Source organism: Malaclemys terrapin, chromosome 13 (assembly GCF_027887155.1).
Source record: "Malaclemys terrapin pileata isolate rMalTer1 chromosome 13, rMalTer1.hap1, whole genome shotgun sequence".
In the NCBI taxonomy this organism is placed as follows: domain Eukaryota; kingdom Metazoa; phylum Chordata; order Testudines; family Emydidae; genus Malaclemys; species Malaclemys terrapin.
Genome location: NC_071517.1, coordinates 27,128,390 through 27,182,264, shown reverse-complemented (window position 1 = coordinate 27,182,264; position 53,875 = coordinate 27,128,390). Strand labels below are relative to the sequence as shown.

Below are 53,875 nucleotides of genomic sequence, written 5' to 3'. Positions count from 1 at the left end.
CCCCAAAAAATGCAGAAATTGGCTTGTTTTTGGCTTAATTGGCTTGTAAATTGCTTTTTGGCTAGTTTTTGGCTTGTAGCTTGTTACTTGTGGTAGCTTGTTACTTTTTTTGATCAGCTCCCAGCAAGCAGGGGCAAGGGAGGGAGAGTCAGGGGTGTACAGTGGGCCCACCACAGTCCCAGACTGCACCCCGGGGGATCTAGTCACATGGAGTGTTGGGGTTCTTAGGCATTGGCTTGTTTTTTGCCTTGTTTTGAAATGGGATTAGCTTGATTTTTGGTTTATTGTGAAAGTTGGGGTGCTTATTTACCGTGTGAAAGTTGGCAACTGTGGTGTGGAAGTGATTTGATTGAGGTAACACAGGGTGAATCACTGTATGGAGAAAGCAACCGTTTGTTTGGGAGATTTGTTTCAGTTCCTAACTGTCAGAGTCTTTTCTGAGGCATATAGATGCATTGACCTTGTTTTAGAAAGATCCAGTGTGGATAGCCTAGAGAAGGTTTCAGATTGGGGGGGAAAATTGTTAAAGAAATTGAACAGCCCTGTAGCCAAGTGGTTGGGCTTGGCCAGCATGTTCTCCACACTGATTCTTTGAGTAAGCAGTCTGTGACTCGGGTTCTGGTTACTGTTTTTTTCAGAACAGAACAGCCTTATGACTGAATGCACAAGGATGTAGGGGAGAGCAGGCAAACTCATACCCTTAGACACTTTGGATTTGTTTGGTATCTCTTTAAAACAGGGTTCAGTCTCTAAGCTGGTGGTGATGGATCCACAAGTAAGCATCCAGGAGAGTTTTCAGAATAGCAGCCGTGTTAGTCTGTATCAGCAAAAAGAACAGGAGTACTTGTGGCACCTTAGAGACTAACAAATTTATTAGAGCATAAGCTTTCATTGGCTACTGCCCACTTCTTCGGATGCATATAGAGTGGAACATATATCGAGGCGATATATACACACACATACAGAGAGCATGAACAGGTGGGAGTTGTCTTACCAACTCTGAGAGGCCAAAAACAGACTCCAACGAGAGACTGCTGAGCTGGAATTGATATGCAAACTAGATACAATCAACTCAGGATTGAATAAGGACTGGGAATGCTGAGCCATTACAAACATTGAATCTATCTCCCCTTGTAAGTATTCTCACACTTCTTATCAAACTGTCTGTACTGGGCTAGCTTGATTATCACTTCAAAAAAATTTTTTCTCTTACTTAATTGGCCTCTCAGAGTTGGTAAGACAACTCCCACCTGTTCATGCTGTGTGTGTGTATCTCCTCAATATATGTTCCACTCTATATGCATCCGAAGAAGTGGGCAGTAGCCCACGAAAGCTTATGCTCTAATAAATTTGGTAGTCTCTAAGGTGCCACAAGTACTCCTGTTCTTTATGCAGGAGAGTGTTAGTGTAGATCAGGGGTGGGCAAACTTTTTGGCCCGAGGGCCACATCAGCGTTGCGAAACTGTACAGAGGGCCAGGTAGGGAAGACTGTGCCTCCCCCAACAGCCTGGCTCCTGCCCCCTCAACCCCCCTGACTGCTTCATGGTGGGCCATGAAAGCTCACGAAATTAACAATTCAGAGATATTCAAATAAACTCTATTTAATAAAGATACATTTAGTGGAAATAAACATAAAACCCTACTTATTATAAATATACCATCATAACGTATTACAATAACTAAACCAAACTTAACCTCTTTCCACACCCTCTTTGATTATGTGAACAATGCAGCTGGTCACCCTTTTTTACAATGGCATCAAAGTCCGGTATCATTCTTGTTGTGGAAATCAGCAATACCGAGCTAAGATGCTGATCAGTTAACTGGGATCTGTAGCGAGATTTGTTGTAATTCAGCAGGGAAAATGTTTGTTTGCACACATAGGTGGAGCCAAACAAAACAAGGATTTTCTGTGCCACCTTGCGGATACTTGGGAACTTTGTTTCACTCAAGGAGGCATAAAACTCATCCAGTTTTTCTGAATTGTACTTTTCCTTCAAGGTGGAATTGCACTGGAGATCAATGAGCTCCAGTTGTAATTCTTGTGGGGCTTTCTTGTAGTCAAATGACAGTGGGCATGACACCAGCTCCAGTGCCTTCTCTATCTTCTCAAAGTCAGAAAACCAATGAGAGAATTCTCCGTGCAAGTCACTCAAAATTTTGCTGTACTTTTCTCTCTGCTCTGGTGTCACTTCCAAGTATTTCAGTGTTGGAAAGTGAGTGAACACTTTGTCCTTATTTGTTTTGGAAACAAGACTAACTTGGCTTTGAAAGCTGTCACACTAGAATACAAAATGTGTACAAACACATTCTTTGCTTGCAGGTTTACATTAAGTTCATTTAACAGTGCCAAGATATCCACACCAAAAGCGAGGTCACACACCCAGTTTGAATGATTTAATTAGGGGAAATCATTTTCTTTCCCCTGCATCTCCAGAAAAGTGCGAATTTCATCTCTGAGCTCCCACACTCGCTACAATACCTTTCGTAGGCTGAGCCAGTGGACATTTGTATGATAAAGTAAGTCCTGGTGTTTAGCATCAGTGTCTTCAAGAAGGGAAATGAATTGCCGATGCTTAAGTCCCCTCGCTCTTATGTAGTTCCCTATTTTCACTACTGTGCGAACAACATGATCAATGTCCAGGAAATTTTTGCAGCAGGCCTTCTGATGTATAATACAATGCAGAAAAATCACCTCTTTATCAGGGTCATCTTCTTTTACTTTGTCCTGAATTCTTTTTAAAAGTCCTATGTTTTTTCCTGTTAAATTTGGTGATCCATCTGTGGTTACGTTTGCCAGTTTACTCCTGGTGAGCTTCAGATGTTCAAGGCACCCAGAAACCCTCTCGTATAAATCCAATCCTTTAGTCGTGCCTTTCATTGATTCCATTGATAAAAATTCCTCTGATTTCAAATTTGTCGTCAATTCCTCTGACAAAAATCAGTAACTGTGCTGTGTCCTTAATGTCAGTACTGTTATTGAGATAGGGTTACCATATTTTGAGTGTCCAAAAAGAGGACACTCCATGGGGCCCCGGCCCCACCCCCAGCCCCGCCCCAACTCCACCCCTTCCCCAAAGTCCCCGCCCCAACTCCGCCCCCTCCCCTGCTTCCCGCGAACATTTGATTCACGGGAAGCCTTTGAAGTGGGGGGGAGGAGGTGCGGCCCAGTCTGGCCCCCCCGGCGTCTCCAGCCTGGGTCGGCTCGGGCCCTGGGGTGCCGGCCCCGGCTGAGCACCCCCAGCCCAGCACTGCCGGCCTGGCCCCGGCCCCCGGCTCAGCACCGCTGGCCCGGCCCCGGCCCAGCACCGCCAGCCCCGCGTGTCCCGATTTTCCCGGACATGTCCGGCTTTTTGTGATTTTCCCCCTGGACGGGGATTTGAAGCCCAAAAAGCCGGACATGTCCAGGAAAATCCGGATGTATGGTAACCCTAACTGAGAGCTAATGAAAACCATGTAAAGGCCTGTGCTTTTTTGTTCAACTCAGAAGCCAAATGTTCATCAATCACTTCTACGCAGTGAGTAACAGTTCTTCATGACAAACGAATGTTCTCAAATTTGTTTTGGTATTCCAGGCATAGCATGCCAGAAACATCAACCAAGCATTCTTTCAAAAACTCACCTTCAGCAAAAGACTTATTTTGTTTAGCGATTTTAAATGCCAGAACTTAACTTGCCTTTGTAGTGGCTTCCTGAATTGCAGACTGTTGCACATAAATATTTTGCTGAGTTTTTAAGTTTGTGGCAAGTTGCTCAGCTTTTCTTGCCCTTTCCTCAGTTGTTAAATTGCTGCCATAATTAGGATGTTTCATTGAAAAATAGCGATTCAAGTTGTCCTCCTTGAACACCGCAATGCTCTCCTGACAAATCAGGCATACAGCCTTCGAGTTCACGTTTGTGAAAAAATATTTTGTATTCCATTCTTCGTTGAAAACCCAACACTCATTGTCCACTTTTCTTGTGTGGTGTGTGTGTGTGTGTGGTGGTTGTGTTTTTTTTTTTTTTTTTTTTAAAGCACTCATTTTTGAAAGGGAAAAGAAAATCCTAACTGCTGCCCTTATTTCAAACTGCCGTTTTACAAGATGGCAGCACTGTGAAAAAACTGGGCCCTCTCTCTAGCCTGGATTTGTCGGGTGTCAGTGCCCCTGACAATTTTGAGCCATGGCTCTATCCCAGAATCCATGTGGACAAGAAGAGGCAGGTGTAAACTGATCTGTAACTTTATGCCCCAGCCTCCCCCGCAAAAAAGTTCTTACTGTTGTACTTTGAGTTCTGTTTGCACGGTTGTGTTAACTAAAAGTTTGTATATAATAAGGGATTTTACCACGGTGTGGCGAGAGGATTCATGAGGGGTGGCACCAGGGACTCGTACAGGCCCTGCTGGCAGTGTGACAGCAAGGCAGCTGTGCCACGTGCAGAGGAACCCAGCTGGGAGGAGCTGCAGCCCTGGGAGGTTTCCTTTGACTCGAGGGTGGGGCCATAGGAAACAGGGAGGGAATTTGGCATGCGTAGGGTTACCATATTTCAGCAAGCAAAAAAGAGGACGGGAGGAGCCCTGCCCCCATCCTGCCCTAGCCCCGCCCCTGCCCCTCCCACTTCCTGCCCCCCTTAGAACCCCAACCCTCTCCCCGTTCCTTGTCCCCTGACTGCCCCCTCCTGGGACCCCTGCCCCTAACTGCCCCCCCAGGACTCCACCCCCTACCTAAGCCTCCCTGCCTCTTGTTCCCTGACTGCCCCCTCCTGAGACCCTCCCCCCATCCTAACTGGCCCCCTAGGATCCTACCCCCTAGCTGTACCCTGATTGCCCCAACCCTTATCCACACCCCCACCCCCAGACAGACCCCTGGGACTCCCACGCCCCACCCAACCACTCCCCACCCCCTGACAGCCCCCCCCAGAACTCCCGACCCATCTAAACCCCTCTGCTCCCTGTCCCCTGACTGCTCCAAACCCTCTCCCCACCCCTGCCCCCTGACAGCCCCCCCCCAGAACTCCCAAACACCCCCCCCTTGTCCCCTGACTGCCCCCTCCTGGGACCCCTGCTCCTAACTGCCCTCCAGAACCCCACCTAAGCCTCCCTGTTCCTTGTCCCCTAACTGCCCCCTCCTAAGACTCCCCCCAAACTGCCCTCCAGGACCCTACCCCCTACCTGTACCCTGACTGCCCAAAACCTTCTCCACCCTCCCCAAAAGTCCCTCCGAACTCCCGACCCCCCCCCGTCTCTTGACTGCCCCCTCCAAAATCTCCCTGCCCCTTCTCCTGCCCCCTGGCCCCCTTACCCCACCACTCAGAACATGGTGTTGGGCTCTGTGCGGAGCCAGACACGTGGCTGCGCTCCCCAGCGCAACACACAACCCGGTCCCTGCCCCTGCACAGTGCTGCCGGAGCAGGGCGCTGGGCTGCAGGGGAGGAGGAGCTGCCGAGGCCCGATGCAAACGGCTCGGCAGGCCGGCCGGCTGGCTCAGAATGCGGGGGGGCGGGGGGGCGGGGAGGAGGAGCTCTACAGCTGCTCCGGAGTCCAGCCCGGCAAGCTGCGGGGGAAGGGCTCTGGCTGCCAGAGCCCCATGCGAGCGGCTGACTTTCCTGCAGCCCTCCCAGCCGCACCTCGCTCTGCATCAGGGGTGGGGGGGGAATCCCGGACATTTTTAATGATTTACAAATTCCCCCCTGGACGCTAGTTTTAACACAAAAAGAAGGACATGTCCGGGTAAATCCGGACGAATGGTAACCCTAGGCATGCGGCTGCTGTGTAGGGGTGGTGAGGTCATACCTGAGGAATGTGGCATTTTGTGTGCAGAATCTTCCCTGAACATGGTGCTGAAAATGACTGCTCATCACTGAGGAGCACCGGCTAGAGCGCGGCAAAACCCCCGGCCCTGCTCCCCTGGCCAGAGCTCGCAGGCCGTAGTTTGCCCACCCCGGTCTAGATTCTGACTCAGGTTGTACCATTGCTTCTTTGACCTCAGCATTTAGCCAGTATTTGGGGACTTCTAGGTTCTTCCATTGGCAGGAAAAAATAATTTATATGAGTGTAATATAATATCTCATTGAAAGGTGACAGGGCCAGAAAGAGTTAGTTAACGCACAGACTGACCTGACCCATGGCCGAACTTTAGAGACTGGTTAGGAAGATATGTAAATGAATAGAGCTTTGAAATGCAAGTCTGCATTGTTAAAAATAGAAGGGCAGCTGTTTGCTCAGGTCTTGTGATGTAAGCAAACAAGTCTTGTCTATTGCTATAGCTTTAATTCAAAGATCAAAAAAAGGAGTATTAGTATTTAGGAAGACACTTGAGGGAAATTGTATTATTGTCTATATGTCTCTTTGAAGGTTGTAGTAACCTGTATCTGAACTGTTTAATGGTTAAATTATCCTGTGCTAATTGCCATGATGTTTGGAAGAAGGAAAGTTAAGCCTATCATTTTCTCAGGCCAAAAGGCTGCAGGAAATGTATTAAAAACCCTGGGACATAATCCTTCTTCATCTCAGATCCTCTTTGGATTTCAAGACGGGGGGAACCTTAAGCCATAAGAACTGAGATCCCCAGTCACTGACTGGAGTCACCCTGAATATGGACATTAGAAATAGTCCATAGGTTATAGTCCAAAAGGACTTTTGGCAACTACAAGCTCATCTCTGCTATGTATCTGAACCTCAAGAATTGAATTCAAGTCTGTATGTATATTGATCTTTTAACACTTTCTCTCTTTTCTTTTTAAATAAATTTTAGCTTAGTTAATAAGAATTGGCTATAAGCATGTACTTTGGGTAAGATCTAAGTTATCATTTGACCTGGGTCTGGGGCTTGGTCCTTTGGGATCAGGAGAAACTTTTTTTTATGAGATAAGATTTTCAGTAATCATCATCATATCTGACATGTGTCTGGATGGAGGCCTGAGGCTGGGTACCCTAAAGGAACTGCATTGTTTGGACTTCTGAGTAACCAGTGAGGTAATATAGAAGTTGTTTTGTGCTGGCTTGGTAAATCTAAGTATTGGAATATCCACCAGCGTTTGGGGTTTGTCTGTCCCGTTCTGTTTGTAGTTCACCCTAATTGAGTGACCTCAGCTGGCTCCCATGGGCAGCATCGTCACAAGGAGTCAGGTATTTCTTTGGTGCAGTCATTATTATTTACAATGTCACACATTCCTGTGCCCTGACACAGTAGAAACAAAAAACTACAGGCAGTTTCCTTACTCAGAACTCCACGTCTGCCTTTCTAGGGACTCCTGTGCCTGAAGCAAGCTCTGTCTCTCCTGCCAGGATCACACTCATGACTGATTCTCTCTCTCTCTCTCTCTCTCTCTCTCTCTCACACACTCACACACACACACACACACACACACACACACACACACACACACACCTCTGTCAGCCAGTCCCTCAGACCCTGTGTTTTCAGCAAGCTCCAGGGAGACCCCTCTTAGTCCTGGTCTACACTTAAAACATAGATCAGCCTAGTTACATCCCTCAGGTCTGTGAGAAATTGTGTGCCCTGAGTGCCACAGCTAGATTGACCTAACCCCCAGTGTAGACAATGGAATTCTTCCATTGACCTGGCTATCGCCTCTCAGAAAGGGGGATTAACTAGAGCAATGGAAAAACCACTTCCATCAATGTAGGAAGCATGTACAGTATGATGCTTCAGCCACACAGCTGTAGCACTCTAGCTGTGCCGCTGTAGTGTAGACGTTCCCTTATTCTTCCTGAGGCCTGGCCTACACCTAAAACTTAAGTCGACCTAACTACATCGCTCAGAGCAGTGAAATATTTCACACCTTGTGATGTAGTTATGTCTATCTAACCCCTGATGTAGATGCAGCTAGGTCAATAGAAGAATTCTTTGTCACCCTAGCTACTGCCTCTCCCAGAGGTGGACTAACTGCACTGATGGAAAAACCCCTTCTATCGATGTAGGAAGTGTCTACACTACAGTGCTACAGCGTCTTAGGCTAGGTCTATACTACCCGCCTGAATCGGCGGGTAGAAATCGACCTCTCGGGGATCGATTTATCGCGTCCCATCGGGACGCGACAATCGATCCCCAAATCAGCGCTCTTACTCCACCAGCAGAGGTGGTAGTAAGCGCCGCCGACAGAAAGCCGCAGAAGTCGATTTTGCCGCCGTCCTCACAACGGGGTAAGTCGGCTGCGATACGTCGAATTCAGCTACGCTATTCACGTAGCTGAATTTGCGTATCTTAAATCGACTCCCCGCTGTCATGTAGATGTACCCTGAGACACACCCTTAGACTGCGATCTAAAAAAACAGTACTCTAGTTGGGAAGCCACCTAAGCTAGCCAATGGGAGATGCCACTGAGAGGGGTATGTGCTAAGGCCTCCATGCACAGAATTAGGCACCTGCTTAGCTGCACACACAATGGCTGGAGGAGGAGGTAGGGGTGCTTTCACCTCCCTTATTGTAGTGGACCACCTGAATGAGTAGAGTTAGTTGAGGTCGGCTTTCTGTTTAAAACTTGACTATTTTAAGTGCTCTAAAATCTACACAGTTCCTCTGATTGCCTTGACATTTGCAATGCCTTGTGGAGAAGCAGGACTAGTGGTCCAAATTTGAGGCCAGTGATGAAGGGTTCTCAAGATACAGCTCCCTGAGTAAAACAGCTTTTCTAAAAGTGGAGGCTTCTACTAATGTTTTTATGCTCCCAGATAGGGAAAAGTCCAGGACTAAGAATTTTGCACCAGCATCTCACTCACTGGATGGTTACCCCCATGGGACCCACTAGCCCTTTCTGGGGAGCAGACATCATAGCACTATTCTGATCACTGGTGGCTTCGCCTGACAAGACCAGCTCTGAGATTCCCATGACTGCCACACCAAAGGGTTCACACTGAGCATGTGCAGAGAGCCCTAGAGTATTTGAAGCCAACTGTCTCATAGGCTCTGGGTGCCTCTGAGGGATTGCACTGGCCACTGAATCTGAGTATTGGGTAGACACTATGAACTCAAATCCAACCCCGAGCACAAACTGGAAATTAAAAAGGGGATGGATCTTGCTCCAATCTGCTATGATAGGTTTGTTTATTTTGAGGGGAAGAAATCTAATCTGAGTAGCGGGATGTTGGGGAGGCAAAATCCACCCCCATCCTGGGGCCAGGACATAGGACTCCAGCACAGCATAGCCCATCCACCCTAACCAGTCCCTCCACCAGCCTGTGCACTGGAGCGCTGGTTGAAGCCCTCTGCACCACTTTGTGATACAGGATTCCCTTTCCAGGGTGCACTGGGGCTGCTTCCCCTCCCTGCAGCGCCAGTTTGGGTGTTAAGGCAGGGTGGGGGTTGCACTGGCTCTCCAGGCTGTGGGTGGGCTCCACCCAGGAGGCAGAGCAGGAACTAGCACTCGGGATCCTTCGTCCTGTGATCAGGTTGATACAGCACAATTCCTCCTGCACAGAGCACAGACTCAGCTTACAAGTCCAAGGGATGGGGAGATGGGAGAACTCTTTACGTACCTCCTGAATGTGCTAGAAACTCCTCAGTAGTTACAGGCTTCCTGGGATTTAAAGCCAGTCCAAAAGTTGCCATTTTAGTGAAGTCTTTCAACTTTTCTCCTAGGCAATACATTGTTTCATCTGAGTGTCTGGTGTCCCTCTGTCCTTAATGATTTTAACTTTAATGACTTTAATCAGCAGCAGATGAGGGTGAGTGTGGAAGAAAGAGTAAAGATCACATTCAGGCTCATCATATGATGGTGCTGGTATGAAGGGGAAATAGGAACAGAGTGATATTCTATCTGGGGTCTCATTGCCAGGAGGATCAGCCTCATCCCCAGCATGTCCCTACCGAAGTTTCTGCTGCTTTTTTTCATTTTCCCTCCCCACCTCCATTATTTTAGGGCAACAGAAGTGACATCTAGGAGCAGTGGGGAGGAGACTGGAGAGATGAATTCCTCAGTCTGTGCCATTTGCAGCTATTGGTGCCAATGTCATTATTCTCCAAATGCTTTGAACAGCAGCAGAACGGGAGGGGAGAGGGCTCTGAACCCATGCACAGAAGAAAGGAAAAACAAGTTTGAGGCAGTTACTGAGCTGGTACCTCCACCCAAGACAATGAAAAGGGGGAAAATAGAGGAAGAGCAGAGATGAGGTTGAGAATTTTTCCTCTGACTGCAACTGTCTCCTCCTCACATGGCCTCAGGTTCCCTAAGACCGTGGCTCCCTCTGGTCCCTGTTCTTGGCCTGGCTACTTCTGCTCCCCTGCCAGGGTCCCCACTTCTAGGAAACTCCTGGCACTTTGCGGAGATCAGCCAGCATTGGGGCCTCTGCCCCCATACAAGGTTCAGGATAAACAGAGAACTCTAGTCTGCAAGGCTCTCAGGGTACTTGTCCATTCCAACTGCAGGAGGGAGGTCTGGGGTCAGACTGAGGAGACCTAGGAGAGTCTGTGGAGCAGCTTCCTGGGACCAGAAAGGGAAGTTGACCATGATGGGAAGAAAGCACTGACTGGAGATGCTCTTGGGGGATGCAGGTAGTTCCAATTCTGATATTCTATGATTCTATGATTCTTTTTTCTTCACTCCTTTCGTTCATTATATCCAGTTTTACACATCACTTTTTATAGCACACTTTTCCCATCTATTTCTCTGTGTCTCCTTAGCTCTACTCTAGTCACATTCACAGATCATTCCACCTCAGGTTCCCAGTTCTCTCCCCTGAGTTTTTCCTTTCCCCTCTCTGTGTCTCCTAAGCTTTTTCCCTTCTCAGGATTGTTTTGCTTTCACTCTTTATTTCAGTTTCCCCCACTTTCTTTAGGCTTCTCCCTTTACTCTTGTTTCACTCCCCCCCCCTTTCTTTTCTTCTCTCCTGGTTAAACCTGCCCTGTACTTCCCTCTCCCCCTCATAGAGCCAGCTCACATTCATCCAGATGACATCTCACCACCCCCAACTCTTCCCACAGCAGCATCCCTTCCATGATGGCTTGGAGGTCACACTCCTCAGTCCCTGGGTCTCCCTATCCCAGGTTCTCTGCTGATGCAGAGCCTCCAGTTAATCCCCCACCCCCAATTAATTAATGTTGTGTCCCAGCCTCCCCACATCTGCCTGTCCCCCAGCACAGCTATTAATTACGGCACTGGTCCTCACCTCTGACCTTAAACCTACATTGGGGGGAGGGATAGCTCAGTGGTTTGAGCATTGGTCTGCTAAACCCAGGGTTGTGAGTTCAATCCTTGAGGGAGCTGTTTAGGGATCTGGGGCAAAAATCTGTTTAGGGATTGGTCCTGCTTTGATACAGTACCCCATGAGGAACTATTGGTTAAAATGAGAAACATGGGGATCGATATGAAAATCCAGAGGTGGATAGGGAATTGGTTAATGGGGAGAATGCAGCGGGTCGTATTAAAGGGTGAATTGTCGGGTTGGAGGGAGGTTACTAGTGGAGTGCCTCAAGGTTCGGTTTTGGGACCCATCTTATTTAATCTATTTATAACTGACCTCGGGACCGATTGCAAGAGTGGGCTGATAAAGTTTGCGGATGATACGAAGGTGGGAGGAGTTGCAAACTCGGAGGAGGATAGGGATACTCTGCAGGGAGACTTGAATGAGCTTGTGAATTGGAGTATCAGAAATAGGATGAAATTTAATAGTAAAAAGTGTAAGGTGATGCACTTGGGGACGAATAATAACAATTTTAGTTACAAGATGGGGACGCATTGGTTAGAAGTAACGGAAGAGGAGAAGGACCTAGGGGTCCTTGTGGACCGCAGGATGACTATGAGTCGGCAATGTGACGTGGCGGTGAAAAAAGCCAATGCGGTCTTGGGATGTATTAGGCGAGGTATATCTAGTAGAGATAGGGAGGTCCTGCTTCCGTTGTATAAGGCGCTGGTGAGACCTCATTTGGAGTACTGTGTGCAGTTCTGGTCTCCTATGTTTAAAAAGGATGAACTCAAACTGGAACGGGTGCAGAGAAGGGCGACTAAGATGATCAGAGGAATGGAAAACCTGTCGTATGAAAAGAGATTAGAGGAGCTTGGGTTGTTTAGTCTGACAAAGCGAAGGCTGAGGGGGGATATGATTGCTATCTTTAAATATATCAGAGGGGTTAATACAAGGGAGGGAGAGGAATTATTCCAGTTTAGTACTAATGTGGACACGAGAACGAATGGATACAAACTGGCCGGGGGGAAGTTTAGGCTTGAAATTAGACGAAGGTTTCTGACCATCAGAGGGGTGAAATATTGGAACGGCCTTCCGAGGGAAACGGTGGGGGCGACGGACCTGTCTGGTTTTAAGATTAAGTTGGATAAGTTTATGGAGGGAATGGTTTAATGATAAAACATAGTAGCCAATGAAAACCAAGCAATGGTACATGAACAGCATAATGGCCAACAAGGGTCAGGCTAGAGACTCTTGCCTATATGCTCGGGGTATTACTGATCGCCATATTTGGGGTCGGGAAGGAATTTTCCTCCAGGGTAGATTGGCTGAGCCTCTGGAGGTTTTTCGCCTTCCTCCGCAGCATGGGGCAGGGATCACTAGCAGGAGGGTCTCAGCCGATTGAAGTCACTAAAACACAGGATTGGGGACTTCAACGGTAGAGTCCAGGGAAGGGTCTTGCAGCCTGCAGCATGCAGGGGGTCAGACCAGATGATCATAATGGTCCCTTCTGACCTTAATGTCTATGAGTCTATGAGTCTATGAGGAGGTTGGACTAGCTGAGGTCCCTTCTAACCCTGATATTCTATGATCAATTCTGACCATGAAGCCCCCACATCTTCCCCTGCCCCTCCATGCATATCTTCTCCTTTTGCAGCTCCAGGAGTTCTCCCCCTTCCAATCCCTTGTGCTCCTGGGAGTGAGGGGGGAGATGAGGTACTGGGGTTTGGGAGGACAGGAGTCCTCCACAGTCAAAGAGATGAGTGAGGGGTTAGTTAGATGACAGTGCTCCAGGTCATAGACTGTGGCTAGAGAAGACTATTTTTTCATCCCCAGTGGCCAGGATCCGGGCCAGAGTTTTCTCATGGCCCAGGTGGTCAGCTTCAGGGACATCATGGGCCAGCTGCAGAACTGCACGTCGATGGCATCGCGGAACGACGAGTTGCGCTCGAGTTTCCTCAGTCTGGGGTTTGCGGGTGATCCGGTATAAGCGATCCCCCACCAACTCAAAATGGGGGTATGTGGTGGCCTGAGGGGGAACATTAACCCTAGCCAATTGCTCGTATGCCCTCCTAAGGGAGGGGTCCTCCTTTTGGTCACAACTAAAGTCCATCCCCAACATTGGGGCCTCTTTCTGGTTGTGTCCCCTGGATTTCCCTCCTTCTTCCAGAGTGTCGGGTTTAGGGCTGCCCATGCCTTGGTCATCCCAGCTGGGGTCCCCCCGGGCATGGTCAGCTTCCCCTATGGGTTCACCTTCAAATGCAGCTTCTAGAGGTGAGGCTCTACCAGCCACTGCTTGCAGGAGGCCGCGAAGCCCTTCCAGTCTTGGCCCAAGATGACTGGGTGCGCCAACTTTGGGGCTAGCCCAACCATCAGGGTCTGGATTTCCCCTTTTATGGTTAGGGTCGCCTGGTCCTTGGGGTTCGGCCGCACATCCCCATGGATACACTGGAGCTGCACGACCCCAAGGGGTGGGTCGGACAGTGGAACGAGACCCTGGAGGACAAGCATCTGCCCACATCCCGAATCAATAAACGGGGGCTCCATTCACGTCATAGGGATAGTCAGCTTACCCGATAGTGCTGCTTCCGAGCCCGGGCCTCTCCCGAGCAGACCCGCCCGAAATTGCAGTCCATCATCGGGCACTCTTGACAGAGGTGTCTGAAACGGCTACAGGTGAAACAGCAGCCAAGTTCAGGGTGTCACGGCTGATCTGATGCAGTAGGTGATGGGGCAGGCGGCTCTGTGGCCTGGAGTCTCCCTTCAATGGGGTCATCTATCAGTGGCCCCCACTCTCTCCGGGGCCTTCGTCGGGCCTGGCCGACTTCCCGTCCCTCCAAGGGTCTTGGGTCAGGTCAGGGTTCGCTCCTCTGGCCCCGGGTCTTCTCTTCACGAGAATGGACTGGCATGGCGGTTGGAGGATGGGGTCCTGGTCCTACAGGGGTCTCTGCCACCTGAAAGTCCTCCATCAAAGCTATGCTCTTGCTCAGCGTAGTCGGCCGGTGGCATATGACCCAAGTCCTTCCCCATGCTGGAAGGATATGCAAAAAATCCTCAAGCGTCACTTGTTCTGCTAGCTCAGCCCCCGTACGCTTTTCCGGCTGTAGCCATTGCCAGCATGCCTCTCTCACCTGCTGGGCTACCACTCTGGACCGGGCTTCCGGGGTGTACGTCTTCTCCCGTAGCCACCGCTTAAACATCTCAGTGGTGATCTCCAGAGCGTCAAGGATTGCAGCCTTCAGTCACTCATAGTCATGGGCTTCAGCAATGGGAAACGCCCTATAGATGGCCTGGGCCAGACCCGTTAGATACGGCACCAACAAAGTGGCCATTGGGCCGAGGGCCACTTAGCTGGGGAGGCAACTCTCGCAAACATAATTAAAAATGTCTCGGGGTCATCGTCGGGCCCCATCTTGGTCAGGCGTACGGGCATGACAGGATCAGGGGGTCCCATGGCCCCACTGGGGTTGGGATGCTCTGGGTTCGGCCAAAGGGCCATGAGCTGCTGCAGGCATTGCTGTTGTTGCTCGCAGTTTTGGGTCCCCAACTCCCGAATCAGCTGCTGCTGTTGACTGCCGCGTTGTTGCAGCAGCTGTTGTTGCTGCTGCTGCTGGCTCTCGGCAAGCCATTTGATCAGCCGTTCAATCTCCATCCTCTACGTACCGGGGAAGGGTGGAGACGTCTATTGTACCTTATAGTTAGCTCATCTCCTTATCTCCGGGGAGGGGAGGTTCCCCACATTCTCCACCATGTGCAATGGTCCCTCACTCTCCCATGGTGAGGGAGGCCACTCAGTCCGGTCCGTCTGGCCAGGACCAGAGTCCGCAGGACAGTCAAGAACCCACAATAGGGCTGAGTGACTGTTTAAGGGCGGCTCAAGCTGCCAGCCCTTAAACAGAGTCTATAACTGAACTGGGGCCTGGGCTTGAGGAGGCTCAGGCAGCCAGCAACAAACAGTCTACATGTGGGCTGGGGCCTGGGTTTGAGGAGTCTCAGGTGGACTGCAAACAGACCACAAGGGTGATTGGTAAGGGAGGCTCCTTCTCTAGAGCAGTGTTACCTGGGGTTCTTTAAACCCAAAGCTCTTGGTAACTTTTACTCTGTGCGAGGTGGTGTCAGGAAATAAATCAGGGGAGACACGGCCGTCCGACTGATAGATAGCTGGCACAAACAGGACAACACAAGAGTGCTTTCACTTAAAGCTAAATTTTACTTAGTCTCAAGCACTTCCACATGTCCGCGACAGTTAGTAAAACACCCCCAACCCCCCATAATTACTGAAGCTAAGTGTGGGCTCTGGAGTGGCACAGCGGCAGCCCGTCTGCTGGTGGGGAACACAAGATGCATCCAGTGGGAGAGACCAGTCCCCAAAGAGTTCCTCCACCTCAAACTTTTTCCCATTATTTATACATTAGCAATAGAATGACATGTCCCTAAAAGAAAACTTGTTAAGCAAGCAGTTTCAATAGTCAAGCAAGAGGTTTTCTTCTGATTATTGATTAACCAGGTGTCGTTTTTTCCCAGAGTTTGCAGCCTTGAGACCCTGTTAGACACATTCCTGAGGGCACAGGTTTCAGGCACTTTACTGGTTTGCCAAAATCTCCCAGTACACTTTCCCTTCCTTAAAGGTCACCTTTCACACAAGGAGGCCTTTACATGGTCGCTGTCACAACTTTTCTGGATGCACCTGAGTTGAAATCCAATGAAAGCTCAAGGCTCTCAGCTGAGACCAAGCAAATGATCTTCTTGTTGGCATCCCATATTTAGTACAGAAGCATAGCAATTGACAAGCGATCATTTTAGCCTCCTTTCCCATTTGAGGGAGGGGCGACAAGTTCGATATGTTCCTTTCCCAGGGGTATGAGTGCCGGTGGCAGTAACCACTGACTCATCTCTTGGGGGGCTTGCAATTGCCAGATTTTGCGCCAGCTCCAGCATGTCAACAGGCTGGTAACAAAAACCACTACTATTTGGCACCCAAAGATTACTATGATGGGGTGCAGGGCCAAATTCAGGATGCCTGTGCCAGTGGGGGACCATCCCAATAACACTTCCCACCAGTGGTGCGACAGGTCCTGGCCAATTCTTGCAAATACCCATTTAATTTCATTGGCATTATGATGCACGGTGAACCATGACTGCGCCCTTCCTGTTTTGCAGTATCTAGCTGGTTCTGTAAATCAGGGGGTACAAGCAGTGTTTGTAAAGCAGTTAAACCCATTCCAAGGGGCACAGGTGTTACAATAGAATACAAAGTATAAGACACTTTTAACTGACTATGTTTAAATTTGGGTACATGAAATTCAAGATCACATCCTCTAATTTCTAAGGATTATGATTTACTTTATGAACATAACTTCATTTGTTTGCCACTACCTCTATGTTAGTAGCATCCAGCACTCCAACATCTAATCCAGCTCTACCCAAAGCAGTTCAATAAATTTCTTGGGAGCCTTTTCTTTAGGATACCCACCCGTCCTGGCTGCCAGACAAATTCAATAACCTTCAGTAGTTCACATTGAGATAGTATTAGGGCAGCTATACCTTCACTAGGCCTTTCTTTCATTACATTCAATTTTATACAACACCCAGGTGCATTCAGCTGGGCTTGCATGCTAGAAGTTGACAAAGTAGTAATAATTGGCACACTGATTTTTGGGACAAGTGTACCACCAGTTTACATATGATAACTTACATGACACCATTTAGATACATATTATGACAACACTGTGTTGGAGGTAGTGAGTGTCAGACCTCCGATGAGTTACGCTGATTTCTGATTCAGTTGTCATTGAGGGACTCTCAGCATCACATGGGGTATTTCAGAAATATTTTGGCCCTGGCATTTCTACACAATACCATCCCATTGTCACTTCTCCCTGTCCCACTGTCTCTCTCTCTGATGGATGGCTTTCCCTTCAATGACTGCTACTTTTTCACCATCACTCCGAGGATCTGTTTTCCATCCAACTCCACACTCACTCCTACTCTCCCACTATAGGCCTGTATACAATATCAAACTGCCTGCCCAGGCATCTGGTTACTGAACAGAACCCCCCAGTCCAGCTAACACCATGGTAGGGTTTGCAATAGAATAAAGTTCTGCTAAATGCTCCCCTTCCCCCAAGTCTTGCTGGGTTCCGCAGATGCCCTGTGAGGCAGTGCAACTAAGGGTATAGATGGGACCTTGATCAGTTCTGTCTGCACTGAGGATTCTGAGAGCCACATGTGCTCAGTGGCTCCTCAAAAACAACAGAGAGTGCAGGGGGCCGCCCACACCCAGGGGTCAGCACCACCATGTTGTGCGACGGACACTTGGCAAAATTATTGTACTTAGTGATGGACATTGAGGGGTTGGGGGGGGGGGGGGCGCTATGTCATTCAGTCATTCAAAGTTTTTTGAAAACTTACCATGGACCTTAAAATTTTTGCCACGGACACTTGTGTCCGTGAATGGACACGTTGCCTACCCCGTCCACACCTCTCCCAACACCATTCCTCCCTTCCCTAGCTCCAGCCTTCTCTGTTCCTGGATCCCTCTCTTCTGCCCACTTAGCCCTTCCCTGGGATCTCCCCACCCACTTCTCAGAGCTCCACCTCCCCATACTGGGGTCTCTTCTCTTTCATTGTGGCCTCTTCTCCCCTCCCCCCATTACATACCCCTCCCCCAAGTCTTCCTCTTGTGATCTGGGCTTTTCACTTCCTACTGCTGCAGTCCCCGTCCCACTCCACCCTAGTGTAAGCGGGGAAATGGTCCCACTATTGTGGGGAACTTTCCTGTCTTATACACTACCCGTGTGGAATTGGCTAGAGAAAGGATCTTAGTCCTCACCTCCAGTTCCTTTACACAGAAGCCTGCCTGACCTCAAGGGCTCCCCTTCCACTCTCCTGTGTGGCAGAGTCCTTGTAACCCCAACAATGCTGGGCCTAGGATTCCTCGGGGGCTTGACCCACAATCTTGTCATGGTCACTTAGGACAAAGGCTAGAGTGTCCCCACTCTGAGGTGCTCTCTCCACTCTGGACACTTCCCTGACCCACTGATCATTACATACATTTCAAAGCAAATACAATTTATTGAACAGCAACCAATTAAAAAAATAAGGAAAAAATGTAAAAGGTTAAAGGAAACAAGTAACCCCACTCCATGGCATGAGGACATCACAAACAGCAGTCTCTGCAATTTAAGGGCAGTTCACAGGCTCTTCCTCACATGTCCCAGGCCTCCTGCCCTGGCTGTGCTGCAGGGATGTTGCGGGTTGGACACTTACTCTGGCAATGGCCACACACCCTCAGGCTCTAGGTGGCAGAACCCTTCTCCCCAGCATCGGCCCCCACATCAGGGTTATGGTTCACTGTCAGTTCTGGCCTGCAAGGCCTCTTGGCTGGTGGGGTCTCCCTGTGCTGGGCCCACTGCCCAGGGACCCCCTCGCTCTCCCCAGCTGCTCACCACACCCAGCTCCGGACTGCTCCAGCCCCATCTTCACTGTGCCTCAGCACTACTGGTGTTCTGCCTCCAGCTCTGATCCCTGGGCTGCTTCTCTCGTTCTGGCTGTTGTGGCTCTAGTTCGGCCCCTCTGGGCAGACAGAGGATGGGACCCCGCACTCCTTACTCCCTCATTGGCCTGCCTGCATTGTCAATCAGGTTGACCTGGAGCATTTGCCTCTCCCCATTGGCCCTGGGGACTGTCAGTCCAAGGTCCTGGTTTCTCATCTGCACTTCCCCTTTCTTCTGGTACTGGGAGAGCACCAACCAAAAATCCCCACTAAGTTTCAGTAAGGGGACAACAGTCCCCCTTACATCAGCAACAGCAGCCACCCCTGACATTGTATCTACACACATCTCTGCCTCTGCACGCCCACAACCCAGCAGCCTACATCCCCCCTCTGCCCCTCTCCTCTACCCTAGCTCACAGGCTTGGTGCTGGGAACTGGGGGGGAGGCGGTGGCAGGCAGGTGATGCCCTAGACCATCCCTATGGGAACACACCTGGGGGCTGGTCAGCGCTGGGAGGGGACAGGCTTCTCCATGGGTGTCACTGTCAGGCACAGAGATTCCCTCCAGCCTGAGCAGGGACTGGGCAGATTATCAAGGGAGATGTGTTTCTAAACCCCTCTTTGTAACCAGTATAAAAATAAGGGTGGAGCGTCCCGGAGAAGGTGTCAGTGAAAGTGAAGAGATGGGACTTGTCAGTCACATTGTAAAATGAGACCTCACCCACATCATAGTCCAGGAAAATCCCCACTCGTCTAGGCCTGACACTCATGGACAGTGGAGTCAAATGGGACGTGAGGGCCTTATATTCCTCATATCTCAGACACACTGTCCAGAACCCATTCTCAGGTGATAGGTAGATATTCCCCTTCCTTGTCACAGATTCTGTACAAATCCCCAGAGTCCAGTTTGTTTTGTCTCCCACCTCCACCTCCCAGTAATGCCTCCCTCCCGTCAATTTGTTAAAGCCCAGGACAATGGGATAAGTATCAAATCTCTTAAGATTGTCAGGCAGATCCTGTTGTTTGTCTTCGTATGTCACAGTTTTCTGATCCTCAGACAGGATGAGGCTGGGATGAGCCGTGTCTGGATCCAGAGTCACATCCACTGGGGAGAGAGTCACAGAGTCACCCCTGGGGGCAGGGGCTGGTTACTGGGATCAAAGGGAAATTAACCTGTGTCCCCATTAATTGCTGTGACACAGGGTTGCTGGCCATTTAAGGGGAGTCAGGGCTGCATCTAAGACCAAGGGGGCAGGAGAAGGAGAAGAGAGGAGATGGGAAGGGGGGCGGGTGCTTGTGAGGGACATAGAAGAGGGGAGGGACAAGTGCCAGGGAGGGGGAGCAGACGGGAAGGGAAGGGGGAGATCTCCAGGGAGTGGGGGGAGGGAAGGGGCAGGCACCAAGGAATCAGGATATGTGTGGGGGGTATAGGGAAGGGCATTGGGGAGGGGGAAAAGGGGCAGACACCAGTGGCACAGGGGTGGGTGCCCGGGTTATGGGGGAAGGGGAGGGGCAGGGACCAGAGGGGGAGGGGAGAAGCAGGTGCCAGGGGATGGGGCAAAAGGAAGCAAGTGGAGGTGGGTGCTGGGATGGAGGGGAGGGGTAAGCATGAGGGGGGTGGGGATGAGTGGCAAGAGAAGCGAAGGGAGAAGATGCAGATGCCATGAGGATATTGGGGAATAGTAGGTTCTGGAGGTGGGGAGAGGGGACGAGCGCATGACATGGGGATGGGGGAAGGGAGGGGAGTAATGGGGGTTGGGGAGAAGAGAGAGGTAAGGGCTGGCAGAGGAAGGGGACACATGCCAGGGAGGCAGAGGGAGGAAGGGCAGGCTGCAGGAACAAAGGTGGTGGGGGCGAGGGAAGAGGAAAGACAGGTGCCAGGGGGCAGAGGGAAGGTGCTCAGGGGTGGGGCAGGAGGTAGGAATTGGGGGCAGCAGCAAGGGACCCAGAGGGGCAGGTGCTGTGGGAGTTGCAGAGAGAGGTTGGTGCCAGGGGGACATGGAGGACATTGAAGTAGGGTCTAGAGGCCACTCAGGCTGGTTTCTTGTTGTGCCACAGGCACTGCACAGACAGAGGTGGATCTTTGCCTGTGTCTGACTGACTGAGGAGCACAGATCCCAGTGACTGTGAATAGGATGTGTGCACCTGAGTCACTTCGGGCTGCACAAAAAGAGCTTGGGCCTAAGTCCCTGGTTTAAGCTCCATTGTGATGTGATCTTTGAAAAGTCATGGAAGACGGGAGAGGGAAATAAGGACAACCTGGGGAATTACAGACCAGTCATCTTAACTTCTGTACCCAGAAAGATAATGGAGCAAATAATTAAGCAATCAATTTGCAAACATCACAGTCTTTGTTTAATCCTGATCTGATGGTGTCAAATTTGCAAATGAACTGGAGCTCAGCAGTTTCTCTTTGGAGTCTGGTCCTGAAGTTTTTTTGCTGTAAGATGGCTACCTTTACATCTGCTATTGTGTGGCCAGGGCGGTTGAAGTGTTCTCCTACAGATTTTTGTATATTGCCATTCCTGATATCTGACTTGTATCCATTTATCCTCTTGCGTAGTGACTGTCCAGTTTGTCTCACTACTGTGAATGGCTATCCAACTACAGAAGCAGTTTCTCCTCCCTTGGTGTTCACACCTCAACTGCTAGCAGAGCACCTCACCCTCCCTGATTGAACTAACCTCGTTATCTCCATACTGATTTATACCTGCCTCTGGAAATTTCCATTACTTGCATCTGATGAAGTGGGCATTCACCCACGAAAGTTTATGCTCCAATACTTCTGTTAGTCTTAAAGGTGCCACAGGACCCTCTGTTGCTTTTTGAAAAAAAATGGGTTTGTTTAGTCTGGAAAAGAGAAGACTGAGAGGTAACATTATAACAAGCAACAGAGGGTCCTGTGGCACCTTTAAGACTAACAGAAGTATGGGGAGCATAAGCTTTCGTGGGTAAGAACCTCACTTCTTCAGATGCAAGGAGAAAGTTTATGCTCCCCATACTTCTGTTAGTCTTAAAGGTGCCACAGGACCCTCTATTGCTTTTTACAGATTCAGACTAACACGGCTACCCCTCTGATACTTAAAATTATAACAGTTTTCATGTATTGTACATAAAAGGTTGTTACAAGGAAGAGGGAGAAAATTGTTGCTCATTACCTCTGAGGATAGGACAAGAAGCAAGGGTTTAAATTGCAACAAAGGAGGTTTAGGTTGGATGTTAGGAAAAACTTCCTAACTCTCAGGGTGGTTAACCACTGGAATAAATTGGCTAGGTATGTTGTAGAATCTCCATCATTGGAGATTTTAAGAGCAGGTTAGACAAACCCCTGTCAGGGATGTTCTAGATAATACTTAGTCCTGCCATGAGTGCAGGGGTCTGGACTAGATGACCGCTCAAAGTCCCTTCCAGTCTTATGATTTTATTAATCTATTCTATTATTCTAAAACTCCTGCTGACCCTGTTGGCACTGAAACTCACTCAGAGCCTAAGTTTGTGCAGTAAAAGTTCCCTCAGTGCCTGTGTTTCTCCCGTCTCATCATGCACAAAGCTGGCTCCTTCTAAGCATGAAGATGCCTATCCCCTGCCTGAGCCCCAGCATGATCCACGGACTGGGAGAAGACACATGTGCAGCCACTTCACTTGTGTGCCAGGCTCAGTTTGGTAGGTGTGCTCAGGGCCTGTCTATCAGATCGGGTCCCTCAGGTGAGGTCACAGAGAACAGCTGGTGGGGAAGGGCTTCCCTCATAAATGTTAGCCTAGTGGTTAGGATGTGGGGAACCCTTGGTTTAAGCTCCACCTCTGCCTGAGGGGGAGAAGGGATTTGAATAGGGCTCAGGACAGTGCTCTACTCACTGGGCTATGCTGATGTGGGGCATGCCTCAGTCTCTCCTGTTGAAGATGTTCCAAGGTGGATAAATAATTAAAGAGTCATTGGAGCAGGGGCACTAGCTCCTTGCTCTCCCACCTCACAGATAGGTGGCCGAACCAACAAGCTGTAGGCTCATTCTCAAATTCGCTCTCTAGCCCAATGACCTTTAATTATTTAATCCACAATGCAACAGCTTCAACAGGGGAGAGTGAGGAAGGCCCAAAACAGCCTCTCTCATACCCAAGGGGTTAGGGCAACTCACCTAAGAGGTAGGAACCAGGATCACCCACATTCCAGGTAAGTACTCTAAGCACAGGGCTAAAAGTTATAAGGGAGGCAGCAACATCTGAACCTCCTCTGGCTGTTTTGAGCGGAGTGAGAAAGGCATCCAATTCATTCCCGCAAGAAATGCTGTAGGTGCCTAAGTCGCCTGACTCCAGTCGAGGTGTTCCCTTTCGGGGCTGACAAAGCAGAGATAGATACATGGAGCCTGGGCACCTAACTAAGGCTTTGTGAAATACTGTATTGTTCCTGTGATTAAAAATTAGGCACTGGAAGTGCTCAGCATCACAACACCTATGTCTCTTTGGGGATCTGGGCCTTTGGGTTCAAAATACAAGACATTTCACAAAGTCAAACACTCTATTTTCTCCCTGTGCCCAGCCAGATTGGCCTGCAATGTCCAATGTTTTCTTCCCAGGCTGGAGAGCACTGAGGAAAAATTGCAGGTGGGAAGCAGTTTAATTTCACAGTCAGAGGGGGCAAGATCAGAGTTAATATGGGAAGCATCTCTATAGCTCTGAATTCACAACCACAATCAAGAAATCCTTGCTCCTCCCTTGGGGTTTAGACTCCCTGGGCTTTGCCATCAGTGTGTGAGTCCCCTCCATGGAGATCTCTGGGCCTAGGCACTGAGACGCTGCCCAGTGAATCTGCAGGGCTTGTGCCCTCCTCAAACAGCTGCTCCAGGCTGGGGCTGCCCAGACGGGTCCCCATAGAGTTTACCAGGGTTGTCAAGGGCGGGGGGGGAGGTGCAGGGTAAGTGGGGCAATTTGCTCCAGGCCCCCACGAGAGTTTTCAGGGGCCCCCATGAGAGTTTTCGGCGGGTCTTTGGTGGCAGTGCCGCTCAACACACCCAGATCAAGTGAAGGACCCGCTGCGGAAGACCCGGAGCTTCTTCTGCTCCGGGTCTTCGGTGGCAATTCGGTGGCGAGGGCTCCTTCTGCTCTGGGTCTTCGGCGGTGGGTACTTCACTCGCTCCGGGACCCACCGCTGAAGGGCCCCGAAGACCCGGAGTGGAAGGACCCCTCCCGCCGAAGACCCCAGGCCCCCTGAATCCTCTGGGCAGCCCTGGAGATTACAGGCTCTGCAGGCCCTGATGGGAAGAGGTTTTTCTGGGACCCTGAGCTCTGACAGTATTTCTGCTCCTGGCCCAGCTCTCCGTGCCCCTGTGGTGCTGACAGGCTGCACCCTCTAGGAGAGCTGGGTTGGCCCCTCACAGCACATGCAGGGACTTTGTCTGTGTTCATGTCCCCTTCCCTCCATTCCTGGGATGAAGAACAGCAGCCCCAGGGCCCCTCCCTTCACTCCCCAGGGCAGGGGAGCGAAAGCACCAATTTCTGGGTCAGTGTGAAAGTGTCTCCACCCAGAGAGGTCTGCGCACCTGGCAAATGCACAGATGTTCCCCGGGGATCAGGGGCCAGGGCTGGTACGCACTCCCCTCCCACCCTGGAAGGAGAGGGGATCTGGGACCCACCCATGGCCTGGATGCAGCCAGCTCAACAGGTGACAGAGCTAGTGCCCTGAGCTATCAGAGCCATCAGTGACAGGGCAGGAGCACTGGGGGCTGTGTGCACTGCTGGGACTGTTATGCTAGTGATCTCGGTGCGAACTAGCTCGGTGCAGGACATCACAGTGGTCAGTCTTGCTTCAATCCAGTCTGACCCACATGGTGGCTGTCACGTCTCTGCACTTCTGGAAGCAATGTATGTGTGGGCCTGAGGGATGGGACAGGCCAAATTTCCATGCTGCAGACAAGCAGGCTTATGAGGTCTTGGTCCCTACAGAGCCTGCTCCACTCGTGAGGGCCCCAGGGCTTGGCCACAGGAGAAAACTTCACTGGGTTAATTAAAATCACTTTGAATACTGCTGTAGTGATCCCGGAGCAAACCCCTGTGTGACTGTCCCAGTGTCGTGCGGCTCATTGGGTTTAACTTGATAGATTCATAGATTCTAGGACTGGAAGGGACCTCGAGAGGTCATTGAGTCCAGTCCCCTGTCCGCATGGCAGGACCAAATACTGTCTAGACCATCCCTGATAGACATTTATCTAACCTACTCTTAAATATCTCCAGAGATGGAGATTCCACAATCTCCCTAGGCAATTTATTCCAGTGTTTAACTACCCTGATAGTTAGGAACTTTTTCCTAATGTCCAACCTAGACCTCCCTTGCTGCAGTTTAAGCCCATTGCTTCTTGTTCTATCCTTAGAGGCTAAGGTGAACAAGTTTTCTCCCTCCTCCTTATGACACCCTTTTAGATACCTGAAAACTGTTATCATGGCCCCTCTCAGTCTTCTCTTTTCCAAACTAAACAAACCCAATTCTTTCAGCCTTCCTTCATAGGTCATATTCGCAAGACATTTAATCATTCTTGTTGCTCTTCTCTGGACCCTCTCCAATTTCTCCACATCTTTCTTGAAATGCAGTGCCCAGAACTGGACACAATACTCCAGCTGAGGTCTAATCAGAGCAGAGTAGAGCAGAAGAATGACTTCTCGTGTCTTGCTCACAACACACCTGTTAATAAATCCCAGAATCATGTTTGCTTTTTTTGCAACAGCATCACACTGTTGACTCATATTTAGCTTGTGGCCTACTATAACCCCTAGATCCCTTTCTGCCGTACTCCTTCCTAGACAGTCTTTTCCCATTCTGTATGTGTGAAACTGATTTTTTCTTCCTAAGTGGAGCACTTTGCATTTGTCTTTGTTAAACTTCATCCTGTTTAAATCAGACCATTTCTCCAATTTGTCCAGATCATTTTGAATTATGATCCTGTCCTCCAAAGCAGTTGCAATCCCTCTCAGTTTGGTATCATCCGCAAACTTAATAAGCATACTTTCTATGCCAATATCTAAGTCGTTAATGAAGATATTGAACAGAGCCGGTCCCAAAACAGACCCCTGCGGAACCCCATTTGTTATGCCTTTCCAGCAGGATTGGGAACCATTAACAACAACTCTCTGAGTACGGTTATCCAGCCAGTTATGCACCCACCTTATAGTAGCCCCATCTAAGTTGTATTTGCCTAATTTATCGATAAGAATATCATGCGAGACCATATCAAATGCCTTACTAAAGACTAGGTATACCACATCCACAGCTTCTCCCTTATCCACAAGACTCGTTGTCCTATCAAAGAAAGCTATCAGATTGGTTTGACATGATTTGTTCTTTACAAATCCATGCTGGCTATTCCCTATCACCTTACCACCTTCCAAGTGTTTGCAGATGATTTCCTTAATTACTTGCTCCATTATCTTCCCTGGCACAGAGATTAAACTAACTGGTCTGTAGTTTCCTGGGTTGTTTTTATTTCCCTTTTTATAGATGGGCACTATATTTGCCCTTTTCCAGTCTTCTGGAATCTCTCCCGTCTCCCATGATTTTCCAAAGATAATAGCTAGAGGCTCAGATACCTCCTCTATTAGCTCCTTGAGTATTCTAGGATGCATTTCATCAGGCCCTGGTGACTTGCAGGCATCTAACTTTTCTAACTGATTTTTAACTTGTTCTTTTTTTATGTGGGTCAGGAATTGATCTGAGCTGAACTTGAGCTTTGCTGCTCAAAATCTGAGTGTCATGGGGACCGGCCCTTTGACAGGCTCCTGTAAGGGAGAAGGAGCCAAACCAGACCAAGCTGGAAGTAGTTATATCCCTGTTTGGCTGGTTGGCAGCTAATTAACTAGTGAGTTTGATAAAGGGTTAGCAGGTCTCAACTCCTAGAGAGAGGAAGCTGCTGAGAAAAGGGGCTCCCAGTTCCTCCCGGGAGAGCTGATCAGGAGAGTTCACCATAGCAAGGAGCCTGGAAGGAGTGCTCCTAGAGAGAGGAGCGCCCCTAGGGTAGATGGGCTCCTAGAGCCTGTCTCTACTTATGGCTGGATCGGCACTGCTGCAATCGAATCACTGGGTCCAGTAAAGCCCCACTAAAACGATGGCAAAGTGCTCTCCATAGACTCCGGAACCCCACCTCTCGGGGAAGTGCAAGGGAAGTCGACGGGACAACACAGCACAGTGAAGACACTGCGGTAAGTCGACCTAAGCTACGTCAACTCCTGTTATGTTATTCACTTAACTGGAGCAGTGTAACTTGGGTCGACTTACCGGGGTAGTGTAGACAAGGCCCTAGATGTGACGCCCATGGCAGCAGCAGGGCAGAAGCCTGGGTGACTGCACCTAGCTGGAGAAAGCAACTGCAGGTGAGAGCTGCAGGGAACAAAGGTACAGTCTGACCCGAGCCCAGCTCCAGGAAGGAGGGCTGAAAACTCCTGACTCAAAGAGAGGGAGGAGCTAGAATGAGAGTCGGGGCTGAAACCGAGCAAAGGTAATTATCTTATTTTGGCGTTTATTTGGGCTCAGAGTAGACGCCAGCAGGGGACTTTTGTCTCAGACCTTTTGGACTGTGTGAGGTAATTTAAGGAGTGCTGAAGAGGGGAAGCTGAGGCAGGGCTCTTGTTGCAGGGTCACCTGAGCCAGCTGGGGGGCAGTGGGGGGTTCATGGTCTCACCGGATAATGAGTGCAAAAGTGGCACCTGTTTAACTGAACTGTTGCCACTTCCCCATGCAGACAGAGCCTCGCTCTCTGCAGTCTGTCTGTGTGGGCCCCTCACCACAATATCTGACCCCAGCGTAGCCTGTATCACTGAGTGAACACTGAGCACAGGGTGCTGTGCCTCCCACCTGGTTCCCAGAGTCCCGGTTCCAGCTCTCAGGCTGCTCCTGCTCCCTGGCAGCTTCCACTGACCTCACGCTGCATTTGCCCTGCACCATGCCCTGGGGGTACGGAGTCCCCTGCTGGCTGGATGCTGAACTGGGGGTGATGCAGGGCCCAGTATGGAGCCAACAGGGTCAGTACAGTACTCTGTCAGATCCAGAAAGGCAAAAGACAGGCCCAGGGACTGGGCGGCCTCACACTGGGACCCTCACACCCATCTCCCCCTAGAATTTGCTGCTCCCCCTGCTGAGCTTTGTCTGCACTCAGACTAGGAGCCCATCCAGGTCTGGCAGCCCCTGGCTCACTCATGGGCACTATATCAATAATAACACTCACTGCCCAGTCCCTAAAGGCTGTGTGACAGCGAGGGGCCTTACCCATTGCAGATGGGGACCCTGGGGTATAGGGAGTGTGGGGCGCTTGGGAGAGGGGGCAGAGAGGGGCAAATGGGGAGGCTTGGAACAGAGGATGGGAGGCGGGGCCTCGGTGGGGTGGGGCCATAGTCTGGGCACTGTTGCCCCAGCCTCTAGGGAGCTTCCGGTGCTTGCGTGTAAGCCACTCCAACTGGAAGACTCAAGCATTGCCTGTGTCAATTCTCCTCCCCACCCACATGTAAAGGAAACCAAGCACAGTAACTTTCATTCACCGGTGAATCTCTCCAGCATTTCCTTCATGTCAAGACAGATTTTATACACATTCTTCAGGGCAGGAGAAACAGCTTCTGGTTCCTGGAGTGTCACATTTTCACTCCTGTGAAGAAAACATCCCGTCATCACTCGGCTGCTCTGCGCACACATCGCTCACGGGAATAGGAGAAATGGAAATGGAAACACACCTGATCAATGTGCTTTTCACATCCTGAAAGGAGACAGAGAGTCAGTGAGCTGGGTTAACACAATGTGCGAAAATACTGAGTGACTTTCCACATGCGATCAGATTTAATTCACAACATTTAACACATCAGGGCCAGACTCTTTTGTGCAGGATATTCAGCAGCGATCACCGATTTCAGGTGCCCTGTCTACCCTGGTTTTGATTCCCAAAGGAGCTAGGTGTCATGTGACAATGGTGAAGACTGGAAGAATGTGATTGTTTTGTGAACACTGAACAAGGAGCTTTGTTGGAACAAGAAAAGCAGCAACATCCCTAACATAACTCTGTCTGTCCCTCCACTTCCCTGCAGAGCTTCCACCCAAACTGTCTCCAGCTTCCCTCCTGTCCAGCTTCCTGCTGTAAATCTAAGGAGACAGTGTACAGATCCTCACCCTGAGCAGCTTCAGCTCCCACTGCTTCAGCTGGATGTGAGGGTGCTCAGCACTTCCCAATATCAGGCCCCAGATGTCTCAGGCTGGCACCCAGAAATGGAGGTCCCCAGCATTAATTAATTTGAGATCTCACTCTGGGTTCCCCCCTCTGCCGCCCCTCCTCCCCCGCCTCTGCACAGCTCAGAATCTCTGATCATCAGCCACATTGGGCCTAGTTCCAGCATTCATAGCAGGGACCACATCAGCCCCTTGCTCCTTCTGTTCCATCCCTTTGACCGGCTAAGCCCCCACTGTCTCCCTTTCCCTCCAACACAGACTGTGCATGTCAGTGCTGACAGGGCCTCATGCCTGGGCTTCTGTTTGTGTTGGGAAACTGTCAGACTAGGCACTGGAAATAGGATTTGTCACTAATTCCTGGGATCTAACCACTGACTGGAGAGTTTAATGCTGCAGGGATGGATGGGGAGATTGTTAACAGTCCCACCTTCAGCAGCTCAGCAGCTGGTTGCCGGCATTTCTCTTCTACCTCTGTGATCAGCTGCTGCAAAGTGGCACTCTGCTCTGAGAGCTTTGTTATATTGTCCTGTAGTTTCTGCAGAGTCTCCCTCTCCTCCTCCGCCAGTCGTTGCAGTAACAGCTGCTCTTCCTCACTCAGAAACTGGTGCAATTTCTTAAATTGACATGTGATCAACTGTCTCCGATTCTCTACTTTTTCCTTTGGTAAAAAATGGAAAAGGAACAAAGTCCAGGAGTCAGAGCTGGGCACACGGCATGCTGAGTCTGCCTCACAGATTAGGGAGCAGGGTTGCTAGAGTCATGAGCTGCAGGGATCACGAACATGGATAAGTTTTCAGGGTAATGGAATTGCAAAATCCCCTTCTTGCAAAAAGCAACTTGGTCCCACCCCAACTATTGCCCCTGTATCCCCTTCCCACCTTCAGCCCCTCCTGCGCTGTAGAGTGGGGGGTCTGAGCAGCAGGGTGGGCAGATTGTGTCCTTTGTTCTGAAGATCCCAGTGCGCTCACTGGATTAGGGTAGGCAGTGACCCCTTAAACACTGATGCTTGAGTCGGAGCATCTGGCAATTCCCTAAAACCCACTGTCCTGCTCCAGAAGACTCCTGTGGTAAGGGGGATCTGAGGGTTCAGTAGGGGGTCAGATCAGGGGAGAAGAGGGGCCAGTACCTGGAGGCAGAGATACATGCCGGGTAGCGGTCAGTGCCTGGAGGCAGTGGTGTGGGGCAGGGGGGAACCAGCACACAGAGGCAATTGTATGTGGGGGTGGGGAGACAGGGGGCAGCAAATGGGGCAGCTCTTTACGTACCTAGGAAGAGGGAGTTGTACCTGCTACACAGGTTGAGAGACCAGGCAGTCCATCACTATCAGGCAGGGGGAAGGCAGCCAATCAGAAGGGCTTTCCCAGCAGACTGGGGTGTTCCCTTTAGAGTTGGCAGGTCTCGACGGGTCCGATGAGGGGGGGGGAGCCGGTACAAATTATCAGGGCCCGGCGGTCCAGAAGGGGGTCCAGGGCCCAGCTTCCCCCCCCACCTCGTCGGCCCCTGTTTAGCCGGTCTGCCCTTGCTGGGGGACCCGAAAAAATTCCGGGCCCGACTTCCTCCCCCCCACCCCATTGGCCCTGTTTAGCCGGTCCGCCCTTGGTGGGGGGCCTGAAAAAAATTTTTCACTGGAGCCCGAACCCGCTCTCGGCGGCGCTGGGTCTTGCAGCATAAGGACTGTGACTCTGTGGGGTGTGTGTGTGTGTGTGTGTATACAAAACAGTTGTGTGTGGGGGGGTGTAATGACAGTGGGTGTGAAATGAGTGTGGGTTGGGTGTATGGAACGAATGCCGGTAGTGGGTGTGAGTGAACAAATAGAATATATATATTCTATACAAATGCCAGCCTTCTACAACCTACTAGTATCTGCTTTGTGAATATTGGCAGGCTGGCTGGCTGCACACAGCCATGTAGTTATAGTTGTAGAAGACAGCAGCTAAGGATTAATGAGTCAAGGGGCCCCATGATGGCTGCAGAGGATGGCAGAGGAGCAGGGCTGTCTCTGTCTGCTCAGCTGAGTGACTCCCAGGGCTGCCCTGAGCTCTGTTCCCTTAGGACCAAACTCCTAAAGGCCAGTGCAACGTCTGCCCACACTGAGCTTGGTGCCCTGCGTGTGGATATGCAGAGAGTGCCTCTGAGGATCTGCACTCCTGAGGGCTGTCTGTGTCTGCAGTTACCCAGCATGGTTCGAGGGTATGATGAGGCAATGGACTCACATGCAAACACTGCACCCCCTATTGTAAGAGTGTTTCATCTCCTTCCTGCCCCCTGAGAGCCTGGAGTTGAGTCTCTGCCACTGATCACAGGACAGGAACTGTCCCCTGGTCTGCTTTACTGTGATCCCCTCAGAGACATTTCCTGCTCCTGGTACCATGGCACCATCTCGGGGCAAACAGCTAGAGCAGGTTATAATGTCAGCCTATAGCTTTTTGGCCCCTCACCCTAGGAACACTGCAGGGAGAAGGGCTTGGGGAAGGATAAACCCAGACACCCACCTGCCACTCTGTGGTTTTCTCCTCCTCTTCAGATGTCCGCTCCAGGGCCTCCTCCAGCTCCTGCCTCAGAGGGCCCAGAGCTTCCTGGAGTTTCACCTGCAGGGGCAACATGTGTGATAAACAACCATTAATCTGCACTTCCTGATGGGTGGAGATTGCAGGAGGCAGGGCCAGATGAAAAAGAGGCACTACAAACCCATGTCTAGGCCCCAGCTACTGGAGTCGTGATAAAATCCGGCTCTTGGCTTCCATTAAAAAGAGAATGTTTCAAACCCTCTGGGTTGCAAAGAAAATATTGAAAACATGCCCCAAATGTGACAGATACAGCGATTCCTGCCTGAGTCTGTAGAGAGCCTGAGCCTAGTGCCCTGAGAGGGGACTGCCCCATTTATGTGTATGGGACATTGACACCAAGCCTCACTGCTCCGGGGGCCAGCCAACCCCCCGAAAAGTGGGGCTTTGTGTGGCAGCAGGGGGTAGCTCATATGACTCAGCTCCCCCATCCAATCATAGACACCCTGGCTGCTGGATTGGGGGGGCTCCCTGACCCTTTTCGAGTATCTCTCTCTCAGTGGGAGGGAGGGGATTCCTGCTATTGGTCCTGTGGGGACAGACAGCCCTTGGGTGGGTGGCCCCTTCCACAGCCACTGCTAATGGGGCCAGGACCACGACAGGGCCTCTTGTCAGCATGTTGTGCCTGGAGCCCTGGGGTGCCTCAGTCCAGCCCTGTGCAAAATGCACATTTCAATAACAAAGCCAGGAGAATAACCTGGGCAGAGGCAGCAGGGCCAGAGCTACACATTCTGGGGCATTGTCTGGCTGAGACACTGATCCTGGGGGAGACTCTTTCCCACTTGTCTGCTATGCTCCAAGATTTCTCAGGAATGGAGGAGTTTAGCTGAAGTTTGAGGACACTGAGCCAAGCTGCAGCCTTGCAGAACCTAGTGCTCACCTGGGCAGGGGAGGCCTCAGAAGGGCCATATTACATTCCTTTGAGATAGGGTTACCATATTTTCAGCCTCCAAAAGGAGGACACTCCGCCCCCAGCCCTGCCCACGCCCCCAACTCCGCCCCTTCCCCAAAGTCCACGCCCCAACTCCGCCCCCTCCCCTGCTTCCCGCGAACATTTGATTCGCGGGAAGCCTGAAGCAGGTAAGGGGTGTGTGTGGGGGGAGGAGGCGCGGGCCAGGCTGGCCCCCCCGGCGTTTCCAGCCTGGGTCGGCTCAGGCCCTGAGGTGCCGGCCCCGGGCCCGGCCCCCGGCCGAGCACCCCTGGCCCGCCCAGCACTGCCGGTCCCCGGCCCAGCCCCCGGACCCCCGGCAGAGCACCCCCCGGCCCCGCCGGCCCCCGGACCCCCGGCCGAGCACCCCCTGGCCCGCTCAACACCCCTCGGCCCGGGAATGGACCCCCGGCCGAGCACCCCCCGGCCCGCTCAACACCCCCCAGCCCGGCCCCCGGACCCCCGGCTGAGCACCCCCCCCGGCTCTGCTGGCCCCCGGCCCCGCCGGCGCTCGGCCCCGCCGGCGCTCGGCCCCGCCGGCCCCCGGTCCCCGGCACCGCCGGCGCTCGGCCCCGCCGGCCCCCGGCCCCCCTGGTCCCCGGCCCCGCCGGCGCTCGGTCCCCGGCACTCGGTCCCCGGCGCTCGGCCCCGCCGGCCCCCGGCACCCCCGGCGCTCGGCGCCCCCGGCCCAGCACTGCCGCCCACATGTCCCAATTTTCCCGGACATGTCCGGCTTTTGGGGATTTCCCCCCGGACGGGGATTTGGAGCCCAAAAGGCGGACATGTCCGGGAAAATCCGGACGTATGGTAACCCTATTTGAGATGTTGAAATAAAAAACTGTATCTGGGAATTTTTCAGCAGATTTGGGGAATTTTTAGCACTAGGTTGGGAAAAGTTGGCATCACGATATAGAAGCACTGTTTTTCAGATGACAAGAAAACCACCAGGACAGAAGCTGTTTTTTCATCAGCTCACTTTTAGTGTAAGAGGACTGTTGTCCCCTTACTAAAACTCATTGCGGGTTTTTGGTTGGCTAGCTCTCCGTACCAAAAGAAAGGGGAAAGGTTGATGTGAAATCAGGACTCTGAGACTGACAGTCCCCAGGAACAATGGGGAGAGGCCAATGCTCCAGGTCAGCCTGATTGACAGGGCGGGGAGACTAATCAGGGAGTCAGGACAGGAGGTGGGGGGGGTCCTGTCCTCCATGTGAGCTGGAATTGCCTGGGTCAGACAGAGCGGGGCCGAGCTAAGGAGAAAGCAGGGGCCTGAGCTGAGCTGGGGAGCAGAGCTGTGCCAGCCAGAGGGGCCAGAAAAGCAGCTCAGGAAGCAGGTCAGTATGTGGAGCAGAGTCACAGAAGCAGCCCACAGAGCAGACCTGTGCTGGGAGGAGAGCTCCAGCAACCAGAGCCGGAGGGTCAGAGAAGCAGCCCAGGGAGCTGGAGGCAGAGCAGCAGCAGCAGCCGTGCTGAGGCAGAGTGGAGCTGGAGGTGAGACATTGTGGTGGAGCTGGGGCTGGAGCAGTCCAGAGCCAGATGCGGTGAGCAACTGGAGAGAGCGAGGGGGACCCTGGGCAGCAGGCCCAGCGCAGGGTGATGTCCCCAGCCAACATGCCTTGCAGGCCAGACTTGGAGGGGGATCGTAACCCTGACGGGGCAGATGATACTCGGAAGAAGGGTCCTGCCACCTAGAGCCTGAGCATGTGGCACCTCCAGAGTAAGTGTCTGACCCGCAGCATCCCTGCAGCACAGCCAGGGCCTGAGAAGGGGCCTGAGACTTGTGAGGAACAGACTGAACTTCCCTGACATTCCAAGACGCTGGTTATGATGTCCCTGTGCCACAGAGTAGGGTGATGTGTTTTCTTTTAACCTTTCCCATTTTTTCCTTATTTTTAAAAATTGATTGCTGTTTAATAAATTGTATTTGCTTTGAACTGTATGTAATGATCAGTGGGTCAGGGAAGCAGCCAGTGCAGAGAGAGCACCCCGGAGTGGTGGGGTCCCTTGATCCATGAGAATCTCATGGGGAAGGCCCACACAAGAGAATACCTTCACCAGTTCTACTGCGATGGAAGTGTTCCATAGTGGGATGGCCTCGGGGAAGTGAGTGGCATAATCCTTCAGTATGAGGCTATCCTGGAACCCCGCATTACTCTTCAGGAGCGGGCCCACCAGGTCCATCGCAATTTGCTCAAAGGGAACCCCGAACATGGGTAGGGGGACCAAGGGTGCTTTCGCCACCCCAGGGAGGCAGCTAGTTGGCACTCAGGGCACGAGTCCTTTACCTCCCGATGGACTCCAGGGCAGAAGAAGCACAACAGAACTCAGGCCAGGTTTTTCTCTTGTCCCAGATGTCCAGCCATGGAAACGTCATGGGCAAGCTTCAAGATAGCTTTCCGATCATAGTGGGGGACAACAACTGGGTCCAGACTTCCTGAGTTTGGGAGTCCTGAGTAACATGGTAGAAGTGATCGCCTGTAGCTTGAATTGGGTCCATTGTGCAGCCTCAGGAGATCAGTCACGGCTCTGTTGACCTGGCCTACCTGTTTGTAGGCCCGGCTCAGCGTGGGCGCATCCCTCTGGTTGCAACAAAAATCTGTAAGGGGGGGGTCATCGTGGGACTCTTCACCAGAAGGCCCAACATTGTTATTGGGACTGGGGGCTCATCAGGGTGTTCCCCTTGGGGTTCTTCAGCCTCCTCCTCTTCTTCTGAAGAAGGCTGTCTCGTCCCAGGATGACTGGATAGGTGAGGTGGGAGCCAACTCCAGTGTCAACCCCCACATCAGTTTGTTAATGGTCAGAGAGATCTGGGCACTGGTGTACGATTTTACATCCCCGTGGATACATTGGAGGTATATCTCTCAACACGCTTGTGTGAGGTCAGGGGCGAATTCCTGGTGGATGAGGTTTTGCCTACAGTCTGAGTCTGAGGGCTGTGACTCGTTTTCACCCAACCTCCACAGTGGTTGTTTGCTGGCCCGAGACTCTCCAATATAGACTTGGCTGAAGATGCAGTCCATCTCAGGACACTTCTATTGTAAGTGCCCAAGCTGGCTGCAGGAGAAGCAGGGTCCAAGCTCTAGTTGCCCTGACCAGGGGATTACCTCCGTGGAGGGATTTGGGTTGTGGTCTCAACTCTTCTTGTCAGAGGCGTCGGAGCATCTGTGCCATGTGGCTCAGGTCACTGAGAGGTGTTGCTGGCCCCATCATCATGGGTTTGGATTCCAGGGTGCCGTTCGGCCTTCGGCCTGGGCTTCCTTGCCAGGCCATGGAGCATCAAGCCGGGAGTTGAGGCCAGGGCTCAGGCTCCTGGCCCAATAGGGTTCTCAGCATCCAAGAAGTCCTCCATTAAGGTGACAGCTGCACTAAGTGTTGTGGGTCAGTGCCAGAGTACCTAAACCCTCCCCTGGGGCAAGACGACAGGAACAAACTGCTCTAGGGTGATCTGCTCAGTGATCTTGTCCGCTGACCATTGCTCAGGGTGCAACCATCACCAGCAGAGGTCTTTTATCTCCTGGGCGATAACCTGCGGCCAGGCACCCCGCGGATAGGTGTTAGTCCAATATCACTGGCGGAAGGTCTCCAGCATGATGTCCAAGGCATCTTAAATGGCCAGCATCATGCATCCATAATCTTGTGCGTCATTGATTGGGAGCCCCCGATAGGCGATCTGGGTTGCCCCAGTCAGATAGAGGGCCAAGAGGGTGGCCCACTGCTCTGAGGGCACCGGGCAACCAATGTGACCTGCTCAAACATCACAAGAAATACTTTGGGGTCATCTTCAGGTCCCATCTTGGAAAGCCATATGGACAATGGGAAAGTGGGGGATTCATTGTGCCCCTGGGAGGTTGCCCGCTGGGTTCAGGCAGCAGGGTCACAAGCTATTGGAGACACAGTTGCTGATCCTCATGGTGTTGGGCCCCAAATTCCAGAACAGTTGCTGTTGTTTGGCCCCCAACACCTGTACCAGTTGTTGTTGTTGCTGGAGTTATGACACGTGCTGCTGCTGTTGGCTCTTGGCCAGATACTTAATGAACTTGTCAAGCTCCATCTCTCCAATTAGGGTTATCTAAGGTATGGCATATGCAGGATCTCTTACTGCAGGGGTCGGGTTGCTGCCCACATTCTCCACCAAGCAGGTACCTCCCCCTCTGGGTCAGTGGGAGGCCACTCTGCCTCACTACATAGACATGTTACTTTGCAGATGGATCATTGCCCTTACTTTCAATATTTGGACTGAAACATGGAATTCCTTCATTAGCTATTGCTCGCATGCAATGATGGGCATTGCTACTTTTGGCTCATTCCTATACTATTCAGTTCCATGAAGGGACTCAGCATGGCAATGCTGATAGGCTATCACACAAGCCATACCCAAACTCATTTACCCAAAGAAACTTCAGATGAAATGTTCTATCTCAGCTTGATGGATAGGTCACCACAGGAATCAACAAAGAAACTGCTGAGGATGATGTGCTTTCTCTTGTGAGGGAATGGTACTACAAGGTATAGGGTTGGATTATAAGAATCCCCAGTTTACACAATTCATGTCATGTCAACGTGAATTATCTGTGAATTACAGTTGCATCTTATGGGAAATGTGAATGATCATTCCAAAATCAGTTCAGTCTCAGGTTTGGCAGCTCTTCACAAAGCCCATCTTGGAATCATACAGATGAAGTTCATAGCCTGGAGTCATGTCAGTTAGCAGGGATTGACAAAGATATTGGAAGAAGATGAAGTGATATACTATGTGCCAGCAAATTCAACATGATCCTGGCTAGGTTGTTCAAACACCTTGGTTGTGGACTCAGACACACTGGACGCTTAATCACGTACAGTTTGCAAGATTTTTAGAAGGTTACATGTTTTTGATCATAGTCAATGCCATTTGAAATGACCAGTAGTTTTCAGCATGACTCCTACTAAGTGCTGCTAAGATCATAGACTCATAGACTTTAAGGTCAGAAGGGACCATATGATCATCTAGTCTGACCTCCCGCATGATGCAGGCCACAAAAGCTGACCCACCCACTTTCCGTTGACTCAGCTGTTGAAGTCCCCAAATCCTGTGATTTAAGGACTTCAAGTTGCAGAGAATCCTCCAGCTAGCGACCCCCGCCCCATGCTGCGGAGGAAGGTTAAAAACCTCGAGGGCCTCTGCCAATCTACCCTGGAGGAAAATTCCTTCCCGACCCCGAATATGGCGATCAGTAGAACTCCGAGCATGCAGGCAAGATTCTCCAGCCAGACCCTCATTGACCATTGATACTATTTACCAGCGATGGCACGCTGTTGATTAATTGACTAAAATCACGTTATCCCATCAAACCATTCCCTCCATAAACTTATCAAGCTTAATCTTAAAGCCAGAGAAGTCTTTCGCCCCCACTGTTTCCCTAGGAAGGCTGTTCCAAAATTTCACCCCTCTGATGGTTAGAAACCTTCGTCTAATTTCAAGCCTAAACTTCCCCACCGCCAGTTTATATCCATTTGTTCTCGTGTCCACATTAGTACTGAGCTGAAATAATTCCTCTCCCTCCCTGGTATTTATCCCTCTGATATATTTAAAGAGAGCAATCATGTCCCCCCTCAGCCTTCTTTTGGTTAGGGTAAACAAACCGAGCTCCTCGAGTCTCTTTTCATACGACAGGTTTTCCATTCCTCTGATCATCCTAGTGGCCCTTCTCTGTACCCGTTCCAGTTTGAGTTCATCCCTTTTAAACATGGGAGACCAGAACTGCACACAGTACTCCAAATGAGGTCTCACCAGTGCCTTGTATAACGGAAGCAGCACCTCCTTATCCCTACTAGATATACCTTGCCTAATGCATCCCAAGACCGCATTGGCTTTTTTCACGGCCACGTCACATTGCCGACTCATAGTCATCCTGCGGTCAACCAGGACTCCGAGGTCTTCTCCTCCTCTGTTACTTCCAATCGATGCGTCCCCAGCTTATAACTAAAATTCTTGTTAGTCATCCCTAAATGCATCACCTTACACTTTTCACTATTAAATTTCATCCTATTTCCATTACTCCAATTTACAAGGTCATCCAAGTCTCCCTGCAGAATATCCTGATCCTTCTCCGAATTGGCAATACCTCCCAACTTTGTGTCATCCGCAAACTTTATCAGCCCACACCTACATTTGGTTCCGAGGTCAGTAATAAATAGATTAAATAAAATGGGACCCAAAACCAAACCTTGAGGAACTCCACTGGTGACCTCCCTCCAACCTGACAGTTCACCTTTCAGTATGACCCGCTGCAGTTTCCCCTTTAACCAGTTCCTTATCCACCTCTGGATTTTCATATCGATCCCCATCTTTTCCAATTTAACCAACAATTCCTTGTGCGGTACCGTATCAAACGCTTTACTGAAATCGAGGTATATTAGGTCCACCGCATTTCCCTTATCTAAAAAGTTTGTTACTTTCTCAAAGAAGGAGATCAGGTTGGTTTGGCACGATCTGCCTTTCGTAAAAGCATGTTGTAATTTGTCGCAATTGCCATTGCCCTCAAGGTCCTTAACTACTTTCTCTTTCAAAATTTTTTCCAGGACCTTGCATACTACAGATGTTAAACTAACAGGCCTGTAGTTACCCGGGTCACCTTTCTTGAAAATAGGAACCACATTAGCTATTCTCCAGTCCAACGGTACCACCCCCGAGTTTATAGATTCATTAAAAATGATCGCTAACGGGCTTGCAATTTCTCACGCCAGTTCCTTCAATATTCTCAGATGAAGATCATCCGGACCGCCCGATTTAGTCCCGTTAAGGTGTTCAAGTTTGGCTTCTACCTCGGATACAGTAATGTCAATCCCCCCTCCTTTATTCCCCTCTGTCACACTGCCACTATTCCTAAGCCCTTCATCAGCCTCATTAAAGACCGATGCAAAATATTCGTTTAGATATTGTGCCATCCCTAGATTATCCTTTATCTCCACTCCATCTACAGTCTTCAGTGGTCCCACTTCTTCTTTCTTTGTTTTCTTCCTATTTATATGGCTATAAAACCTCTTACTATTGGTTTTAATTCCCCTCGCAAGGTCCAACTCTGCACGGCTTTTAGCCTTTCTCACTCCATCTCTACATGCTCTGACCTCAATAAGGTAGGTTTCCTTACTGATCCCTCCCCTCTTCCACTCTTTGTACGCTTTCTGTTTTTTCTTAATCACCCCTTTGAGACGCTTGCTCATTGGACATCTTTGCACCTTGTTCAAATAATTTGGTTTACTGTTACAGTTATTGAGTGACAATGGACCTCAATTCTGTTCTGCAGAATTTCAGAGGTTCCTAGCTTCAAATGGAATTCAGCACATATGCTCTGCTCCATATTATCCGGCTTCAAACTTACTAGCAGAACTCTTTGTACAGACACTTAATCAACCCTTAAAATCTAACAAGTCTATTTTTAGTCAGAGATTGGAAAATTCCTTGCTCATCTACAGGCACACACCACATGCTACTGAAACTCTTTTCTTGAAACAATCTTTGCGTACCTATTGGGACCTGCTACATCCTGATATTGCCGCACTTGTAGCCTAATCCCAATCTCTGCAAACTGATTGATTATGTGAGACTCATCATCATTCTTTTCAAGTTCGAGACTTAATGTGGAGGCTACAGTTGTGAAGAGAAATGGGTGCCTGGAGAATTTGTAAAATGCACAGGACTTGTATTGTTTTTGGTAAAACTAGCCAATGGTATTTTATGGAGATCACATATGGACCAGTTGCAGCCTCAGCAAGTACCGGAGTCCGGGGATGTCCCAATAAGACTTTCTGTTCCTTGATTGAATCTCCTTCCATTACAACTCCTAGTTTTAATGACTTGTTAAGAAAAACTTTGGTACCAGATCCAGGTGATTGCATACCAGATCCAGTTGATTCCTTGCCACTGACTGTTCCTGTAGTTCAGGACACTGCCACACCACCATCACAAGAGAATACAATAACGAGCTGTGCACCTGAATTTATACATTGTTTAGTTACAGTGTTGCTATTCCACAGAAGAATGATCCCTTGCCATTTAAAAGTATGCGGTTGTCCTCCTGCAATGATTACTTAGGTTATACAGTGTTTCATGTTAGACATGTCACTGCTCTACAGCCAAAATGCTTCTGAAATAAATGTGGTCAAACTTTACTAATTCTGGGTCACTGAGAACGAAAATGATGCTTAAAATTGTTGATTGGCTCTAGTTTTCAAGATATGCTATTGGGTCAGTATATACGACCCTTGACTTGGGAATGGTGGAGGACAAGTGAGTTATAAAGGGAAGGGATCTCAATTTAAACCAGAAATGACTAAAATACATCTTTGACTGGATCTATGAATAAATCTATGACTGGGTTTGGACAGTACTTGCTTTTTAGGCAAAACAGAGAATGATGCAATCTGAAGCTGGTATTGCGTCATACATTATATGAATTGCATCATGTTATTCCTAGAAGTCATGGATGATGCAATCATAACGAAGCTTACATCACTCTGCTGAACAAATTGCCCTATATCTGCTCTAGAAATCAAACAGTGTCGTGCTCTCTTATTTGTCAGTGTTTGATTTTGCAAAGGGACACAGTGAGCCAAAGTGAGCAGAGATGCCTCGTACTTGTGTAAACAGTGCAGATAACTTCTGCTATGTTTGTAGTGAAGTGACTTTTGCATCACAAAAGCGCAGTATAACCACTATGGTTAAGAAAGCCTATCACCTTTATTTTGGCTGCAAAATTGGAGATCGGGACAAGAGGTGGGCCCCACACATATGCTGCAACACTTGTGCAACAAATCTTTGCCAGTGGTTGAACAGGAAAAGGAAATCTATGCCTTTTGCAGTGCCAATGATTTGGAGAGAGCCAACAGATCATACCAGCAATTGTTACTTTTGCATAGTGCCTCCAGTTGGGAAAGGTTTGTCAAAGAAGAAAAATTGGACTGTGCATTATCCAAACATTCCATCAGCTATATGCCCAGTACCCCACGGAGAAGGACTGCTGGTTCCTGATGCACCAGAATCATTCTCACTTGAGTCAGACGAGGAAGAGTATGAAACTTCTGGTACTGAACCCTCAATGTCACAGGACCCACATTTTCTCCCATCCTCCTCCTCTGAACCACACCTCATAACACAAGGTGAACTGAATGACCTTGTCAAGGATTTGGAACTACCCAAGAGTAAGGCAGAGCTGTTGGGCTCCAGACTACAGCAGTGGAATCTCCTGGCAGGTGATGTTAGGGTTTCCATGTTCCGTGACCATCAAAAGGATCTTGTCCCATTCTTCTTCATGGAAGGTGATCTTACAAGATCACCTTCCATGAAGAAGAATGGGACAAGATCCTTTTGCAACAACATCAATGGTGTGATGGCAGCTGTCAACATCGTTCACGATCCAGATGAGTGGAGACTGTTCATTGATTCATCGAAGACGAGTCTTAAAGCTGTTTTACTGCATAATGGCAATGTTTTGCCATCAATTCCAGTTGGTCATGCAATCCATATGAAAGAAACCTATGACAACATGAAACAACTTTTGAGGTGCATAAACTATGACCAACATCAGTGGCAGCTTTGTGGTGATTTGAAGGTTGTTGCTCTCTTGCTTGGTCTGCAGACTGGATACACAAAGTACTGCTGTTTTCTCTGCGAATGGGATAGTCGTGCAAGAGATTCCCACTACATCAAGAAAGATTGGCCACTCTGACAGTCATTGGAGCCTGGGAGGAAAAGTGTTCAGCATCCACCACTTGTTGAATCAAGGAAGATTTTGTTACCACCCTTACACATCAAGCTGGGTCTGATGAAGAACTTTGTCAAGGCCATTGACAAAACACAAGCAGCTTTCAAGTACCTCCGTGGAAAATTTCCAAGGTTAAGTGAAGCTAAGATAAAGGAAAGGGTCTTTGTTGGTCCTCAGATTCGTGAACTTCTTCGAGATGATGCATTTGACCATGCACTGCGTGGCAAGGAAAAGACGGCATGGAAAGCCTTCCAATTAGTGGCAATAAATTTTCTCGAAAACAACAAGGCAGACAACTACAGGTTGTTGGTGGAATACCTCCTCAAGACATACAAAAGCCTTGGTTGCAACATGTCACTAAAGATACATTTTTTGCACTCTCATCTAGATTTTTTTCCACCGAACTGTGGAGCAGTGAGCGACGAGCACGGCGACCAGGACATTGCAACAATGGAGAAACGCTATCAGGGCAAATGGAGCCCATCAATGCTTGCAGACTATTGCTGGACAGTGACAAGAGATGCTCCATTTAATGAATACAAGAGACAAGCCAAGAAGCGCCAAGTAGACACTGAATAGGACTAAACTATGTACATAATAGTTTTTTGCCTTTTGTTTCATAATAAATTTTATTTATATAACCCTTTTGCTGATTTTTAAAGTGTTACATAAACAGGACAGGTGAAATATTATAATGTAAAGCAACCATAAACACATGAAAAGACCTAGGTTTACAATTTATGATTAAAACCCTACTATCTACACAATATACATAGACATAAACTGTAAAAACTTAAATATCTTAGAAACCGTAGCCAATCAGTTGTTTTAATTGTCATATTTGAATTCAGCACATCAAAATACATAATAAATAGCAGAAGCAGACGACTTCTCAAAAATTGTAGACCAGTGTAATTGATAATGTATATGTGTTTGGAAAGTTTTTTAAAGCAGGGTGGATGAATGTGATGAACTGTCCCTTTAAATATTTGAGCACTCCACCCTTTCCAGTGCAAAGCCTCGCTTTCATGTTAGTTTCAATTTTGCAGCTGAACAATAAAGCCACCACAGCAGAAGCTATCTATCTGTCAGCTCCCTGTGTCTATCTATTGCCTTCTCTGCTAGTCCAAACATAACACTTCTCTATGTTCCTTCTCCCATTATAGAATAATAGAATATTAGGGTTGGAAGAGACCTCAGGAGGTCATCTAGTCCAATCCTCTGCTCAAAGCAGGACCAACACCAGCTAAGTCATCCCAGCCAGGGCTTTGTCAAGCCGGGCCTTAAAAACCTCTAAGGATGGAGATTCCACCACCACCCTAGATAAACGATTCCAGTGCTTCACCACCCTCCTAGTGAAATAGTATTTCCAAATATCGGACCTAGACCTCCCCCACTGCAACTTGAGACCATTGCTTCTTGTTCTGTCATCTGCCACCACTGAGAACAGCCTAGCTCCATCCTCTTTGGAACACCCCTTCAGGTAGTTGAAGGCTGCTATCAAATCCCCCCTCACTCTTCTGTTCTGCAGACTAAATAACCCCAGTTCCCTCAGCCTCTCCTCGTAAGTCATATGCCCCAGCCCCCTAATCATTTTCATTGCCCTCTGCTGGACTTTTTCCAATTTGTCCACATCCCTTCTGTAGTGGGGGGACCAAAACTGGACATAGTACTCCAGGTGTGGCCTCACCAGTGCCAAATAGAAGGGAATAATCACTTTTCTCAATCTGCTGGCAATGCTCCTACTAATACAGCCCACTATGCCGTTGGCCTTCTTGGCAACAAGGGCACACGGCTGACTCATATCCAGCTTCTCATCCACTATAATCCCCAGGTCCTTTTCTGCAGAACTGCTGCTTAGCCAGTCAGTCCCCAGCCTGTAGCAGTGCATTGCCTCAGCTCTCAGGTGATCCTTGTTTGGGGGAAGTCACTCACCTCCGGGCCAAAGCTACTTATGTCCCACACTGACTGGATCCCCCTCCTTTGCCTGCTCCCCACAGGCTCCAATTCCCCTCCATTTGGCCCCTCCTCAAACAACTTAATGGATCTCCACAAGCCACACACAGATCCTGCCTAGGCTGGGGAAAGCTGCACTGGGACATGCCTGTCTCCCTGGGAGACATCCATGTAATGCAGAATCCATGGTGCCACCTTTCTGATGTTGCAAAGGTGCCAACAAGCCCCAAATCCAATGTCTGAGCCAACCCCTCGGGCCTCACCCACACACTGAAGAGGGAAGGGCACAAGACCCGGTTTCCCTCACTCAAGTGCCCTAAGGTGGCTGTGGTCACCTGGCACTGGATGCCCAGCCTGGCACAGAGATGGACACGACTGGCTCCACTCTTCACTACCTGTCTGGCAGGGGGTGGGGGAGGCAGACGGACCCCTCACTGCTCAGTTTGGCAGCACCTGGATCCACTTCCCTTAAGCCATGTGAGTTCCCACTCAGCCCCCAGCAGCTGGCTCTGGGGAGAAACACAATGGGGCCTTTAAGGGGTTTCTTGACCAAGAGCAGCAGTAATTCTCACCTTGTAATCCTGGGCAGCCTCCTCTATGGGGACCACAGCATGAGTGCGGTGAGCCCGGGACTCCCTGCAAATCACACAGATGGCTTCTCCGTCCTCCTCACAGAAGAGTTGGAGCTTCTCCTCATGTCTCTCACAAAGATTCTCCTGCGCATTCTCTGGCTTTAACCCCAGTTTTTTTATGTTCTCTACAATATCAGCCAGCTGCCTGTTGGACCGGAGTTTCCCTTTCTGGAGTGGCTCTCGGCACTGGGGACAGAGGATCATTGTGCCTGATTCAGACTCCCTGTGCTCACTGTACTGGGTGATGCAGGCTCGGCAGAAGTTGTGCCCACAGTCTATGGTCACCGGCTCTGTCAGATACTCCAGGCAGATGGAACAAGTGGCTTCTTCTAACATTTGCTCTATGGGAGCTGCTGAGGCCATGGCTGCTGAGGTATGGTTGATGGCCGGTCCCCTTGCTGCTTGGATCAGCTCTTCACATGCACAGAATGAGGTGAGGGAATGGGGGTGAAGGTGGGGGGGAGTGTCACAGAGTAGGTGAGAAAGTGAAATGGGGTGAGATGGAGAGAACAGATGAGAAAAGTTTATTGACCTGTAGGTTATTGGAGCCTCATATGTGTGTGTATATACACATATGAGGCTGTAATAAAAATCACATTGGTAGATCCAATGGGTTTTAGAGCACTTTGTGACAATCAGCTCTTTATTTCTCAGGGAGAGCTATATCTGAGCAATGCCTTCACCAAATGACCACAACTTGCACCACTAACTCTACCCCTGGCCCTAATATGACACAGCAATATTTAAAGGATGCATGTGGATTTTAGAGAACTTTGAAATATCGGCTCTTAAAGAAAAAGCTCTGCCCTTCAGACAAAGTTTCCAACAGAAGCCCATTTCCCGAGGCAGACAGGGTAATAGTGCACAGCAGACAGGCAACCTCAGTACTTCGCTAAGGAAAGGACTCCAAGTTAAAGTCTCTAGGTAATTGCTCTTCTCTGATCCCTGCAGCATGTTGCCTTGAGCTACCCAGTGACTAACACTAGCTGTGCTTCTACACACTCTCCTGTGACAGAGCAGCAGCCGTGCTGCACATGTCTCTGCAGCACCAACACCCAGGCTTGAGACAGTTACTAGCCGGAGCTAACTTTAACAGTTATTAACTTTTACAGTATTGCTTCCCCAAGGGGGCACTGGGTGCCAGGCTTTAGCTGAGATCAGTCCTCAGCAGCTGAGATCAATTTGGGTAGAATCAGAGCAGTAGACTGAGCCCCAAGTTTGTGCAAAAATATTATAACCAGAAAATAGAACGAGGAGTACTTGTGGCACCTTAGAAACTAACACATTTATTTGGACATAAGCTTTCCTGAGCTAAAACCCACTTTATCAGCTGCATGTAGTGGAAAATACAGTAGGAAAATATATATACACAGAGAATATGAAAAAATTGGGGTTGCCATACCAACTCTAACAAGACTAATCAATTAAGATGGGCTATTATCAGCAGGAGAAAAAAAACTTTTGTAGTGAGAATCAGGATGGCCCATTTCAAACAGTTGACAAGAAGATGTGAGTAACAGTAGGGGGGAAATTAGCATGGGGAAATAGTTTTTACTTTGTGTAATGACCCATCCACTCCTTGTCTTTATTCAAGCCTAATTTAATGATGTCCACAGCATCACAGGCTCGTTCACCTGCACATGTACCAATGTGATATATGCCATCATGTGCCAGCAATGCCCCTCTGCCATGTACATTGGCCAAACCAGACAGTCTCTACGCAAAAGAATAAATGGACACAAATCAGATGTCAAGAACTATAACATTAAAAAACCAGGCGGAGAACACTTCAACCTTCCTGGTCACTCAATTATAGACCTAAAAGTCACAATTCTTCAACAAAAAAACTTCAAAAACAGACTCCAATGAGAAACTGCAGAATTGGAATTAATTTCCAAACTGGACACCATTAAATTAGGCTTGAATAAAGACTGGGAGTGGATGGGTCATTATACAAAGTAAAAACTATTTCCCCATGCTAATTTTCCCCCTATTGTTACTGTCACTTTTTTGAGGGGATGGGGCCCTGCCCCCTGGGAAGCCCTTACTCAGATAACTTTACATTTGAACCATAAACACTAGCCCAGACCTGCAGAAGGCACAGCAGTTTTCAAGACAACCCACAGCAGCATTTAGATTGTATAGCACTTAAAAGACCAGCTGTTAAACATAAAGTTATCTGTAGGGTGCTGTCACCCAGTGGAGGGAACCAGAAACAGAAGATTAGATACTGGGTGGAGTCAGCAAGATTGTCAGCACCAAGGGAGGGATTCTTAAACTGCAGCCACACCACTGACCCCAGTCCCTGCCCTCCTCTGGGAGCCACTGGCAGCCTCCTTCCATACTGGGTTTCACTGGCCATGGATCCAAGCACAGATTTTGGAGCAGAGGCCCCCAGCACCTCCTAGCAGGGATGGTTCATTGCATGATTTTTGGGAGAGACTGAGACAGGGTGGAGAGAAGCAAGCAGGGGGCGGAGTCTTGGGGGAAGAGGCAGCGTGGGGGCAGGCCCTCAGGAGAAGGGGCGTGCGAGGACAGGGCCTTGTGAGGAATGGGCAGCGTGAGGGTGGGGGCTCATGGAAAAGTGATGATGCAGGGGCAGGGCCCTGGGGGGGAATGGGCAGTGGAGGGGTGGGGCCACAGTTTGGGTGCTGAGGGTCCCCCGACTTTTTGGGAGCTTCCGTCACCCCTGGAACAAGAACCTGCAGTTCACCTTGGTTTCAATGGGAGCTGGGGCCTCTTGTGCTGAGGTGCTGGGACAGAAAAGGGGGTTGTGAACTCCTGCCCCACATCTGAAGACTCAGACTGATCAGTCTGAATTCACTCAGCTTTACTCACAATGGCCCAGATTTTTAAACTTATTTAGGCCAATTCCAGGAAAACCAACTTCCACAGAAATTCATAACTGGTCTGGGTGTCACTTATCCGTAGCCTGACCCCGGTAGGGTTCTGCTGAACCCAGTGCCATTTGAGAGCATCTGTCTCTCCTTGGGCTGGCACGAACTCCAACCCCACTCTTTGAATGCATGGGGCTGCATCCCCCTTCACTGGCTCCTGGAAATGAGGGAGAGAATCCTGGACTGCCATATCTGCAATTGGGGGAATCAGAGGGTAACTCCTCCTGATTTACATGAGTCCTGTGTGTTTTCCTGTCCCTGCCCCGTGATGTGTGTCTATCACTCTCTATTTGCCATGTGTGGTCAGGGCCGGCTCTAGGCACCAGCAAACCAAGCACGTGCTTGGGGCAGCACATTTTCAGGGGCGGCATTCCGGCATTTTTTTTTTTTTTTTTTTTTTTGCTTCTGGTGGCAAAAGACTAGAGCTGGGCCTGGCAGCAGCAGCACCTCATGCATGGGGGCGCCCTGGGGCCGCTGCAGTTTGCGCCATGGGGGAGCAGTGCTGCACCTTGTGGCTGGGCTGGGCAGGCTCCGAGCGGGGGAACTCGGGCTGGTTCCGCCCCGCGGGGCACACGGAGCTGCCTGCAGGTGCCACAGAGCAGCCGCCCTCCGTGCCACAGCTGGGGCTGGGCAAAGCAGCCCGATCCGCCCAGGGACTGCAGCAGGGTGGCCAGAAGCAGCAGCAGCAGCGGAGCCATAGAGGGCGGGGCGCTGTCGTGCGGGGCCCACGTCCCACTCTCCAGGGCTCCGTTTCCTCTGGGGCTACCCTGCCCCGGCTCCGTAGCCCCCTGCTGGGGCGGTCCCCCGGCTCTGCCCTCCTGGTCCTGGCCGGTCCTGGAGGCGGGTGCCCTGGCTGGAGGGACTCTGGGCTGAGGTGCGGCCCGGGAGCCCCGCTGCTTACCCCAATCTGCCAGCGCCGGAGCGGCGGAGTCAGCACTGGTGGGGGGAGCCCAGGGCTGGGACAGCATGGGGTGCGGGGGGGGGTGAGGGTGGGAAAGAGCCCAGCGCTGGGGTGGCAGAGGGTGGGGGAGGGCACTGGTGGGGGGGTGTGAGAGCCCAGGGCTGGGGTGGGGGGCAGCCAAAAATTTTTTTGCTTGGGGCGGCAAAAAACCTAGAGCCAGCCCTGTGTGTGGTCCAGGCTTTGCTGTTTCTGCTCCTAGTGTTTCAGGCACAGTCAGATCTCTGGATCCCTGCGTGACCTTCCTGAGCTGCAGCCCCCAGGAAAGTTACTCTGCACAAATGGCCCCTCCTCACCCCACCTCTGCTCCCAGGGGTCTATGAGTTCCAGAGCTGCTGCTCTCCCTGACACCCCCCCCCCCAGGCTCTGCTCCCAAGTGCTTGCAGGAGCCAATCCAGGTCAGGAGAGCGAATTCCCTCAGACTGGGCCAGTCTGAGAGGAGAGGAGACAGGGAAGGAGGGAGAAGGCGAGATGGAGACTTAAAGGGCAGCAGGGGAATGAAGGGGGGGAAGGAGGTTCCCAGCTCTCAGGTCTGCCTGGATCCATGGGCAATATGATGGGGAACAGGCGGGGAGGTATCCAATCTCTCTGTGCAGATGCCCCAGGGCTCGAATGAAGAGATAGTGGGGGTGGGGCCAGTCAGTCCTTACCGTCTGTCTCTGGACTCAATGTCTCCCCAGCTCTGTCTGTCCCTGGGAGCTGCCAGGCCCCCTGTGTTTCCCTCAGGCTTGGTGCCGCTCTGGAGTGAGCAGCCCTGTGTCCTCTCCACCCACAGGCACCACCTACCACTGGGCCTGGGGAGAGAACCTCCCCCAACCACAACAGCCCGGCCCTATCAGGCTGTGTCCTCCCACCCCCGTTCTGCACGGGCAGCTGCTGTGCAGACTTGTCAGATTACACAGGCCAATTGGCAGCTTCCTCACCTTCACTTGGCCTGATTTTCCTGCTTGCCCCCGTGTGAACCAGGAATGACAAGTTTAATTTCACTTCCTTGTTCCCATAAAAGTGCTGCCCTAACAGCAACTGGGCATTTCCCTTCTGCCAACTGCCTCCTGCTGCAGGGTGAGTTGGGAATAGTCATCGCGACGAGGAGCCATAGGCCATCCTCATGTCAGCCAGTTCCTGCAGCTTGGTCTCTTCTCAGCTCCAGCCAGTCAGTCCAGCTGCTCTTGGTGTGGACGCTGTACAGGGAACAACTGTGTATGTGAGCATCACATCTCCCACTCTCTCACACATCTGGCTATTCCAGTACACACCTCCTGTGTCTGTCTAGTTATGGAACCTAGTGCCCATCACCGCAGTATCTCGACTGACGTTACAAAGCAATTGCTCAGTCTGAGGATCAGGATTGTCCCCTTGTCCCATCACGTGCTGAGACACGGGAGCACTAACCTCCCCCTCCCTCTGCGTCTCCTCCATTATTACTGTATTACAGTAGCACCCACAGGCCCCAGCTCAAACCAGCGCCCCACTGTGCTAGGTCCTGTATCCCCAATTTCCATATGGGAGCAGATGGAGGGACAGTGACTTACCCAAAGTCATAGCGCCCATCAGAGCCTGGGCTGGGAATAGAGCCCTGTGTCCTATCCACTAGCGCACACGGTCTGCCCTTTCCTTCAGGGGTTGCTGTGGGGAGCTGCTGTGCAGAGCTGAGCCAGGCAGTTTGCTCTGACAGTGCTTAGGTCTGTGCACATTCTCCAAGGCCATTGTGTGGGGTGGGGGAGGAAGAGGATTCCAGAGCTGGACACCTATCATTGAGAAGGCCCTGTCCCCACGTCAGTGGTCCCAGCTGCTGCAGCAGGTCTAGGGTGACCAGATGTCCCGATATTTGCTTGTTTATCCCACGTCCCGACCGATGTTCGGTTGGGACACTGGACAAACAAGCAATTTTGCCCTCCGCTCTGGCACACAGGCGGAGCCCAGAGGGGCTCTTGCCCCCCCCCGCCCCGATTCCGCCCCCTCCTTCCCCCATTGGATCCCTCCCCAAATCGCTGCCCCATTCCCGCCCCCTCACTGCCCCATTGGATCCCAAGCCGGGCCTGGGGAGGAGACGCCCCTGTGCAGCAGCCTGGGCAGCCCTTGCACACAGGCCATGGCCAGCCAGAGCCGGGAGCGTGGCAGCGCAGCGCGGAGGCTGCTCCAGCCCTGCAGCCCGTGGGGCAGTGCAGTGGGTCTGGGGGCAGTGCGGAGCAGGCAGGGCCCAGGTGGGCGGCGCGGACCAGGGGCGTGGGCCGCTGGAGACATGCGGCGGAGAGGGACTGCGGGGGCGAGACTTGTCCTAGGCGGGGCGGCCGGCGGACAGGGGCGAGGAGCCAGTCGGGGTCCCCCAAACCAATAAACTTCCCCGCCGCTGCTGGGGAGCCCCGCGCCTCTCCCACTTGGCTGCACTCCAGTGGCTCCGGGGGGCAGGAGGCTCCACGGGGAGGGCAGCGCACATGGCCAGGGCGCTGTGTGCGATCACGCGGCATGGCCAGGGCCTGCTAATGCCCCCAGCCCCTGTGAAACTGCTTTTTGATTTTTTTTGCTCCGCCCCCCACTTCGTCCCCCCGCGTCCCGATATTTTATCTCTGTGATCGGGTTACCCTAAGCAGGTCGGATGTATGGGGAGAGAAGGGGCTTCTGAGAATTGAAGCCCAGTTCGTTTGTGGATCCGGCCCCTGCAGTGAGGCTCAGTGGGAGTGGAGGCAGGCAGTGGATATGGCAGGGTGATGGGGTCACATCCCCAATGTTAGGTAGAAGATGGGCTGCCACATGCTGCATCATCTGAAGTTTTCTCATTGTATTTACTGGTTAGAGCCACCAGAATCGAGGCCTCCTTTCCCACCTCTGATCTGCATTCCCTGCATGCCACAGGCATCTGCTGAATTCCCCTTCACCCACTGGAAAGGGAGCAGCAGAACCTGGGCCAACGCTCAGGGTCTCTAAGTCTCAGGGCACTGTGCACAGTGTGGATTTTAACTCTCCAGAGAACTACTGGGTAACAATCCAACACAGTGCAATACTTTTTAATACAATTAATAATTTCCAGGGCTCCTTTTTCCCATCACTTTTTCCTTTATTTCCTATTCCACTCAGTGACTTTTCCAAAGTTGAGGAAGTTGTGGTGTACCAAGGACTGTGTGGGAAGTCCAGGCTATCACATTAACAACACGGGATGGGGGTCCCCTGGTCCTGCATGCAGGCTAGTGGGAGCTAGTGTGCAATTGGAGTCAGTCAGTAGCTAGCCAGCGCAGAGGAAGGTGGGGTGAGTTGTGTCCCTCTATCTTAGGGTGCAGCCCAAGTTAACTCTACTGTGAAGACAGACCTCGTTAGGGCAGAATGCAGCACCCTGCTTCAGTATGGGTGGGGAGTTCCAGCCTCTGGGTTCCAATACAGGGACAGGAAGTAAAAGCTCTTTTACAACAGCTAGAAAACCCAAAGCAAAGAGGTGACTCCTCTGAGCATTTCAGGTCAGTTGGAGGTATTTACACTGTAGGCTACAAATCAGAAAGCTGCAGATCTCTTCAGATACCTGCTCAAAGGATCCTGACTGTAACCAACAAGCCATTGTTGATGTCTGACTCACAGCCCAGAGAACAGGTCTGAGTGGCTTGCGAAGAATTATAAAGAGGTGAGGAGAAGTTCATACAAATAAATATTTCCCCTAAGACTCCAGAGCTCCAAAATGCTTCGCTCATAAGTATTTAGCATTATTACCCTACCTGAAGCAGTCAATTAATTAACAACACAGAAATTTTGTTTTTAGAAACTTTTTCTATCCATGGACCCCATCCCCCCATGCATAGACTCCAAGTGCACACACACACACAGAGCAAACAGAGCCAAATACAAACAGAGAAAGTTACACACACGTGTCCTCTTCCAGACACAGAGGGAAGCTATTCCAAAGGTCACTCCCCAATTCAGTCACCACAATTCTTTGGTAACCCGTCAAATAGTTTCACATTCCAAACTCACAGTGACATTCTGCAGAAAGGCAGCAAGGCCAGGGCCTGATGAATCCCATGATTCCACAGCCAGCAAATTCACCCCAGCCATACCACCGGCATCCAGAATCTGAGCTCTTGGCCCAGCCTACTGTGGCACTGTACAGGGGCTGTTACAATCTATATCTTGTTGGGGAAGAATTTCCCCCATATAGGCTCTATGCAACACAGCAGTAGGCTCTGCGTCAAAGGGCCCTTTGGAAGCCCCACCATAAGGGATGTGCTGGGAGTGCAGCTGGGGCCTAGTGGGGCTGGGAGGGAATGTGCTGCAGGTAGAGGGAGTAGGTCTGTACTGTTAGCACTGTGGGCATTTTTCACAGTGCAGTCTCCCATAGGCAGCCCACACTGGGCTCCTGTGACTTTGGGTAGCTCCACTGGCTACCTTAAATTACACTGGGGATGCTCTGCTCCCCTCCTGCCCCCAGAGCAGCCTGGAATCCCAAGGATGCAAAAGTGGTGTCAAAAGACCTTTGCCATCTCTCCCCCAGAGCTGTGAGTTCGTGCTGCAAGTCGCAGAGGCCCAGCACAGTTTTGCACCCTGTTTCTAGCCCTTGTGGTTACAGAGATAACCTTGAAAAGGAACTGAGTGTAAGTGATGCAGTGACACCTGCCTGAATCTGCACACAGCCTGAAATGATCAAATCAAATATTAATAATTAATAAATAGCAAAGTAGATGGGAATATAATCTGCAAGAAAACACTCTGCCACCCCAGGGAAAGCTGCACATGCTGGGACCCTCTCAGCATTGGAGCTGAGAGGAGAATGGAGTTTTTGGTCCTCTGGCAATTCCAATTTTTTTTAAAAATTGGTCTGGGTCGAACCAAAAATGAAACTGTTCAGAATTTTTGGCAAATTGAAAAAGAGTCATTTCAGGTTGAGCAAACTGTTTTGTTTAGTTTCTGGGCATTGTAACGGCCAGTATTAAAACGTGAAGGAAAAGAAGGGCTACCATGGCCAAAGGAGTAGGAACCACCTCCCTCCATTTGTCTCCCATAGCCCAGTGGTGAGATCACTCACCTGGGATGTGGGAGGTCCAGGTTTAAAGCCTTTCTCTGCCTGATTTAGATCAGGGACTTGACCTTGGATGTCCCCCATCCAGGCCCTCTGAGAGGCCCGGGCCACTTCTAGTTTGAGGCCCTTAGCCATAATAAAAATTAATATATGACAACACATGAAATCAAAATAAGGCACCAAAAAAAAAAAAAAAGAGAGAGAGACATAATTTGAATATTATTTTATTTAACAAATGCTTTTCTAGCCTTTTTTCTGTGCGAATGCACTAATTATTGAGGAAAAATCTAGCTTCGTGCAATGTCACAGTTGATAAGCTTGTTGTTAAGTTGTTAAGCATGGCAAGTCCATTCAAATGCTCTCGTCACATAGTTGAACAGTGATAGTTCTTTACCTGCTTCA

The 53,875-nt window shown here is 50.4% G+C and overlaps 1 protein-coding gene across 1 annotated transcript; it reads right to left on the bottom strand.

Annotated features, from left to right (window-relative positions):
* Positions 1-17,769: 17,769 nt before the first annotated feature.
* LOC128848292 (E3 ubiquitin-protein ligase TRIM39-like) lies at positions 17,770-49,228 on the bottom strand. Its single transcript, XM_054048204.1, has 7 exons — positions 49,125-49,228; positions 44,560-45,032; positions 31,292-31,387; positions 29,227-29,457; positions 28,313-28,335; positions 28,124-28,227; positions 17,770-19,715 (listed from the first exon to the last, which is right to left on the bottom strand). The coding sequence occupies exons 2-7, from the start codon at positions 44,980-44,982 to the stop codon at positions 19,156-19,158; spliced, it is 1,437 nt and encodes a 478-aa protein (XP_053904179.1). The 5' UTR covers positions 44,983-45,032; positions 49,125-49,228; the 3' UTR covers positions 17,770-19,155.
* Between the last annotated feature and the right edge of the window lie 4,647 nt (positions 49,229-53,875).

Bases quoted from the DNA above. Each gene is read 5' to 3' on its own strand.
- LOC128848292 (XM_054048204.1), bottom strand. From the start codon at position 44,982: ATGGCCTCAGCAGCTCCCATAGAGCAAATGTTAGAAGAAGCCACTTGT. The intron at 28,336-29,226 runs GTGGGACTGTTA...GTCTCCTTTCAG, and splicing joins CAGCTGCTGAGCTGCTGAAG to GATGTGAAAAGCACATTGAT. The intron at 19,716-28,123 runs GTGAATGAAAGT...CTCTCTCCCCAG, and splicing joins AATGCTGGAGAGATTCACCG to TGGATGTGACTCTGGATCCA.